Raw genomic sequence first — 72,089 nt, forward strand, 5'->3', positions numbered from 1 at the left:
AAAAGTAAATGGGAGAAGAAAGGACTGGGTGGAGAAGAGAGAAATGTGATTTAAGGCATCTCCAATAACATGCCACCTTAATTCAAAGCTCTGCCTTTGGCTTTAGGTCTACATATAGCATACCCAAGAGTTAAAAACTCTCTTCATGAATTTACTCTTTCGTTAATAAATAGTCTGTATCTGTTATGAGCTAGGTGCTAGGGATTGGGTGCTGGGGATGAGTGTTGAAGAAACTTTGGGGTCCAGTTCACAGGCTAGTGAGAGAAATGAGTAGTATGAAAACGCTATTACCCTACTGAAACATGTGTATCAGGGGAACATTAAGAAAAACACCAGAGTCAAGATCAAGGAAAAGCTCTGCAGAGGAGTGCCCCTTAAGCTGAACTTTAAGGAAGGAGTTTAAGGAAAGGGGCAGTTGGGCAAGGGCAAGGGGGTGGGGTGGAGTCAATCCATAGGCATTCCGGTGACACCTGAAAGCCCAAGGATAGAAATAGCTTCCTTTAGAGAAGTTCAGGTGGTTTTCTAAAACAAATCAAATGGTAAAAATGAAAATAAGGGAATATTGGGAAATATAGCTAAAGAAGCAGGCAAGAAATTCTTGAAGAAATGTATGGGCTGAATCTGCACTTTATCTTGAAAGTTAGGAGGCTCTTAAAAAATTTTACATGGAAAATAAATGATAAAATTTGCATTTTGGAAAGATCATTTTGACAGTAATGTTGAGGACAGAGAGGAGGGTTGGGAAGATTGTAGGGAAACCAGTTAGGAGACTATTGCAGTAATGGTTGATAGAAGAGATGAGAATCCGAATTTAGACAGTGAGAGTGGCTATAAAATGAAATAGAGGGAGAGGGAGGAAGTGATATAAGAGATAAAAGGGGACTTGAGAGAATCTGATGACTAATTGAGTGTGAGGGATGAGTGAGATATGAGGAATAAAGATTCCCAGGCTTTGAGCTTAGGGATCTAGAGATTTGATTATGCTGAGAGAAAAGCCAAGATTGGAACAGAAAGATGATGTGATCAGTTTGGGGTATGTTGATTTTGTTGTATCTTTGAGATGTCCAGGCAGAATGTCAGATGAATGGATATCTGGGTCTGGAGTTACATTTTGATCTGGGCTGAGGGTAAAGATTTATAAGTCAGCAGCATAAAAACAGTAGCTGAAGCCCTGGGTTTGGTGAGGTTACTCAAGAGAAGTGTTTTTAAATAACATATTCAGGAAACACCAGTTTAGCAGGCCATCAGAGCAAGAGAAAACCTTGAAGGATACTAAGAAGGAACGGCCAGAAATGCAGAAGGAAAATATAACAGAAAGCATCATTTTGGGGATACCCATTATCTTCTAATCAATGACCTGGGATCTTTATATACATCATTTCATTGAATCCTTACAGCAACCCTAGAAGGTAGATGTTTTCGTATAGAAAAACTCAAGGGCTGAGAAGTAATTTGACTAGAGTATGTTTAGCCCCTGGAGCAGATGAAACCTATATTGAAATCCCACCTCTCAATAACTACGGGATATGTGCTAATATATAATCTCTCAGTCTCGATTTCCTCATCCACAAAATAGAACTAAAATAGAAACTTCTTCTGAGGATTATTGTAAAGATTAGATAAGATAGCATATGTAACATGCCTGGCACAAAGTGGGTGCTAGATACCTGATAGTTATTATCCTTATAAATAACTAAAACCACATATCACTATGTAAACTTGAGTGGCTACTGTCTCTTCTTTAGTTCTTCGGCTGAAACATGAACTCCAAATTTTCACCTAAGGTTCATAGTGCACAACTGAGACCTGACCCAGGCTAATGTATTATGATAAACCCTTACTAAAGATTTGGACATAGCCAGATAGGACTGCACACAGAAAGCAACAGCTAGATAAACTGAAAGTAAATCACTTCATTTCAGGATCTCCTACAGAGGTAGCACCTTCCTGCCTAACTTCTTGGGGGAAGTCATCTTTCCTAAACCACCAGGGAGCATCATCAAACAATCAATATACTTCGAAGTCCAAAAAGACTGATCCCACAGGGAGTCAAGAGTTCTTATTGAAGCCCAAGACCCACCTTCCAAAAGACCCTGCTACCTGTCTGAGGAATTGCTCCTTCCAGATGATTGATGGGGGATGCCACTTTCTTTAGAGGGGACATGCCTGTCTCTAGGAGTATGGTCTCAACAGTTGAGCCTTAGTAGAACACAACAAAATAAGCCCAACATTCATATAAAAGTTACATATATTTCATAATTCTTAGAAAAGGTGAAACTTTTTGTATGAGTTCTTCTTAATCTTTCTTTACCCTTAGGCCATCTTCTACTCAGAAGTTACTCTGAAAAGTGAATTTGGATAAAGCCAAAAACTTACCATAGTCCAAATCCAACAAAAAAGACGTATAGCAAAAGAGATCTACCAGACTGAAAGTAAGAGAAAGATTTTGTCAGTGTAAATGAGAAAGAACCACAAATTTATGTTTTCAAAATTAAAAGATGTAAGTAGGTATAGAAATGAATAAATTATTGGTTAGTGTGCACTCATGTGTTTTTAATCCTGTAATATGATTAGGTATTTCAAAGTATAGAGACTTTTGATCATGGCTTTAGTACAATTCATAATGGCAGTTCTTCTATTTGTTTCTTCACACTTGTTTCAAGGAATGTAGAGACATATTCTGCCCCAGGGCTCCAGTTGGTTTACCTCTAAGGTGAGGATCTTATGCAGATTTTTTGAGGGCTCACAGAGCTTCAGTAAGCAAGAGACTCCAAGTTGTGGCCCTATTTGCCCACTCTAAAAGCAATAGCCAATAACCATTTTTTTAAAGATTTTATTTATTTATTTGACAGACAGAGAGATCACAAGTAGGCAGAGAAGCAGTCAGAGAGGGAGGGGAAGCAGGTTCCCTGCTGAACAGAGTGCCCTATGCAGGGCTCAATCCCAGGACCCTGAGATCATGACCTGAGTTGAAGGCAGAAGCTTAACCCACTGAGCCACCCAGGTGCCCCACCAGGAACCATTTTTATGGTAATAGTTACCTATGAAACTTAGAAAAGCTAAAGTGTATTTCACTGACCCACAGCATCCATTTTTCATGGGAAATTATCGTCTTTAGGTTAAGAATTTTAATGGTGTCTGTCAGGAGACTGTACATCTCCCCCCAACAATAATAAAAAGATTGTTGTGGTCAGGGCCATATGGGAGATGCTGCGTGATAGTTTGTTAATCAGGTCTGTTTACCACTGGTTTTTTAAGAGACACTAACTGTTAATGTGTTTGTGAAGTTTCAGATATGTTTGACTACAAAATCCTTTGATCTCAGAGGGTCTAAAGAGACTTTTGTGTCACAGATTATGCTTTGAAGAAAACTACCAATACTGGGATAGCATACTTCCATTGGAGAAAGTCATTTGAACTCACTGTCATCATTGAAATCACATTTATCTCCACCAGTGAGTCCTCCTTATCCCCTCCCCCCCCCCACACTGACAAGGAAAACTTCTACCTACTTACTGCCATAGATGGCAACACGTATCTGGGTCATAACATATTTACTTCTTTTTAAAAATTTTTTCTTTAATTTTATTTTTTGTGTGTGTTCCAAAACTCATTGTTAATGCACCACACCCAGTGCTCCATGCAATACATGCCCTCCCTAATACCCACCACCAGGCTCTCCCAACCCCCACCCCACTCCCCTCCAAAACCCTCAGTTTGTTTCTCAGAGTCCACAGTCTCTCGTGGTTTGTCTCCCCCTCTGATTTCCCCCAACTCACTTCTCCTCTCCATCTCCCAGTGTCCTCGGTGTTACTCCTTATTCTCCACAAGTAGGTGAAACCATATGATAATTGACTCTCTGCTTGACTTATTTCACTCAGAGTAATCTCCTCCAGTCCCGTCCATGTTGATACAAAAGTTGGGTATTCATCCTTTCTGATGGAGGCGCAATACTCCATTGTATATATGGACCATATCTTTTTAATCCATTTGTCTGTTGAAGGGCATCTTGGCTCTTTCCACAGTTCGGCGACTGTGGACATTGCTGCTATGAATACTGGGGTACAGATGGCCCTTCTTCTCACTACATCTGTATCTTCCAGGTAAATACTCAGTAGTGCAATTGCAGGGTCATAGGGTAGCTTTATTTTTAATTTCTTAAGGAATCTCCACTGTTTTCCAAAGTGGCTGCACCAACTTGCATTCCCACCAACAGCATAAGAGGGTTTCCCTTTCTCCACATCCTCTCCAACACTTGCTGTTCACTGTCTTGTTAATTTTGGCCATTCTAACTGGTATAAGGTGGTATCTTAATGTGGTTTTGATTTTAATCTCCCTGATGGCTAGTGATGATGAACATTTTTTCATGTGTCTGTTAGCCATTTGTATGTCTTCTTTGGAGAAGTGTCTGTTCATGTCTTCTGCCCATTTATTTGATGCGATTATTTGTTTTTTGGGTGTTGAGTTTGAGGAGTTCTTTATAGATCTTGGATATCAGCCCTTTGTCTGTAGTCTCATTTGTGAATATCTTCTCCCATTCCGTGGGTTGCCTCTTTGTTTTGTTGACTGTTTCCTTTGTAGTGCTGAAACTTTTGATCTTAATGAAGTCCCCAAAAGTCATATTTACTTCTTTATTTATGTTTTTCTTTCTCCTTATCTGTCTCTTATACAGATTAATATAGTGCTTAACACATGAAGATACTCAAATATTTGTCGAATGGCTATGAAATGAGGGAGAAGTATTGGGAAAAATGATAAACTCAATCAGAGTAATTTCTTTGTTGCAGATATGCCTTAGGGTTCTTCATAGGACCTCAGGTTGTAGAAAGATAAAACGGACTCCCCCACCCCCACCACTGACACACCCACTAGGCAAACACCTATTCCATATTCTTTTGTCCAGGCAACCTTAATCATTACCAAGAGCTCCTGTGAGTGGAACCATAGCTATATAATTCTATTGGATTGTTTCCATAAGGTTTTAGCTCAAGAAAGAAAACATGACTAGGGAAAGGAATCCTTAATTACATAAAAAAATATGATCAAAAGCAACAGTTAAGAAAAGTGTTTCCAGGGAAGAGCTGAGGATGACACCCGGTTTATAGTAATTCATTTTCCCAAACCTCAGAACATGTGATCAAAGCTGATACACATTATCTCAGGCTCAGTACCAGGGTAACTCATTTTTTTTCTTACTTTTTTTTGAAGTTTTTATTCAGAGGAATAAATAGATGAGGAAGAGCCAAACCTGGGCCAGCCAGGTGTAGACTCTGAGAGTCCTGCTGCCTGATCTGTAATCATCCCCCCACCTTTTTTTAAAGTGAAGAAGCTGTGGCCTTTGACACCTTGAAATACTAGCATGCAATTCAGGTCCTTTTGAATCAACGTAGGTATATAACATGTTAAAGCCTGCAAGAGGAGGACAATGAAACCTCCTCATTAAATGTGGAGGAGGTTGCAAACAGATTAGTTATTAGGCAAATCAGAGTGATACAAGTACTCCTGACAACATGTATGCTCAGTGCTGGGATCATTCAGTTAATCTGAGCCAGGGATTTAAAAGACTCATACCCAATAAGGCTTCAGCTCTAACCAGTTAATCCTCCTTCCTACCATACAACCAGAGGAGGAAATAGGACTATGAAGTTTCTAATTCCTTCTCCCTCCTCCCATTAAGGTGTGCTAACATTGATACATTGATAAGTGTTGGCAGATCTCCCAGAAAGTCTGAAAATTTGCTAATTTCACTGGCATATTTGGATGAGAGAAATGAAAAATTCCTAGTGTGGAATCTGCATAAAGAAATAATAAGTGGGCTATCTGGGTGGCTCAGTTGGTTGGTCAAGATCTTGGTCAAGATCTCAGGGTCCCAGGATCAGCCCCATGTGGGACTCCCTGCTCAGCAGGGAGTCTGCAAGTCCCTCTCCCTCTGCCCCTCCCCCTACTCTTGTGCTCTTTCTCACTCTCTCAGATAAATAAATACAACCTTAAAAAAAAGAAGAAGGAATAAGCAATGTATTTTTCTGGGGAACTGATGGTATGGTGACACGATTTTCTAACAATTCTAAACGTTTTGAGAAGTTCAACTCAAAGGTCTCATCTGTTTCTATAAGAACTCTCCTCCTCCTCTCCCAAGTTTGCAACTTAGAGAAAGTATAGGGCAGACCTAGGATCCATCATTGGAAGGTGCAACTAGGTGGGGTTTTGGTTGAGCATAAAATTTTCTAACATTCAGTAATCTAACAATGCAACCTGGGATTTCACAAAATAGTAAGCGTTCCTCCAGTCAATATATGAAAGATGGATAAAGACACTCAAGTTCCTTCCAATCCAAAGACACTACTATTCTTTTTTTTTTTTTTTAAGATTTTATTTATTTATTTAATTTTCAGAGAGAGAGAGAGTGAGCGCACAAGCAGGCAGAGTGGCAGGCAGAGGCAGAGAGAGAAACAGGCTCCCTGTCAAGCAAGGAACTCGATCCCAGGACCCTGGGATCAGGACCTGAGCCGAAAGCAGCAGCTTAACCGACTGAGCCACCCAGGCATCCCAGACTCTACTATTCTTAAAGCATAATGAAGACCACAACTTTGAAAACAGGCTAGCTGTCTTGACTAGCAAACCAGTGTCCCATCAGCTCTGATACTTACCTTCTTTTCATAATGTTTTCTTCTTTGCTGGTTCTGAGAACCTGAGAGGGAGGTGGGGTTGAAATGTAGGAAAAACATTATACCTCCCAAACAGCTGAAACATCTTGAACTCATACATACTCACTGTTGGATATTTTAACAGAAAATGTAAAAGTTGTTCTCTGTTTCCAAAAGGAGGAACCATATTGGAATAAATATTCTTTGGTCACCAGAGCTGTGAGAATCCCCATCATGAAAAGAAAGCTGATTGGGAATTACCATAATACTCCACAAAACTAAATTTCAACCTTATTAAGTCTTTTAATAACAGACTTTGAAGAAAGGCCTAAAAAATGAATTTTAATCTGGTGGTTTCCAGCCATGTTACTTTTGTAATGGTATATATCATTAATAATATCAAAGAATAAGGTTTTTTATAACTTCAAATTCACTCCTGACTTTTTTAGGCATAGATTAAATTCCTCAAGTTTTTTTTAAATTAATTTATTTATTTGTCAGAGAGAGAGAGAGAGGAGTGAGAGCAAGCACAGGCAGACAGAGTGGCAGGCAGAGGCAGAGGGAGAAGCAGGCTCCCTGCCGAGCAAGGAGCCCAGTGTGGGACTCAATCCCAGGATGCTGGGATCATGACCTGAGCCAAAGGCAGTCGCTTAACCAACTGAGCCACCCAGGTGTCCCAAATTCCTCAAGTTTTTGAACCCTATATTAATATATATGACTTTATCAATTATACCTTAACTCTTCTTGTTTTTAACGTTTATTGAATATCTATTTTATGCCAGCCACTATGCTAGAAGCTTTCACATAATTTGCATTTGTGTAAATAGTTCTAGAGCAGTGAGCTAGAAAGTAGTTTAAATTATCAGTTTATAGGAAGGCTTCAGAGAATTTGTAAAGCTAAATAATTATGTAATAGTAATTATAATAATGAAAAATATTTAGGTCCATATTGCAGTTTATATCTTTCAAAACACTTTCAAGTAAATTTCTTTATTTTTTCTCCACTTCACTCTTTTCTGTTTTTTTGAATAATAGCTTAATTGAGATATAATTCATATACTATAACCTTTACTGCACCCCATTTTTATTTTTTAATATTTTATTTTATTTATTTTTTAGAGAGAGAGACAGAAAGACTGAGCAGGGGCAGAAGGATGAGGAGAGAGAGAATCTTAAGCTGGCTCCAAGCTTAGTGCAAAGCCTCACATGGGGCTGGAAGCAGGGCTGGGCTGGATCTCATGACCCTGAGATCACGACCCAAGCTGAAATCAAGAGTTAACTAACTGAGCTTAACTGACGGAGGCATCCAGATGCCCCTTTAGGTTTTACTTTTTAAGTAGTCTCTACACCCAAACTGGGGCTCAAACTTAACAACCCCAAGATCAAGAGTTGCAAGTTCCACCAACTGAGCCAGCCAGGTACCTCAAAAAGTCTTAACTTTAAAGCAAACAACTCTTCAAGAGCCCATATTTCATTAATATCTAAATTTATGTTTGTGAGATAAATTTGAAAAGAAGAAAACATTTTGAGGCAAAGTTAGAAAGACAAAGTTTAAGGAGAGAAAAGGCATCTGAGAAATAATAAAAGAAATACTGACATCTAATACATATATTACATATATATGTAATGTAATATAATGTATCAGAGATATATATAATATATTATATTATATGTTATAAAGATAGAGCAAGCAGGAGAGTAAAGGGGAAGCAAGGGAGTGTGAAGCCTATAAGTTTGGTTTGGTGAATATCAACAGGGCTCATTGGGGCTTCTGAGAGAGGATGGGAAAGATTAAGAGCCTAGCTAAGTTAATTTGGAAACAAGACAGGTTTACATGTAATAAGCTAAAGAATTGTCTAAGAGGACAGGTGAGTTAAGAAGGTGGTCAAAGAAGGCGTACTGCATAAGAAGCAAAGATAAATCAAAATAGACTGGTATCCAAAGTTTAACTCAAGGGGAACAATAACTTGAGGTATATTCTTGTGATATAAAACAAAGACAAATGGCATATACCCTACTAATCAAAGATTCATGCTATATTTCTGTATTCTGTGTTTTGATTCCAGTCAGAAGTGAATGATTCACCAGGAAAACCACACTGAAAAAAGGTTGCTCCTTCAACATATACTAAATAATCTACTTCTAAAGACAAATACAATTATAGGATCCAGTTAAAGTAAGGCTTCTAAAAATCACATGCAGAGAAGAAATATGGTATTGTATTTGAACTTAAAATATGATCTCTGTTCCAAGCATAAAATGTAGCTAGAATTAGTGTAATGATGATCCTATTATTTGCTATTCATTTTAAACTTTAGAAAACTTAAAAATCCCCACTGGATTTTTCACATCAGAATTTATTTCACTTAGCATTCTTTACAAAACGAAGTTGTTGATTTTACTCAAAGTGGATTTAAGCACAATATAAATAAATTAATTCATGCCACTTTACCATAATTAAAGCATAATTAATTAGCCAAATGACAACAACTACTACTACTACCAAATGTAGGGGGAAAACTTCAAGCTCCTTTTTTTTTTCTTTACCACTCTGTACTGCCAATACAGTACACTTTTCACTTTTCAACCAAATTACTCCTTTTATATTATTTTTTCCAAAGAATCAGCCAGATTACTTTTATTAAACCTGATCAGATCAGAATGTTTATGTGGACAATTTAGTTATAATTGAGATTTCACAAATTACCAAAATTCTGTTCATTTGTTTATATTTTAAAATTAGTGCGTGCCTGGGTGGCTCAGTGGGTTAAGCCTCTGCCTTCTTCTCAGGTCATGATCTCAGGGTCCTAGGATCAAGCCCTGCCTGGGGGCTCTCTGTTCAGCAGGGAGTCTACTTCCTCCCTGAACCCCCCACCTCTGCCTGCCTCTCTGCCTACTTGTGATCTCTCTCTCTGTCAAATAAATAAATAAAAATTTTAAAAAATTAAAATAAAATAAATAAAATTTAAAAAATTAAAAAGTATTTTAAAATTAGTTTACCATGGGGCACCCGGGGGCTCAGTGGGTTAAAGCCTCTGCCTTCGGCTCAGGTCATGATCCCAGGGTGCTGGGATCCAGCCCCACATCGGGCTCTCTGCTCAGCAGGGAGCCTGCTTCCTCCTCTCTCTCTCTGCCTGCTTCTCTGCCTGCTTGTGTTCTCCGTCTGTCAAATAAATAAATAAAATCTTTAAAAAAATAAAATAAAATAAAATTAGTTTACCTTATTAACATTTAAAAGTTATGTACATTTATGTATACTATGAAATCTTAGTAAAAAGAGGAAATGAATATTCTCCTTGTTTAGATACTTTGAAATTTTTAAGATACCTAAATACATACAAAAATAAACCAACATTTCTTTTTGAATCACAAATGTCCCTGAAATTCTGATGAAAGCTACAGCTTCTTTTTTGCAGAAACAACAACAACAACAACAACAAACCAATGTGTATATGCACATGAAATTTTGCTTACAATTTTACAAAGTTTATGGACTCTCTGAGGTCTGTCTATGGGTCCACTAGAAGTCCATGAACCCTAAGTTAAGATCCTCTGCAATAAACACACACTCTGCTCTGGCAAGACAGAAAACTTCCCATTAGAAAGTAGGACTGTTTAAGTGTTCAGTCTTTAGGGGCATGTATCTGAAAGGAATGATAAAAAAAAACAAAACAAAACAAAAAAAAACCTAAAAAACTTTGGCTCAGTTATCCCTCCTGTTTAGCCTTAAAATGAGGACCAATTTCCTTTGGGTCAAACCCCAAACTCTTAGTGTCTTGACTTTCTAAATGCTTGACAACTATAGACACTTTAATGAAATCCAAATGGGTGAAATTCAACACTTCATTCTGATGCTCTTTACAGATGTTCTTAATAAGGACACTGAAGAAGTCCTTAGAAGCCTTGCTTCACACATCAACCAAGGGAAGAAAGAATTCATTGGAAAATGAAGATGATAAGTAATTCTGGAGTGTTCCTGTACCAGTCAATATCAGCACTTACAACATAAACCTATAATCAACTTCGTAAGTAAACATGTAGTACACAGGGGTAAAGTCTATTGATAAATTCCTGTAGGAATAGTATTAGGCCATACTATCTTCTGATGTTTAATATTTAAATTCTGCTCAGAATAATTTTCCATAAGGACCTCATTTCTTCAAAGGACAGCTTAAAAAAATGAATACAGAAAGAAGCTCAAACAATCATTTTTGTCTATCATAATATTAAAACAATTACTTTAATAGAAATGAAGACAATTTCTTTAATAGAAATTTTTAAAATGTTAGGATTTTATAAGTAAAATGGATACCATAACACCATCTAAGTAGCTTAGGTCACCATAATCATTCTGTTCTTCTGCTCCCTTTGTTTGCCAACAGTGGATAAAAGCTCACCTGATATTTGTCTTCAAAGCTCTGAATAGAATAGTTGCAGTCTGGGAAATTATTTCCCTGAACATTCTTTGAGACCATCTGGAGAGAAGGGTTTGCACACTTAGATGGACACAAAAACTTATGTTAAACATTTTTATTATATCATAGGATTTTGCAACTCTGAGGTGAAAAAATACTCAATTTGTCTGACAAGATATTAATGTTATGGGCTCTTACAATTTTCAAGAATTGTGTTGGCTTTACAGGAATGTGTGGAAGTAAGGCACAGTGATCTGAAAGGAAAGATCAGAAAGAAAGGTACTCAAGATTTTGCATTAGATTAGTCAGCTTTCTGAATTCTGATCCAGAACCTGTCATTTTATTTCCTATAGAGCCTCAGGCAATTTACTTCACTCCATGACTACTCCCCCATTCATCTCTTTCTTCACCCATGAAATGAAGAAAATGCTGACCTACCTAATAAGAAATTGTGTAAATTTAATGTCATATCAAAAATACTCAATAATTTTAAAGCTTATTCAGTTAAGTTTTAGCATTTGACACATTTGTAATTTTTATCTTATATCTTAATTAGAGATGGCTACAAAACAAGTGTGAGACAATGTCAATGTGTTTGTGCCTAACACCATCAATAATTAGAATAACATTAAGTTAGGGAGAAATATAGGTATTTGGGAAGGCAAGACTCTACAACAGGCTTGAATCTCAGGCAAAATCACTTCACTTTTCTTTACCTCAACGGTCTCATCTTCAATTGGGGTCCTAATCAATATCCTTTTTTAAAAATGTAGCCTCTTTCCAAGTAGAATATATCTCCAAGGGTGTAGAGAACTTGTTTCTCTGGTAAACCAGTATATTTCTAACATCACAGAGAAGCTGCTCATTAAATATCAATCTTAAATAGTTCTTAAAGTCCTTTTAAGCTCTAAAATAAGATTCTTTTTTGAAAAAAAAAAAGGCTTATTATGAAAATTTCTAAGCATATAGAAAAGTATAGAGATGAATATAATAAGCCCCTACACATATCACTCAGCTTTGTCAAGCCTTAACTATCTCAATATTTGCTTCAGATGTCTTTAAGCAATAAAATGTAAATACAATTGAAGTCCCCCTTCCATGTGTACCATTCTCTAATTTCTTTTGTCTTTCTCCCCAAAGATAACCACTATCCAGAATTTAATGTTTATTATTTCCAAGAATGGTTTGTACTTTTACTATATTTATATAAGCCTTGTATCATGCTTTCAAACTTTATATGAATGATACATACTTGCCCATTCTGCAACTTGTTTTTTTGGTTAAGTTATTGCCTTTTTTCCTTTTCTTTTCCTTTGTTTCTGTGACCTGGACAGGAAATCAAGTTGTCAAGAGCATCATCTTTCTATTTCTAACATTTTCTAACTCTAAACCCATAGAATTGGGGAAGAATCCTTATAGAAGTCAAGAAGATTAACATAAAATAAGGAACTTTCAGACAGGATCTAGATGAGAACCACATAAAAACATGACCAGGTCCTGTCATCACATTATATTTATAACACATCACTGTCAATATGTGATGTTGCAAAAACACAGTGCCACATGGTAAACATTGCAGATGTCTGTGAATGGGTCGCTGAGAGCTTAGGACGATGGGCCAGTTCAAAAGTGAAACAATTTTTTGGATAGAGAAGTACTGACTTTTTAGACCCTAGCAAAATAATGGGAAATGTTCAATTTTGTTCCATAGTGCCAATTGAACAATTGCTTACTTGCCTTAAATAGGCAAAACATCTATTAGTGAAACTTGATGTTCCAAATGCTGGATCTTGGGGTACCTTGGTGGCTCAGTTGTTTAAGCGGTTGCCTTTGGCTCAGGTCGTGATCCCAGGGTCCTGGGATTGAGTCCCACATCGAGCTCCTTGCTCAGTGGGGAGACTGCTTCTTCCTGTCCCTCTACCAGCTGCTCTGCCTCCTTGTGCTCTCTCTCTCTGTCAAATTACAAAAAAAGAAAGAAGGAAAGGAATGAATAAATAAATAAATAAATGCTGGATCTTGTGCAATTCATTTAGCCTTGAATTTCAGATGATCTATTTGGAAAGCCAAGTTGTGGGAAAAACTTCTGTCTTGGACTTTTTATTAAACAGCTACTATATTTTAACAGATATTTCCTCATTCAATCAACATTAAAATACAATAAAAATTATGAGAGCATTTGTATTACCTACTTAATGTAGTTTCTTTTTTCTAGATTATTTTTTTGTTTGTTTAAATAAAGGACACAGGGCAAGAACAGTACAGTTTCACTGGGAAGTTTACCTTGGTAAAAAGACAGGAGCTATTACATTCTATCTTGTCAATGATCCATGGATAATGGGTCACCAGGGGATTTAAGAACTGTATCTTTCAGTTCTTGCCAGGGAGGTATATCAGTGTGCACTGATGTGAACCATAATATGACACACCTTGAAGAATCTTCAAAACCCTCAGGCACTCTCTCAGCTGCTGTCATGAAGATATGGGACTAAAGTTTTGTCAGTTAAAGTTAGCATTTTGTAAATAATTTCAGTAATAGAATAGTTTTCCTATTTCTTATGTTAAATTCTAATGAAAAGAATTAATCCTCAGGCTTAGAAGTCTTTAGACTTTTTTTTCCTTACCTTAGAGGAATATCTGCTTATGCTGATAGGAGAAAAGATCCAATATATATTGTTTTATTTTTAAGTGTATGTGGGGAGAAGTTTGCAAAATAGTATTATGTTTTTACATATACACTTACCTTTGCATATCAACAGCAGAATGTCCAGAAAGACATACCAAAAATTCCCTCTGGGAAATGGAACAAGAGGGTCGTTAGTGGGCGTGAGGGAATAAGAGACTTCTGCTTTCTATACTTCTATATTGTTTGAATTTTTTACAAAAAGCATGGTTGTTTTCATCAACTGAAAATTATAAAGAAATACATCTTCTTTTCAATGAAAAAACTTTACTTTCAACCAACAGTCACCCAAAGAGCCCCTAAAATTTCAGAAGTTTTAGAAAACAGATGCTGTGACAGTTTGAAGTAGAAATTAATTTGTAAACCTACATTATTTTTACTTGGTTAATAACATTTAATGGAGAGAAATGATATGATTTCTTGGCATTTTCTAGCTTTTGTGAAGTAAAATATTTATCTATCAATGCATTTATGCTTACCTCAATGAGAAACACAAATTTTACAAGCTGGAGAAGACCTTATTATGTAGTACAAACTCTCATTTTACAGGTAAGAAACTGAGTCTCGAAGATGTTAAATGTTTTGTCCAAAAACAATTCCAGACCTTAAAAAAATTAAATCCATCTTCTGACTTCGTGTCCATAGCTTTTTCCATCATAAAATGGCTACCTCCTTTGAAATTGAAGTGTCATAATAATATAAATAATCTAAAAAACTACTTTCTTTAGCTCTGATCTTAAAACCAGCACAAACACACACCTCAGCAGAAGCATTACTCATAGAAAATTAATGTTCTTTGTACAGAAGCTGAAGTAACAAGTCATTTAGTGACGATATTTCAATCTACTAATGGAAAAGAGAATCATTTTTACCTCTCGGTGATTTTCTCATCTTAATGGATTATTTCATTCTCTTTATTCTCCTGCCTCTTTAAATTAGCAAGTGGATTAAGAGAACAAAGAAGAACAAAGATATAAAATACCAAAGCCAAAGATGTCTATTAATGGGAAAAAGAAAAATCTAATTTGGAGACAGCAACAATAGAAAAGAAAAGTACACAGAGAGACCATGGAAGAGTAATAAGAATCAAGGCAGAGGAGAATTTCACCACTTCAAGGACAGTGAGTAAATAAGTAAAGTGGGTTGAAATTTGTTTAATGTTTATTACGGTAGGCACACAGTAAATGGCTGATGGATAAGATAAAGGGAATGATGGTGTCAAAGGCTAAGGCAGAAGTTCTCAGTCTACGTTACACATAAGAACTACCTGAAGGCTTTGTTTAAAATACAGAGTCCTGAGTCTTTATCACCAGGAATTCCAAGTCATCCACTGGATTAGGTGAGCCCAGAAACAAGTACCCTGGATAATTCTAATGATCACACCTGGAGGAACATTGAGCCAGAATTATTAACGCTCTTACAAGGAAGAAAACAACCAACCAGAGTACAGAAACCTAAAGAAGAAAAGAGAAACAACAGGAAAAAGAGTTTTGAATAGAAATCAAAGAAGAAAGAAAAGGAACTAGAAAGTAAGGATGTGAATCAAGTAAAGAAATGGTTTAGGAGAAGTAAGAGGGTATATGCAGTTGTATGTGAAAGGAGACAAGCAAAGGGGCTGGTCAGAGGCAATAAAGCAAGATGAACAAAATAGTGGGGAAACAAAGAATTTATCTTGAATTTAAAAAAATAATGTTTATGACCCTTTCCTTTAGAAAATTAACACATGCCTATTGTGGGAGAGTTGAAAAGAAAAGGAGAAGAAAACTACACCCTTAGTTTTTTACTCATGAATAACTGTTATTAACAATTTGGTGTATTTTCTGCTAGTCTTTATTTCTGCTTAGATTTTTCAAGATTTTGTTTATACAGTTTGGGTAATATTGTATATGCTACCAAATACCCTTCTGTTATAACATAAGCATCTGCTAACATAAGATAATCAATAGAAACTTCATTTTTAACATCTGCTTAATATTCGCAATACTCAGTTCTCCATTCTTACTAACAGAACTCAGGGTGTTTTGTGTGTGTGTGTGTGTGTGTGTGGTGTTGGGTTTTTTTTGTTTGTTTGTTGTTTTTTTTTTTCAGGCAGTCAAGGGCTTCAGGGAAGGCTGGCTCCATTTCTATGCTTAGAAGATGAGTTTTACTTAGCCTAAGTCAATCATAGGATAATTCTATTGTCCTTGTCAGTGATCGGCTGAGGGAGGAGCAGGCTGACCTAATTTTGACCAATAAGCTGTGAGGGCAAGTCTACAGGTTGGATTTTTTAAAAATATTTTATTGATTTATTTTGAGAGACAGAAAGAGCAAGAGAGAGAAAATGAGTGAGGAGAAGGAGTGGAGGGAGAAGAAGAAGCAGACAGACAGACACACATACACACACACTGAGTGGGGAGACAGATAGAGACTCAATTCCAGGACCCCGGATCATGACCCAAGCGGAAGACAGATGCTTAACCTACTGAGCCATCCAGGCAACACTACAGGTTGGATTTATGCCAGATCCTTAGTTCTGAAAAAGTAATACAAGGACAGATAAATCCTTTTTCTGCCTATGAAGTATGTGTGAAAAGGAAGCACCAGAACGGGTGGTTGGAGCTGCTGGAACTATCTCATGGCCATGAAGGAAGGCAGTTTACACATAAAGATGGAAGACGAGAGAAGTAAGAACTGGGCTCTGGATGATCTTGTCACTCCAATTAATTATGCATCTCTGGACTCGTCCTTGAGACTCCTTGTAATGTCAGAAAATAAATCCTCTATTGTGTCAGACTCTCTGTTTGCAATAGAAGGTTATACCTAATAGTGGAGTATATGCCTAGTGTATAACTAGTATAATGCTATACATAATGAATACAGCATTATAATTTACCCAACTGTTTCCTATTGTAGGCTATTTGTGTTACTTACAGTTTTTCACTATCATTTGTTGCCTTGGATAGTTATATAGAAAAAGTTATATAGCTTAGATGATAACACAATTTGTGTTAAGGGGGACAAGCAATAAAGAAACAGGAATGAACTTGAAATAGCTCAGGTCATCAAAGCTGAATCATTCTGAATCTCCACTCCCTTTATTGCTCATTGCTGTCAGCAGAGGTGGCTGTCAGTGGAAAGTTACATTTCTGAAGGAAAAATTGGGAAATACAGTCTCGACATAATATACTCATAAAGGTGAACACAAATAATTCTCCAAAATACAGAAGTTATTCCTGTTTGCAATGTTATATGGTTTCATCAATCTTTTTTGTCTTTTATTATTATTATAATAATATGAAAATTACTTTGGAAATAGGAAAGTTAGCCCGTTATGCCATGGCAATACCCTTTCTCGTATTAAAATTTGCTGTAGTTTCTCTTCTGTTTAATCCAAATGCATATAGTCTATCATGTTGACAGTATTCAAGAAGTAATGTCCTAAGTGCCTTCAGAATCAAAACTAGGGCAAGGGTACCTGACCGAACATGACTTAAGTGAAAAGGTTCAAATATCTATGCTAACATCTGACAAATGAACAGTAGAAGAAACTTCCAGTATATGTTTCAGATTTCATCGCTAGTAGTGACCAGGCCTATTTATAATTGGAAATTTTACACTTGTTTGCTTTTTAAACATTTACTTGTCTTAGAGTTAAATTTTGGAAAGCTTCCTCATGTAAAAAGAGGATATGCCTGTGCAAAATAGCAATTTTAATTACTGCAATTAATTGTAAAGCACTAGTACTCTGAAGACCTACATTTCAATACTAGCATCAATAAGAGCTCCTAATACACATTCATAATTTCACATTAATAATTGATTACAATATAATAAATTTTAGATGTTATTTTTAAAATCTCACACATGGATTGCAAAATAAGATTAAAGTCACAGCTCAATACTTAACTGCTGTACATGAAGTTCTTCAGCACTGTGGTTATGACTCGTGATATTTCCCATTCCTGTTCTCCAGCCAGGAGTATTGATTCATGAGTTGACCATGGTAGATGGTGTAAGGAAAACACAGGCTAATCTAAAACTCAAATAATGACTCTTCTCTAAACCAAACCAAAACAAAACAAAACAAAAACCCACCAAAAGAACCCTCAGTAGATTAATTTCATAAGCTACCAGATACCATTTCCCTTATACCTTATAAGTTTTTCTCACTTAAGATTCATTTCCTGCATACTTGAACATTCTAAAGAAGAAAACAAAGTCTGAATTTGCAGAGGAAGGAGCCCACTGTTCAAAAGTTCCCCTGAGATCATGACGACTTGTGGAAAGAGCGTGTTCACTTAGATCACTTTCTAAGTCTAGATGGATGCTGGCTATAAGAGTGCAGATTGAAGGGAGCTATTAAATTAAGCCCTGTTATAGATTTTTTAGAAGATTTTATTTTTTTATTTGGGAGAGAGAGCACCAGTTGAGGGGAGGGATAGAGGGAGAGAAGGAAGCAGACTCTCCGCTGATCAGGGAGCCCCAAGTGGGGCTCCATCCCAGGACCCTGGGATCATGACCTGAGCTGAAGGCAGACACACTTAACTGACTGAGCCACCCAGGCAACCCTAGATGTTTAAGTTTTCTAACTAGTCAAGATTCTAAAAGGTGTATTTGTTAAATTAATGACGGTATAAACAAATTCATGTTAACTTGTGAAATAGTGTGTATCTGAGAATAGGAACTGCTTTCTCCAATTTATCTTTTCCTCATTCACTTTGGATTCCCATTTTTTCAACTAAAGTAAATGCGGAGGAACCCTATTCTGATGTACATATCCTTGTGACAGTGACTTCACGGATATGCCTGAGCTTGATAGCGAGGAGGGGCCTTTGATAATTGGACTGAACCCTGTGCAATGGAACTCTGCAGCTTGCAGTCAGTTGGGGTGGGTGGGGAAGCGAGACTGACTACATGGAAAATGCCTGCAGGATTAGGGGAGCTCTAGGGACAGTCAATGTGTAACCCTGCCCTAAAGTATTCAGATCTTCTGTGCCAAGGTGGGCAGGATCTTGAGAGAGTAGAGGTAGGGAGGTCACTGAGTTAATTCTGTACAAACACAAGAAAACAAACAAGAATTTCAGTCCTCTAAATACCACACACACATGCACCCTCACACTCCTTCCCTGCCCCCTCTCCTTGGTGAAGGTCTGGGCCCATCCCATGTTGAGAAATGCATTTGTGTGAGCATTAGACACACAGGCTTGGTGAGTGGACACTTTGTTGGAAAGAATACATCTCTCATGAGAAACAGAAGTGATTTCCAGCCAGCTCCCCTGAGAACAGTGTAAGCATTGAATCTGGAACACTTTTTGAAATCTCTTTGTAAGCTGTACTGAAAAAGGCACTGGTGAAAATTTGGAGTCTAGTCCTTAAATCCCCATTTACTGGGGCGCCTGGGTAGCTCAGTGGGTTAAAGCCTCTGCCTTTGGCTCAGGTCATGGTCTCAGGGTCCTGGGATCAAGCCCCACATTGGTCTTTCTGCTCAGTGGGGAGCCTGCTTCCTCCTCCTCTCTCTCTCTCTCTCTTTCTGGAAGCCTTTCTGCCTACTTGTGATCTCTCTGTCAAATAAATAAAAAAAAATCTTAAAAAAAAAAAAAAGAAGTAAATCCCCATGTACTGTTCTGGAGAATTCTAAAGTACAAACATAGGACATGTTACCCTAAACGTAAACATGCCATCCAACACAAATATAAAAATGAAAAAAAAATTCAAGAGTACCTAATTCACCCTTTTGTTCAGTATTAAGCCTGTGAGTACCTACTAGGCTACTGGGCCATGGGTTCCTCTGATGTTCTTCCTTTAATTCTAGTTATTTCCCTTCCAGCCTCTGCCTAGTACTACAGTTTATCTGTGTCCAAAACCTTCCACCTAAATCCTATCCAGGTTGTCTGTCATGATATTAGTGTCACATTCCCCAGGAACCATCTGGGGAAGGTTGAAATGCCTCAGAAGATTATTATATGCTTGCCATGAGCTCTATACAGAGTACCTATACTTCTGGCATTTTCCCAGGGGTCGAAGGCCAACCAGTGACAAGAGACTTTGCAAGTGACCCAACTCACTTTGCTTTGCAGAGAAAGCTGAACCTTCTAGAAGAAAGCATCTCTATCCTAGGAAAAAAAATATTTTCACAGCTAAGTAGTTCCTCTTTTCTCCTCTTAACTGCCATCTTCTGAAGGTTGTACCTTCCTGCATTCTTCTATAGGAGGATTATTAGGCTTCTCTCCTGAAACCAGGATAAAGTCACTGTCTATAGTGCTAAATCATAGTGTTCAAAGTCTAATGGTAAGAGAAGTTGTCCATCGTAAACTTTGACACTAGGTCAGGGACTTTTCTCACCTTGTGCTTTCAGGCAGGGCAGTCTTGGAGTTGGGTGCTATTAACAATGATCATTATATTGTTTTTATCTGAAGGAATAATCCACAAAGAATTAGAATAAACAAAGGGGAATAAAACCTTAAGGGTATCAATTTTAATATCTTCGAAAAACAAAAATTCCAATTCCAAACCATCTAATTCCAAAATGCCACAATACAGAGAGGGAAGAGCTGAAGCTTCAGTAAAAGAAATGTGAAAAGTCTTACTTTAAAAACTTAGGGATAGAGAACACCCTCTATACTGAATATTTTGGAGGTATCCTATTCTTCCAGAACCCAGAGGAGAAGCATCAGTTAAATAGCAAGACACTTTTGCAGAAATATTGAAACAAACAAGGAGTTTTATTTTGGAAATACACTCTTTAAAGATAAATTTGGCTTCCATTTTCCATATCTAGGTGCATCCAACAAGATACAAAAACAAACAAAACAACAAAACAAAGACCCACGACATTATGTACAGAGCTCTAAAATGAGCTGTGAATATCTACAAGAACTAGCATATGCTCTTTGTGAAGGGATGTACTTGTGTGGCTTTCTACAGTTCTCAGTCCTCGAGAAGAAGGGTTAACTCCCCGGGGCTGCAGGTACGGCTGCAGCAGGGGAAGAGCTGGGGTCTGTAAGGGGTTGGGGGGTGCAACCCCTGGGTGAGAGGCGTGGAGAGGTGTCTGGGGAGGGGAGCAGCGGCGGCATGGGACACATCCTGGGCTTCTCTAGAAGTCCTGCCGCGGGGTGTGAGTCAGGCTGTGCCGCCGCAGATCACAGTTTCGCCTGAACACTTTGCCGCACTGCTCGCAGCTGTAGGGCTTGATGTCTGTATGGGTGAGAAGGTGAGTTTTCAGATTACTTCTCTGATTAAAGGTTCTTCCACATGTGGGACATTTGTGTGGAGATTCCTGTTCAGATGTGAAGCAAGCAAAGGATTAATCCTTCACACCACCACCGCACCCTTCTCAATAGTTTCTGTCTTATCGGTATCACAAGCGTTAACATAACACGCGCACGACAACAAAAGAGGGGACTTGCAGGAACAAATCTGGCTCCTAATCCTCCAATCGCGAAAACACAGGCGCAGGCACACACAGGGGCCCCCCATTACACTGATAACTGCTGGTGGCCACCCCGGTGGGCTTTGTGATTTCCAGGTCTTTACATTTCATCACCGTGTCACAGGCAGGAAAAGGAGGAAGGAAAAACTCTAATCCTCTCTTAAGGAACGACATTCTCCCGGGCAATAAGGCTTCTCTTTGCTGGAAAATTAAACTATTCCTCAATGTTCAGAAAACTACAAATTATGAGGCCCCTGGGAGAAAGAGCATATGGGATTTCACCATGCCTCCATTATCAAAATTACCTTTATTTCCTCCCAAAAGCTTTAAATGCAGGGCAGATCAGATGGGGGAAAAATTAATTCTAAAATTAGGATTTAGAATACAGAGAATGGTCTTTTCTTTAAGAAAAATATAATCATGTTTTGTGTTAAGTAAGATTAAATTTGGGGGGGGGGTTATAAAAAGGTTGAGTGCTGTTTTCCCCACCTAGAAAACTAAATCTAAACAGAGCCTTTTAAGAGAAAGAGTCTGCCATGAAACACCTTCGTAAGGAGAAAAAAAATCATAAAACGAAACCAGCCATTGTCTTTAAACAAGAAAACAAACTTACCTGCATATGTAAAGTTTTGTGAACTGCTAGAGTTCTAGACTGACAAAATCCTTTCCCACACTCCTGACATTTGAAAGGTTTTTCTTTGGAATGGATATACCTGTAAATCAATATAAGGTTTCATTGAAATGGTTTTATGACCACGGTGAGGAGTTTCTTTTGACAGTTACTCAAGAGGAAATCGTGAAAAGACAAAAGAAACGGGAGTCCCATTATTTATGTTTTCAGATTGTGTTTTTTTCCCCCTGTGTAATTCTGTTTATGGTTAACCTCAACTAACAGATTCTTCCAAACATTCACCGAAGGCTGGCTTTATCTACACTTGATCGCCCTCTCTGGCTGTATTCTGGAGCTCAAAATCCTGCTGAATGTGTCCTTCCTGGTCTCTTCGGCTTTCTTTGGTACTTAAACTGGTCAAATCAGGACGTTAGGCAAGGTGGAATTCAGGGCAACTGATTTTTAGCAAATCCCTAAATAGCCAAGGAAGATCCCAACCGAAGTTCTAACCCTGTGGAACAGCAGGCAGAGTCCAGAGAGAAGATAAACCAGCCCTTCTCCTGGGAGGTTTTCACCCAATGAAAACACTTACGTTATAGTATTTCTTCAGTTGCCGTTTAGGAATGCAGAGTTTAAGGTCGTGGAAGGGTTGTGGGGAGCTGTTTCTAAATTCAGTGATCTCAAGACCCTCATAAATAAAATAAAATAAAGTTTACCTTGGCAGGCTCTGGGGTGCACCTGGGGGTGGGGAGATAGTGAAGGGAGGGAACCCAGTGAAGGTGGCCTGAGAACATTAGAAATGGTCTGACTGCAACCTGGACTAATACCCACCATGAGGAGGTCTTTGGGGTCCCTGGGCTGTACCCTCTCCACCTCCCCAACAGCAACTGGGAGAAAACTGGGAAACAGATCTCAGGACCAAGACTAACCCACAAGATTGCAACTGTCCAAGGATGAGAAAAGGCCCTCCCGCATTCCAAACAAGGACTCCAGTAAGAGACAGCGGAGAAAAAAGGTAAATGTTCGGGATTAGTTGTAGCTGGCCGGGGAGGGCCTTTGGGGATATATTCTAGTTTAGAGGGGATTTTAGTGACCCTGGAATGTCTCTCAGGACTCAGTACTCTGGACAAAGTCGTTTTCCCTTCCAAGGCCAACCTCTTTCCCCACCTCACCTGTGATCCCGCAGGTGATCTTGCCTCCGGAAGGCCTTGTGGCAGATGTCACACGTGTATGGCCTCTCATCCGTGTGGGTCCTCTCGTGGATGAGCAAGTTGTAGGATTTGGTAAAGTGTCTGCCGCAAAACTTGCAGATAAACTCTTTTTTCGTTTTGGAGGGCAACCTCCCTCGGGAAGGCTTTCTGTCCGGAGTCAATTTACTGAGCCCTGAGATGGGGCTACCCAGCCCCGGGCTCAGCTTGGTCAGGTCTCCCATCTTAGGGGGATCCTCTTGCGTGGCGGCCACCGCCAAGTTGGCAAAGTCAAAACGGGGCCGATCCTTGTGCAGGGCTGGGAGGACGTGGGCAATGGCTCCCTGCTTGGGGTGGAAGAGGTGGGTGGTAAAGGGCAGAGCCGGGAAAGGGAATCGCGCGTCCACGAGGCCCTGCGCCGCCGCCATCTCGGTGATGGTGGAGCGGGTGATCTCGTGCACGTTGGGGTACCCCAGTGTCCAGTGGTTCATGTGCATGGTCTGCACGGCGCTGAGACCGTACAGGCCCTGCAGGTGGTCCACCGCGGCGGGGAAGGTGTTCACGGCCTGCAGGAAGGAGTAATTGGTGAGCTGCAGCGACGGGTGTAGCGGGATGGGCGCCGGCAGGGCCTTGCTCCCCATTCTCCCGGCGGTTGGGGGGCGGAGGGAACCGCCCCTTTCTTCCAGGACTCGGAGGCAGGTGGGCGTGGGGCTCCGGTGAAAACCCAGAGAGGCAACAGCACGCAGAGCGAACCCTAAAAATGGCAGGGGAAGAGAGGGAGAGTTGTGACTATTATCTAAGCCCCCTCGGCCCACCCTTTGGTGCCAGCAAGGGTTACCACACCTTCCTTCAAAGTCTTCCTCCCCACTCTACTCCGGGGTCCCCAAAAGGAGTGTTAGGGAACAGCAGAGCGCCTGCCAGGCGAGTCAGCACGGAGCTCGCCCCGGGGCCAGGGTGTCAGACGCGGCAGGAAGTGGCCTTCTGGCGAGCGGGTGCCCCGCACCCCAGCAGCCTTTATGTGGGCGCCTACAGGAAGGTCGGGAATGCTAGCACGCAAGGAACGGGAGAAAGAAAGGTGGGTGGGGGGGCAGGGAGGAGTCGCGCAGCAGAGGCAGCACCCACTTCACCCCAACCACCCCACCCTGTGCGGAGAAGCTCGGGCAAACCCGACGGCCAGCCGAGACACCAGCACCCGCAGGCCTGCGGCCGAGTCTCTGTTGCCGGGGCACTTCCGAGCTCCCAGGGGAACGACGTGGAGGGTCCCTCCTAGCCCCCTGCGGCTGCTCCTCCTGCAGCGCCCCCAGCCCGCTGCCCCTCCCCGCGGTCGCCTTTCCCGCGCTTACCCCCCGCCGCGCCGCCAGTGCGCAGCGCAGCCCCCGTGCGCTCTGCGCTGCAGGGCCCTCAGGCCCTCGGAGGGGCCAGTCTCGCCCCGCGCTGACCTCGGAGGTTTTCTTTTTCCTTCCTCTGCCTCAGTCCCATTTATCAGCGGTGACGGGCCACAGGAAAGAAAAGTGACACCTCGGGGGCCGGGTTCAGCCTGGAATTGCCCCCTCCTCCTTCCCAGGGGCCGTTCCCTCCCACCCCCCACCAAGATCCCTTCCAGATGGTTCAGGCTCCCAGGGGGTGAGTTGCGGTAGTGTGGAATAGGGTTGGGTGGGCGGAGAACCTCCCGGAGGCCCGAACCCCTTCTCCCAGACTGAGTGCCAAGCTCTCGGTCGGCCGGAGCGGCTTCCCAGCCTGGCATTAGGAGCTGCTCCTGCACGGGCGAGGCCTCCGGGGAAGAACAGAGAGGAGTGGAGGGGCGAGTAGGCGCCCTGAGGAGGCACAGGAAAGGGGCAGCCGGGGAGCCACAGCGATCGTTCGAGGAGGTACAGTGCGTCTTTGACCGCCAGGAGGAGGGTCGTTTATCTGCTCGGAGACGTGGGCGGCCTGGGGCCTAAGCAGGGTACAAGCACTCGCATCTCTCTGCCCCCCAAATAACAACAGAGAGGTCTGATTTCAGACCCAGGTTCCCCAGGACACCTCACCTGCATTCAGGGTGGGCCCACCTTTGCCCACTTCAGCTGCCTTTTAGCAATGGTTCTGCCAGCTCTGCGGACCTGGGCCTTGCCTCTGAGGGCAGCTCCCCAGGTGCGGGACTCACAGCTAAGTGCTTTCTCTGGAAAGGGGGCCCGGCAGGCCGGTTAGAGCCAAAGACCTTTCAGCCTAGCTTTTGAACCCAGCGGGAAGGTGGGAAGGTTTGTCCAGTCTCTAACCCTCATCACCTACCCCTTTAGTTGTCTGAATCTTCTATAGGGCGCTGTAAAGTGTTGCCCGGGGCTCCTAGGGCTGACTTGGGGGACCACGCTAATGACACAGTGCTCTGATAGGCAGAATTTTGTCCTCTCAGTGAGGCTCACACCTTCTCTCCCTCCTCTTCTGTTTGGAATGCTCAGAGACAGGGATTTATTAATGAACCGCTTCTGCCTAGTGGTATTTGGTCTGGGAGTTCAGACTGGGAGTTAATGAGAGGTGTGTAACAGTCAGAGGGGCTCAGTCAGACCATTCAACCGAAACTGTAAACCTCCATTAGTAATAAACTTTCCCACCACAAATCACGATTCATTTTTGTTCAGTGGCAACCCTCAAGCCCTCCTAGAAAGGCAGGGAAAAAAAGGTACCAACATTCCTGGTAATCTATCTGATTATTCCCTCTTCCATCAAAATAGTTATGCTTTTATTTCCTTCTTTTTGTGTAATGAGGATTTTCCGGAGAGTCAAAATATTATCTTCTCCCTAGAGTTAAAAAGTGGTCTCCCCCATAGAGAGGAAACTGAAATTAATATTTGGGTATATTCCCAGACTAGATTTCTTAGAAATAAATACAGGAAGCAAAGTATGACTCCTACCTCTGTTATGGGGGGATTGGGGGGAGAGGGTGTCAATTGGAGGAATATCCCACCTGTGATTTCCATTTTACGTGCACAAAGTGAAATCTGCCCTAAACGTTACATGTTAATTCTGCCAGCAGAAAGTTGAATGCCATCTCCCTTCCCTTTTCTTCAAATGGGTTATAACACAAAAATTAGCAACTCTATTACAGTTCAGCTCAAAGTGGCACAAAAGTGTATCTCATAGTAAGTTTTCATTTTAATTTGCAGGACAGAGATCTTCTTCATAGAGGAACAGCAAATCCTTGGTGACTTCAACCGTTTTAGAAATAGAACAACTCTAAATATTCACCAAACACTTTTGCCATAAATAATTACAGAATTTAGATTTCCACTCTTCCACTGAGTTGCTGGAAATGTATGTCAAAAGATATTTTAAGTCCATGCAAAAGATCTAAAGTACTTTCGTTTTGTCTAGAGTTGAGCATGTAATTCCCACACTGAGTTTCAGGCAATAACAGCGGTCATCATCCTTTGCTGTCAATTCTCCACTACCCCTTTTCCAACCATTGGTTACTTTTAATTTTACAAGGAAAGAACCAATGAAGACATTAATATTTCAGTGGAACTGAGACTAGTTTTCTCTCATCAGTCTTCTTCATAGGGATTTCCAGGCATGTACAGAAGTTTTGTAAAATTTAGTTCACTGGATGTCAACAAGTAAAAAAAAAAAAAAGAAGTGTACATAACTAATTTCAGTTCAGTGAAGCTTTCAAAACATTGAAGAAAAAAAGGTACGCGGTAATTTGATAGAGTCTTGCTCTTTGGTAATGCTGTTATTACACTGAGTTATCTAAAAATAATATACAGTCAGGGGTCATCTGCTAAAACCTGTGGTTGGTGTGAGAGAAATGACTGATGGATCCATAGACTCGCTGAATTTCAGCCCAAGCCACAGTGGAATTTTGCATAAATCCGAGCGAAAGTCTTAGTAGATCTAAGGAGATCATTTAAAAAGTAATAATGATGGCCAGCTTGGATCAGGTGAACAGAGGAAAACGGCCGCGAAGTTCCTGCCCCTTCGCAGCGCCTCTGCTTTCCCAAGGAGTTAATTAAATTAAGATGCCTTCCGCATAATCTGGGTTCTGTTTCTCTCAGCTCCCTCGCTCCCCCTGCGCGAGTAATTTTCTTGTTCTGCTCGGGACTGCAGTTCGTTCAGCAGAGAAAGTAGCTGTCTGTGCCGTTTCGCTGCGGGGAAACGCCAACCCTCTTTTGTTCTCTGCTAACAGGTAGGGAGACAGATCTCGCGCTCCCTCCACAAACACCTTTTTCTCCCTCCTTCCTGCAACCACCAGTCCTTTCTCTGTAGCACTTACTTGAGAATCTAAGAGTTTAAACCCCAGGGGAATTTGCCTTCTGCATCCCACCCCCCCCCTCGCCCTAGGTCTGGAGGGTGGGAGGGGGAAATCAAAAGGCCAGCAACAAGGTTGAAGAAATTACCTAGGTCTGAACTATTATTACTTCCTTCTTGAAACGCGCCGGCTAGGCAGGCAGTGTGAGCCCCGGCGCGTTGGCGCTGCGCTGCGCTGCCACGCCTGCCCCGGGACGGGTGGACCAGGAATACTACGGCCCGTCGGAAACACCACGGGATCATGGGGTTTTATCTCAGCATACGTCGATCAGCTTTTATAAGAAGCCTTGCTAAATGCTTAGATTAAATGTCGCAAAACAAAACTAAAAACAGTACATAAAAGTGTGTGTCCTTAAGTGTTAGGCGGGAGTGGAGCGCGGGGGATCCGATACAGTGAGAAACACAATGCCCCAAGGTTGCATTCGTACGATTTCTTTTCACAATTTCTGAACGTGCGGCACGCCTGACCAAGAAGCTGAGTGTCCCCTGCACCCCCTGCACCCTTTCTTCCTTAAGGCGGCTGCAGCTCCTTCTCAGAGCGGACACTCACCTCCCTCTGAAGGGTCCGCCCGGGCAGCGCCGATCAGACCCGGCCCAGGTGGTGAGGCGCGGAGCTCGGAAAGGTCATTGGGTCCACGCGGGGCAAACTTCTTTTTCCGAGCGGAATCCCGGGAGCCGCGGACATGATCTGGAGGACGGCGAGCAGCAAAAGCGAGAGCGGATCCCAGCCTTCGTCCGGGTCCTTGGACGTGGAGTTGGTAAAGCTCGGGGGTTGTTGGAGCCGAAGCTCAGCGCTCGCCCGGAACCCCGCGCCTCCGCGAGCCTCTCGCCGCCGACTCCGGGTAAGGTCGGAGCCCGCAGTCTCGCAGGGCCATCACCCTCCAGCAGCGAGCGCTCCGAGCTCTGTCCCCGCCCGCGTCCCTCCCCAGGCTGCTCGCGGCCAGGAGTCCCGGGCTTTAGTAGCAGCCCCGCCTCCCCTTCGCGCGGGCGTCCAGCGGCAGCGCGGGGCCCACGGAGCCTGGCTCCGCCTCCGCGCCCGGCGCCCGCTAATGGTCCACTCTGTTTACTTGTGTTTGGATAGCAACTGAGTCTTAAAGGCACAGGTTTCCTCGAGGTTTCCCTGCTCCAGAGATGAGCCGAAGGTGACTCAGTTCAAAACTCACACATAAGCAAAGCCCACCCCCTTTTCCTTCTCGGTGCCACTTTTCCTTATACTGTTATAAACTGAACAGCGGGTTCTCTGCGTCCTGAGACCCTGCAGAGAAACCCAAAGAGCATTTTGTAGTCTTATTTGACGCTCTCGCCAGCTTAATTTCCACATCTTAACACGTTTAATATAACCATCTTTTTCGTCCAGTAAAGTCAATCAGTGCTAGACTGGATTCTCCAAAATGTATCACATTTCCCTCAATTTAAAATACAGCTTTGTACATACTTTTTGTCAATTATGACAATATCTGCAGCCTGCTTTTGTTTGCTTTTTTCAAAACGAAGTTTGTTTTTAGAGGTGACAATTGACTAATTCCGTAATTACTGCAAAGACATACTTGGGATGACCCCAGAAGAAATTTCTTCCAACATTTAAGGTTTAATCAGTCAAGGTACATTTTATAAGCAGTAAACCAACTTGGTCAAAGGGTGGGCATCTGCAACCCATTGGCAAACAATAAAGACTGCATCTGGAATGGGTGAAGAACAGTCATTTTAAAATTTTAGGAAAATTCTCTTGTAGCTTCTCAAACATGTTCATCTTCATTCCCAGCCCAAAACAAAAAACAAAAACAAAAACAAAAAAGAAACACTTCATTGCTCAGTCTCGAGGAAAGGTAATCGAATTTGGTATAGATACATTTTACAGGTTCTTCTAAAGGCTTGGTCCTGTGTGAGTCTAACTGCAGAACGCACTTCAGCTATGCTGTAACTAGGGTGATCAAGTGACAGAAAGGGAATGACACACTCATTTAACAGCCTCTTTCCAGATGAGATCTGAGAGAACAACATTGAGCAAAACGCCCTTCGTCCCAGACGAGTCACTAGAGGGGATTTGTGTTAACCCCTGGCAAGTTCACACTCTGAGGGGCGCAAATCTTCCAGCCAAAATGCTGTACAATATAAGTGTTTCGTCAAAAGATGGTTTTGGATGTGCAGCCCCAAAGGACAATTAAAATAATCTCATCATGCGGGGGTAGTGGATGAATATAAGCAGAAGACTAAAACTTGTCAAAAGGTTAACCAGTGACTGCTAAGCCAAGCAGAAGCTACGAGATATTATTTTATTAATATACAATTCCTTCTATTTTACGTATGCCCAGATGGATAGAATTTTTCGTTCCTTTGGTAAAAGGTAATCCAGGGATTGTAGCTCCTTTTTCCCTTTCTTTCCAATTTCAGTTCTCGAAGGTTAAAAAGTGAGCTTGGGATGGAGACCCTCGTGTTTAATATATTTCAGTATTTTAATGCTTAAAAAGCAGATTTGACAAACAGTATGGAAATAGCAGAATGCCTAAGAGTTCAGGGGTTTCAAAAAACAAAACAAAACAGGTTTTCCCTAGTGGGTTCTATAGGGGTGCTTTCATTTCAGCGCTCAGTCCTGAGCTCCAACTACCGGGATGCCTGTGGTCCCCTCTCTCTAACCACCTCATTCCTTCCGCAGCTTTTCTCAATTTGGAAAATTTGGAGGGAACTTTCTCTTCTTTCAGATCCCTAGAACACACACTCGCGGGGTAGTGACCTGAAGAGTGTTTCTAAGCTTCGTATTTCCTCTTCCAAAGTGGAAGCAACTCCCCAGCGGCAGGTTTCACACCTTCCCACCCTGTACGTGTGTGCGCGAGGAACCGTCTGCTTTTCCTGCGGGGTGGACAGAATTTCTAACAACGCACGATCTGTACCCTCTTTCCGCAAACCTTCTGAGCCCAGGTTTTTTCATAAACGTGTTTGCCTCGCCCACCCCCGCTTGCCAAGGTCCACAGTGGAGTCTGGGCTACGTTGGCCCGAGGGCTGCTATTGAAAGGTAGGAAAGAGTCCACAAGTTCGGGCTTTGGGGTGGGTAGCACCTCTGCAGCCTCCAGGCCCGCACCCGGCAGGTGCGCGCCTCAGGCCCAGACGGAGCCTGAGGCTGAGATCCTCGCGGCACTGCACGCAGGGCTTTCCCGGGCCACCTTCGCACCCACCTCGGGCGGGCCCTTGAGTTTCTCCAGGCTCAGCCCCGGCGAGCCCCTTGCTCACCCCGGCGGCTAGAGCGCACTCATTGTGGCGCCCACCCAGGTGCAGCCTCACCCGCCGGACTTCCCCAGAGACCACGCTCCGCTGGAAAGATAGGCCACCCGGCCCACGGCGAGTTGTGGGGTCCGGGTGTGTGGAGAGGGAAATCCTGGGAGCCTATAGCGGCCCAGTTGCTGCCGGGGATCTGCATCTCTGCTGCAGCCGTCCCACTCCCTCCGCGCACCCCCGGGAGCTGCGCCTCCGCTTCACTCTGACATTTCCGCGGCCACGGTCATCTGCTGTCCTCGCTCTGAGTTCTGGGTTTTCGACACCAAGGACACTTCCAGGGAAATGGCTAACAGACTGACGAGAGGCGCGGGAACAGTTGCTGTTCCAACCCGAACTGCCGAAAGTTTCCGCCCCCGGAGGACGGGGTGAAGGCCCTAGAGAGGAAACGGCAGAGCTGGAGGAAGAGGGGTCCGACAGAGTAGGCCCCTCTAGCCCGCGCCCTGGCCCACCCAGGAGGCTCTGCCAGTTGAGCAACGAGCAGGTGTCAGACAACAGGCTTCTTGCAGATGAATCCGAATCTCTCCCACTCTGACTGCGCACTGCGGTTATCCCAAAAATGTTTACCCTTTCAGACACAAATGATGAAAACCCCATCTTTTTCTCCAGGGATTTCAGCTGCCATTATTTCTGAGGGCTTGCCTCCCTTTTCCCTAGCCTTCCTCAGGCTCTTTAGGGCGGGGACGCTGTGCATTTGAACCTCCGGCACGGTTTGCCGCTTTTCCTAGATCCCGGAGGAGCTAGAAGCCCAGCTCTTCTCTGGGCGTGTGTGCTGCAGGCCCGGAGTAGAGACGAGGCCCGCGAAAACCTAGAGGAGGATCGCGGGCACTGGTCTCAGAACTGAGGGTGTGGAACAGGAACCAAAAGACTAAGAATTTTATCTTTTAGAAAAGTATGTTCCAGTGGGCGCGGTACGCTGGGATGGGATGGGAAAGCGCGGCCGCGGGCAGAGCTCCGCGGGCCGCGGGAAGAGCCGCAGCGCCCCCTGGAGGCAAGTGCCGAGCACTACCCGGCGCAGGCGCCGGGGGCAGTCACAGGCAGCCGGCTTCGCGGTGTGGGTGCGTAGCCATCCAGCTACCCCGCGGGCGGTTGGATTCCTTCACCTCCACCTGGGCCTCTTTGCTGCGGATGAAGAGTCCTGGGCGCTGCAGGGTTGCTGGAGAGAAGGCCTTGGCCTGCTGTCAGGGCCAACAAGCCCCTCTACCAACACCGTTGGGGCCTTGATGTGCCCCCCCCCCCCGCCCCCACAGCGACTGCTTGCCTGGCGGAATTTTCCAAGGCGAGTTATCGGGCTCATCGCGCCGTTCCGGGAGACTCTGGCTTTTGTGGGGCAGGGAAAGACCCCAGTTCTGACCCCGGCGCAGGGAGTTCGAGAGCGGTCCGGCGCTCATGAGCTCAGATTCCAGTAGATTCCAAGGCCTCGGACACTGTCCCTGTGGGAGAGGCAAGAGAGGTTTCTCTGGGGGCCGTGTTAGGAAGCTGGCCCACCCCCCTACTACTTACGCTTCCTCCTACCCCATCATTTGAAGCCTTGTCGGGAATGGGTCTCCTGGACCGGCCATGCTCTCCTTAAGCCCGAAAGCGAGAAGAGGCGTCTGGCAAGGCGCCTGGATAGCGCGCGAGCCTTGCGGGGGCGGAGCGGTGGGGGGACCTGAGGACCCCCTCGCCGCTTCCAGCCATCCAATCCCTGGGCCCAGCCACCTCCTGAATGGACCCAGGCGGCTCAGCCTCAGGCACCAGAGGCCGGCCCAGCCTTGCGGGGCTCTTCTCTGGCGGCAGGAGGGCGAGGGATGCGTATTGGGCTCACTGGCGCTCTCCTGGCGCCTGTGCACCGCTGGGCTTCACTCAGCGGGAGGCCGCAGGGCCCTTCCAGCCACCAACTTGCGTGGCAGCACGGAGGGCAGCTGCCTGCGAAGGCCTTAGACCGGGTCGGAAGGTTAGCGGTGGGGCCACAGCTGAGGTGGGCAAGCCAAGGGACAGACCCTCCTGGAAGCCTTGGTCCCTTTGGTGTTTGGCTTTCCCGAGGGGCGAAGCAGCAAGGCCCAGCGCGGAGTCCAGGCCGCCCCGCGATCCACCGCCCCTCTAGAGTCGCGTGATATTGCGAAGGCCCTGGCGCTGGAGAACTGCTCCGCGTCTTCAGGCTGCGCGGAGTCCGGAGAGGTGTCGTAGGCGGAGGCGGCGGTGGCTGGCAGAGGCCGGCAGCAGCGCGTGCTGGCACTGGCACGTGCTGGGCGCGAGTGGAGCTCCAAGGCCCTGAGGCAGGCGCCTCCAGCCAAGGGCACCGGCTTAGGCTCCCAGGATAGCGGGGACAGGGCGCTCTCCGCTCTGGGGGACACCCCCACCCCCGCATCCCCTGGAAGCGGATCTCCTACAGTTCGCCTCGAAAGACAAAGCCAGGTCAAGTCGTATGCTTCCGAAGGACAGCTTTGACTTCAAGGTGATTTTCTAACGGAGCCCGTTGGTGTTCGTGACTAAAGGGACGTAAGCATCGGAGGACAAGACCCAGGAGCTTCCCAGGAGGGAAGACCCTGTGGCTGGTGCTCCTCTGGGACATCTCTGGGTGGGACATCTCCACCCACCTAATGTGGGACTGTCCCAGCCCTCAAATTCCGTCCAAAAAGATCCTCAGGAAAGACTAGGACAGAATCTGCAAACCTATTCTTGTTAGGCTTTGACTTAGAAAGCAAACAAACAAGCAAACTTACCTGCCAACGCTTTAACATTAAGAAAACTCACATGAAAATCTTGATTTCTAATTCCTATGCGATAGTGAGCGAGCTGGAGCCTAGCAGCTGTGCTCTCGGTTCTCTATCGTCTGTTTTTTAAAACGTCTTGGATTGCCTTTGAGTTTCCTATACTCGCCGTAAAGGTCGTTTCTAGGGATCGGTCTAGGTGACTGTCAAGAACAGCAATTCTTAAAGTGTGGTCCAATAACATCAGCAACATCTGGAAACTTGTTAGAATGCAGATTCCCTGGCCCCACTTACTGAATCAGGAACTCTGAGAGTGGGGTCTGGCGATCTGTTTGGACAAGCCCATCAGGTAATTCTGATGCATGCCGAAGTTTGAGAACAACTGACTTAGATCAAATTGACATTTGGGGGGTATCGTAGGCATGGGGAATCTATCTTTCCTTCTCTTCTTCCTCTCTCTCTCCTTGCCTTCATTTCCCTTTCCATCAGAGACGGACCTAGGGCAGCTAATTCATTCATTCTATCATTCATTCATTCATTCATTGGCTGTCATTCATCCATTACCTCCCGAGTCCTCAGGGTTGTGATGAGTCACTTGATCTAGGCGTGAACCCTCCCTTCAAAGAGTTGGGTCTGGATACATTGGCAAAGCGAGGGAGAAAAAGTAGTACAGGTGTCTTCCCATTTCATGGCCAGTTTTTAAATTTTTTTGTTATTGTGTTTTATTTTTTATTGTTATTGTGATTATAACTAATACTGGAATTGATGTGATTTCAAGAAATGTCCCTGTTAGAGACCACTCAGGAGCATTGCACCTTATTTTAGTTTCTCACTTTTTGGGACTCCCCACTCTTTCCCTCGCCCAGTATTCTTGAGATAGTATTCTCTTTGTACTATCACCACTGCCTAGTGATTCGTGAGTCTGCAGCATACGCTTCCTCTCACACCTTGACACACTGCCCACACCCTCCCTTGTCCTGCCTGGACTAGGTCAGAGTGCCTGACGCGGGCAGAGATAAGGGAGTGTCACAATCGGCAGGATCGTGTCTGGACCTGGGCTGGAAGTTTCTGTGCCTTTGGATTTCCCGGAGGCTGTATGGGACGCTCTTAGGACAGCTGAAACAGACACGAAAGTTCTGCTCACGGAATCTGCACGCACTCTAACTCGTTGCCTTATTGCCTCCTGGGATCCCCAGCTGCCCAGCTTCCAAAGAGCAGGTGTCCCCGGGGCGTTGACAGAGTGATCCTCAACCTGCGGATTTGTCACCTGAAGACTGAGTCAAATCCCATTACCTTTCACTTGGGAATATAAGTATCTTCTATTCCCTGGTCCCACCCCCATGGTTCTAAAAATCCGAATGAAGCCGGCACTTTGTAGTTTTCTTATGCCAAATTAACCTCCCTTAAACTTTCACTTCGCACTTTCTCTCTAGAACGTTGACTTGAACTTCTGTTCTTAGCCAGGTAAAGAGCCACCTCCACTGGAGCATTTGTTGTACTCCCCCATCCTCCTCCTCCTCCCCACCCCCACGGGAGATTTTCTGGTTGCGGTCTGTGAGAACAGTAGAAGGCACTTTGCCTTACAGGCAGTGGCAGGTCTCTAAAAAACTGGGTCTAACTAGAAGCCTCTTGTCTATTTTTAGATTCAGGAAAAAAAAGTTTCATTTTAGTAAGCCAATGCAGGGAAGCCACTGAAAATACACAAAAAAATGCATATATTGACCTAAGTCATAAATTCTGTAAGGGTACTCAGCTCCATTGTGACAAAGTCTGCTATTTTAATGTGTCCTTTTCTTATGGGGATTTTCAAAGTATAAAATGTATAGTGGTCAGGAACATGATAATCTCTTTACAACCTGTGATCATATTTCTTAACAGGATTTTGCTTTCCAGTGCAGATGGCTTGACATAGTAACATTCAAAGCAGTCAGTACTTAGTTAGGAAATGCCAAGGCCAATATTTGAATGCAGATACAAGTTTTAACAAAGGAAAATGTATATCCCTGTAGCTGTTTCTGTGAATATTCCCCAGAGGATTAATACACTATTTTTAAATCTAATCCAATTCAGCAAACTCTAAAAAGACTGTGAGGTGCCAGCTCATAAGGCACATAGAATTCCTTGTCACCAAATACTTTTGAGTGTCTGCTATGGACCGGGTTCTAAGCAATTGTGTTACTGGTTGAGACCCTGAATTTCATCCTGACCCGGAGGTGGGGCAAAGACAAGAAAGGTGGGATTTTAAGGTTGGTTTCTTCTGGTTTGCTAAATTGTTAAAGTATTTGTACTTAATAGCAATCTTTAAAACATTTATTGAACATTCTCTTACATTTTTAGATCACTTTTACAAGTCAAGGAGAGAAAATCAGTATTTAAGCCAGCTCATTTATTGGAAAATGAATGCCAGCACAGCCTTAACTTTTGGTTTTCCAATTGGAAGACCTTAATATCATGACAACATTTTACAATAATGTTATTTCCATCAGGTGATAATTTAGCTGTAGATTCCTTATGATTGGTGACCATTGGTTTACTCAAGCCTGTTTTCACATCCTGACTCTGTAAGGAGCCATGAAACACTTCTTCTGGCACCCTTGTTGGAAGGAGGAGTAAAGGAAGCGGCAGACAGCTAGGTTGGCCCCAACCTCATTGTTTCTTGGGAGAAATTAAAGTGGTATCAGCTCAGATGCAGCTCGCTTCAGAGAATCCAAATCTCATAAGGAACAATGAGCTCTATTATCTTTGCTTCTAAGCTCAAAATTTAGATAACGTCAATGGATCTGGAGACACGTGGATGTGAGAAGTGGAGAGGCTCCATTCTATTCGTACCCCATGCTTTGTGTCACAATGAGTTGTCACACTGCCTGTCTTAGCTGCATACTCCATTTCACAGTGCCTAACCCCTCTTCCTATGTCCTCCGCAGCCCATGCCTGGCAAACGGGCCTGCCTCCAGGAATCAGTCTGGGTGGATGCTATGATGTCAGGACACCAGGCAGCAGCATTTCTAACATGTGTTAGACCACGGTTGCCTTTTCCTTTCCCTGGAAAAGTACACAAAGTGCAAGTTGTCTCCCAAGCCATGAGGCACACATCCAAATGCCCTACGTGGTGGGCCCACCCAGGCCCAGGAGAGTGTGGAAGAGAACACGAGTGTGTCATATGGGTGTGTTCACCAGTTCTGCTCCCCTCTGTCTCAGCCTTGACCACATTCTTTTGACAGGCCATATGGCCTGGGAGTGACCTGGAATATATTAGGAGCACTGAATTGTAGAACCCTTGCAGAGCAAGGGAGCAATGGCAGAGTGGGATTTTAGACTTGTTAGTTCATTTAACCTGTTTTATTTATTGGGGATATTTAGTATAGTAGGACCTGAGGTTGGTGCTGGGGATATATCAATGAATAAGGAGACAGACAACTAAACAGGTAGTTATGATATAGTATTAATCAGAAAACCTGGATCCAAGATCCCTAATTAATAGTTTATTGTCTTGGGGAAGTCTTGCCGCTTGTTGGAGCCTCAGTTCCTGAATCTGCTAATGAAAAATACTCTGGGGGTAAAATGACAAGGGTATCTCTCAGTGCTGCAAGAAGTTGTGATTCTCTCTTATCTATTAACATGAACTGACCTCATCAGCCCCAAATTATTCTTCAAACCCCTCCAAGGACTTGGAAAGGAGACCAAGGGGAAGAAATTTGACCCAGTGCCTAGTATCCAGTGGTCAAGAGTACAAAAATTAAGTCACTGCCCCAAGTATTTCAAGAGAAAAAGTCATCTGTCTTTACAGGAAGATTTTCCCAAAAGAAATTTTCACTGTTTACTGAAAAGAGGGAATACTGTCCTATTACATTTTGTTGTACTCTGTTGTTTCATTTCATTGCAATTAGAGAATACATGCAGTAGATCTACAAGGAGTAGATTTTTTTAGGCTTCAAAGCTACTATTTTGGAGGTTTTCGCTAGTGACACAATGATGCAATTAATTCGGGGATGTCATTGACATGAAATCTTGAGGGGAAGGAAATGGTATCAGGATACAATTGAATTGTGAGTATGTGAAAATCTAAAGTAACAGAGGTTTAAACAACAGAGAAGTTAATTTTTTTTTAGATTTATTTATTGATTGATTTGACAGAGAGAGAAAGATCACAAGTAGGGAGAGAGGCAGGCAGAGAGAGAGAGAGAGAGCCTGATGAGCCCGCTGAGCAGAGAGCCTGATGTGGGGCTCCATCCCAGGACCCTGAATTGTGACCTTAGCTGAAGGCAGAGACTTTAACCCACTGAGCCACCCAGATACCCCAAGAAGTTAAATTTTTTTTTTAAAGATTTTATTTATTTATTTGACAGAGAGAGATTACAAGTAGGCAGAGAGAGAGAGGAGGAAGCAGGCTCCCTGCTGAGCAGAGAGCCCGATGCGGGACTCGATCCCAGGACCCTGAGATCATGACCTAAGCCGAAGGCAGCGGCTTAACCCACTGAGCCACCCAGGCGCCCAAGAAGTTAAATTTTTTCAAAAGATTTTATTTTTTGGAGCACCTGGGTAGCTGAGTCAGTTAAGTGTCTGCCTTTGGCTCAAGTCATGATCCCAGATCCTGGGATGAAGCCCCACATTGGGCTCTCAGCTCAGCGGGGAGTCTGTATCTCCCTTTCCCTCTGCCTGCTGCTTTGCCTGCTGTTCTTTCTTTCTCTCTCTCTCTCTGTGTGTGAAATAAATAAATAAAACTTAAAAAAAATTTTTTTTTAATTTTTTTTTAAAGTAATCTCTACACCCAATGTGGGGCTCGAATTCTCCACCCCAAAATCAAGAGTCTCATGCTCTACTGAGCGAGCCAGCCACATGCCCCACCAACAGAGAAATTAATTTATCTCCCACATAAACATAGGCAAGCCAGAGTCAATATGGTGGCTAGCTCCTTGATTAGCAGGTATTTAGACTCCTTCTATCTTGTTGTTCCATTAACCTGAAGAAATGATTTTCACCTTGTAGTCCAAAATCATTGCATTCCAGCCAGGAGCAAAGAGGGAGGCATGAAGGTCAAGCACCATTTCTTTAAGGAGATTCTACAGAAACCAAATCCTAGACACATAGCCAACCCAGCTGCAAGGGAGGCTGGGAAATGAAAGCTTTATTCTGGGTGGCTGTGTGCCCCTGCGAAAATGCAGGCTTCTACTACTAAAGAAGAAGAGAACAGATATTGGGGCGGATTGCCACAGGATGTCTAGGACTGGTATTTGATTATATATGTTGTTTTCTATGTGTTGGTACCATAAATATTGCCATTGGTTCTGAACGGGGTTCATTATCCCCTTTGCCACTTTTCTGGTTTTTAGCACTATGTGGGGTGGCAAGATCCTCTTTTGGAACAGCTCAGCGTGTCATCACTACTTTCTGAATTGTGGCTATTGGTGTGTGACTTTCTACTTAGCGTGGGGAGGTGTGAACAAAGACAGTGGGAGACACAAATTGTCAGGACTTGTCTGTGGATAACCTTGTTGTGTATTGTGATGAATACCACTCGGACCCTATGGCAGCATTCTCTTTATGGGATAGGTCCTGAGGGTTCAGGCAGGCCATGGGAGTGGGGCTTTACAGAAATACTTCTTTTTTTTTTTTTTTGTATTGGAACATGGAGTGAGAAATGAGGAGAGCATACTAGAGGAAAAGCGGGAGCCTTGGATTCTTCTTGGCCCTGTCACCCTGTAAAGCAGGCCTGGGGGTGGAGGTGGAGGCAACTGTAGAAGCCAGGATCTGGCTTCTAACAGCCTGAGCACCCAGAGGCTGCTGCAAAAATGTGTAGCTCAGAGTGAACACTACAAGCGGACACCACCACCACCCCGCCCCCTCCGGCCAATACAACAGAGAGGTTCCTCCACAGCTGTAGCCTGCAGACAATCTCCAAAGAGAAGTGTGGGGAGACTTACTTACCATTTAAAATTGTCCCGGGGGAAGCTCTCTGCCTAGTGGACTTTACTTCTGAGCCTTACCCTGTGGTAATGCTTCCAGGCCTGGTTCTCCCCTCCAAGCCTAAGAGAATACTTACCATCACATGCAGCTGTCCGGGTGTGGGAGGAGGGGGGCGGGAGGGGACTCTGGATCCCCATTCTGACCTGGGGTCTCTCTTCAGGATGCTGCTTGACTTGGGGCAAGTCTGGGCATGGATGGAGGTTACATGCGGAGCATTAACACCAGTGTGTGGCGAGAAGGATTCTTTCTCTGCAGAAACATCTGGAGTGACACCGAGGACATACTTATATACATTTACACGAGCCTCAGGGGATTCCCATGCCTGAGAGCACTGCCTAGATAGTTCCTATTACACATTTATTTCCTTAAAGGAGGTATTTTTTATTCTACCCTGTAATTCTATTCCTTTGGCTCCCCACCCTGCTAAAAAGGAAAAGAACATACAGTCCAAACAATTTTTAAAACCAAGGTTTTTTTTCCCTCCAAATAGTAAATGTGCCCAATTCGTGCAGCTTTCACACACATCTGTAAGCTATGACTTGTTTATACCAGCCCTTACAATATTTTAAAAATAAAGTATAATGTTTTTCGGTTCTGTATACAATAGCATTTTCTTTTATCAACCCCCCACATACAAATGTATTTACCCCTTTTTAGGTGTAATTACATGTCTAAATAGTATGTACACAATTGGTATATAGGCAGGACATGTATGTTTTATAGCAAACATACCAAAAGGATGTAAGAGACTCGTGTTGATTCTTTACAATACAGTTACTAATAACCTGCAGATTTAGAAAAGGCCACCTAAGTCGGTTTGACCCTCTTCTATCTCTGTGCTGGGGTTAGAGGATTTAGGACCATGGATGAGAAATTGTTTTAGAGACAACTTCATTTTACCCACAGGGCCTCAGAGGCCCAGGAGGAAAGATATTTTCTCGAGCTAGCTGACTTTTCCATGGCCTAGAGCTGGGACTCCTGGTTTCAGAAGGGGCTTCTTTCTGTTTTACTTCACAGTCTCGTCTAGGTTGGAGCTGCAGTTTCCCTTCAAGGAAAAAATGTTGACTTGAGCCCAGCAGCCTGCCGTGCCACGTCAGGAGTCTCTGAGTCCCGGGACTCCAGCCCCAGCCAACCTCCAGTCTTAGCTGTTCCAAGGGTGGTTGGAGGACAGGCAGCCTTGGCCTCACCTGGGGGCTGATTAGACATGCAGCCTGACCTACTGAATGAGAATGTTAACAAGATCCCTAAGTGATTTCCCTGTAGATTAAATTTGGGAAAAAATTTAAATGTCTGTTAAATGTCTCTACTGCCAGATTGTCCTTAAAGACTTGTTTGATCATTTTCCTCTGATCCCTGGGGAACCAATAACGACTTCCTATTGCTTATCTGTTTCTATGCCAAATGTTTTAAAGGTCCAGTCTTGTACAGTTTTCTTGGCCATATACTAGATTTTCTCTATAGATGGATCTGAGAATCTAGATATTTAAACATCTTTCCAGGTGACTAGCCTTCATGGGTCCTTAAATTGGCTGTTTGGGAATGATTGATCCAAAATGTTGCTTTAGCATAACTTAGAATAGGAAAATCCTGGAAACCCGCGAGCACTTACCTATGCTACCTTATTTTTCTTAGAAGCCAAATCATAAAAACTGTTTCTCTTCTGACCATATTTTTTGCCCCCGCCACCCCCAATTCTTTGTTAATCATTGCTAATATGAGTGAATTCTCCTGGAGGCCCATTCTGACATCCAGTCATGGGTTGGTCTGGCTGTTTTATCTGCTATCCCAGTGATCCCTGGGATTGATGTGGCCCATCTGGTTTGCTAAAGGCAAGTCTCCCCCTAGTTCATCGTTCCATTCAAGTCCCTTCTGGAGCTGTGCTTTGGTCAAAAGGAACAACATTCTCTGAGTGAGTCAAGGCTAACTCAATTAGAGAGCTCCAACTTTTACAGAAAAGAAAGCACTTAACCACGGTTCCCAGCTCTTAGGCTAACAGATTCCAGAAAAGGAGATTGTTGTATATACTAGAGCATAATCTATTTCCGTGTTACTGTTTTTATTCTGAGGGCTCTTCTCTTACAAGGCAATGCTTTAAGGGCAGGGCCAGTCAACAGAGTTTTCTGTATGTAGAAAAGATTGTTACCAAACCCCGTGCCTCTCTGCCTGTTCACTGTTACTTCATTACAACGGTGATGTGATCTGCTGAGTATCTGGGCTTACCACTGACCACACCAGAGGCCTGGGCATTATTTGCTCAAATGCTTTTGCCCTCCTCCTCCCCTCTCTTTTTCCCTAAGTTAAATGTGTGTAAGATGGAGCAGGCTGGGGCAGGGTTGGGATGGGGGGGGGGTGAGTCTACTGAGTACAAAGTGTACTTTTTCAACTTTGTGCTACTTCCATAAAGTAGACTTTATGAGCTGTATGCTTGCATTTTTGTTTTCTGACTTATTGTTCTCTATCCTACAATTATTCTATTAATTTGATAGTATATGGTTTCAGCCAAACATTTGTTCCAAATGCTGCCAGAGGAAGGGGAAGTTTCCAGGGAAAATCCTGCTCAGGAACCTTCTGAAGCAACCAGAACTTTGTCAACCTACTGCACCATCTCCTCGGGGGGCCTTCGGGAGTTGAATGGGGTCAATGGTGGGACCTAGGCTCAGCTCATTGCAAGATACCCAGTCTCTCTGTGACAAGGCGCATATACAGGCAATTCTGTATCTGGCTCAGCGGCATAAACACGGGTCAGACAGAAGCAGTGGGTTAGGAACCAGATCTGGGTGTTGAGAAATGAAGTACAAAAACTTGTGGGGTCAGCTCCTTTTCCCTTGGGCTGAGTTTTCCTTCAGGCAAGGCATGGGCTGATTCACCCCAGAATGACATGCACATTCCACTCAAGAAGTCTGCTTTTGTAATTCCCTGGGGATTTTCATGAGTATAGAGGTCACTGTCTCTGACAATTAAGCTTTAAAGTTAATTCCCAAGATAAATAGAGCAAATTGACACCACTTTGGTCGTAATTTTTCTTTCTTCAAACTCTAAAAGACAACAGCAAACCAGCTGCCAGCCTTGGTTCCTGGAAATTCAAGAAATATAAGGCATTTTTATTTTCTACCTTTCTAAACGAGGCAGTTTAGGGTCGTCAGAAACAACAAAAACCCTGTAAACATCTTAATTCTACAATTTTGCTTGCATCTCTGAGAGGACAGAGAATCATTGTTTCTACTCTTTTATTTATTTATTTTTTTAAGCTTCATAAGTAGTGGTTTCTTTTTAAGCTAGAATGATAGAGAGTTGTAATCTTTTTAATTCAGACCTTGCAGCAGAAAAGCCGGGCTTACTTGTGAGCTGTATTATTCAGTTACACACTGCATGGAACAGGGAAAGTAAATAACCGAACACATACTTTATAATTACACGCAGGGGGAATTTAGAACCGCAGTGGCGGGAATGGAGTTGGGGGGCCTAGGCCGGCAGCTGCAGTTGCTGGCTTCTCTCTCATATGCTGAGGGCACGGGAGAGAGAACAGGGACCTGGAAGGCCCTAGCAGGAACCCCAGTAGTGAGGGGAGTTGAGGTGCACCAGGCAGAAAAATGAAGGGTCTGTCACTCTGGGCCTCAGCTAGCAGGAAAATAATTAGGATTTATAGGATAAAATGTGAGCCAACACAGGAACTCTAGAGATTTACTCTACCATTTTCTAGACAGTGTTTGGGACACCTCAAGATTTTAATAATTTTGCTGAGGAAAAAAGATTCCATTGTCATGTGTGCTTGAGATAAGTTGTAGGCTAGATCTCCTACTGGAGAATCAAAACTCCCATTAGCACAGCCAGAGCTCTGAACCCCAGTCCTATAGTTAAACCCATCTGCTTAATCTGGTCTTCCCCACCTCTACTTGATTTCTAAAGTTCCTTTATTTCAGCTACAAAGTTCTACAGGTTCCTGTTGAGCAAGCACTTTCTACTTTTTAAGCTAGTCCATCGGATGGCAGGGGAAATTGTGATAATTAATTCCGACTTTCAAACTAGGATTCTAACACGCTCGACAAGTATAATATTTGATTATTCTCATTATCTACGCAAACTAAGGCCAGTACAATTTAACTGTACCAACCTGATCTTTTAACCACGGTGTGTTACTCATGAACTGTGTGACCCTGGGTACTCACTTCCCCTCAGTCTCCCCAGTTCTGATGTTTGACTTAAAAAATCTTCTCTGGCTCTACCACTCGTCTGTGTGCAGGAATATGGCTTATAATTCTTTTCTAATAGTTCATCCAGGTATTAAATCCTTCCTCACTCATTCCTCTACAGAATCTGTTCATTGGGAAAATAGTGCCAGTTATAGAAAAATCGTTGGAAAACCAAGGAGAGGAAAAAAAAGAATGGTGTTTGGTTAACGAGTACTTACTGCATGCCAGACACTGTTCAAAGAGCTTCACTTGTGTTACTAGCTCAAGGCCAAATCACACCACCCCACACTGCTCTGTAAGTGCAGGAATCGACAAAGGCCACTTTTAACTAGTCAGAGGTGGAACAAATATTGACTCTATCTAGCTGTTCTTGAGGGACCAAGCAAACAAGCAACCAACCAATCCTTCATTCCCCCAATCTTTTAAAAGGTGTATTCCAAAGCACACGCATTGCAATTATCTTGCTTTTCACAACTTCCAAGGTTCTGCGTGTGTGCGTGTGTGTGTTCAAGCAGGATTCTGCAGGTTATCTGCAGTGTGCTGTAAACCCAGGCATTGATAAGGCAGATCAAACATTTTCTCCTAGTGAGACGACAGCCCTGCTTTATCTTCAGATTTCTCTCCAGGGACTAGTGACCTGTGTCTGCAGAGGTACAGTCAGTATGCCTCCAGACCACCACTGAGTAGGGAGCAGGGCACACTTGTCATGTTAGGACAACTGGATCTGTGTACTTGCCACAATAATTGCATGCATGTCACAGGATGCAAACCTGTTCTTAACATTCTTACTCATTTCTCCTGTTCTGATCTTCCCCAACTCCCTCCCTCCCCTGTGTCAGCTGAAGTATCCTACAGAGAGGCCCCTATTAATCAGGACTCTTATTTGCAAAGGACAAAAACCCGAGTCTGACTAGTTTAAGCTAGTTTACTGATTCACATAACTGACAAGTCCCTGGGTTGAACAGCTTCAGGCAAAGCTGGATCCAGGAGCTCAAGCCATATTCTAAAGGTCTCTCTCTCTCAGTCTCTCTTTCTTCCCTTTTCCTTTTCACACTATATGGCTTCATTCTCCTCTACTGTAGACAACTCCCACTCTGAGGCCAGGGGTGTTGGTGGTTCGTATCCAGTTTACATAATCCTTATGGTTTACAATCCCAGAGGAAGCGAGTGTGTCTCTCCTTGCACGTCCATAGCCTAAGCCTTGGTACAAAACTGCCTAGTTACACAGACTTTCTTTACCACCTAGAAGTCTGATGTTAGACAAATTACTCTATCTTTGCTTCCGTTCCTTTATCTGTAAAGGGAAGATAATAATAGCATTAACTTATTGAATTGATAGGAGGATGAAACAAGATAATGCATCTGAAGCTTTTAGAATAGTTCCTGGCACTTGGTAAGCACTCAGTAAATGCTGGTAGTAGGAGAAGAATAGAAGCTTGGGCAGGGCTTGTGAATATGCCTATCTCTAGATAATTCAAGGTGGGAGGGGGAGTGAAGTAATCTGATCAGCCAAACTTGAGTCACACTCCCACCTTTGTGCACTGGGAGGGCAATATCCAAATCAGAGTTAATCATAGAAACATCATTCCTAAAGGAAGGGCTTTTGGGTAGACAAAGAACATAATGGCCACCACAAGGCCAACACCTGCAATGATCCTCATCAGGGCAGGAAAGAGACAGGTAGCCTCAGCCGTGCCCTCTACTATGATCTGGAATGAAGTTGGATTGCCAGCATCATCTCACATTCAGAGGCTGAGCCCCGGGCTTCATGGAGCCCTACATTATCTTTCTCACTCTCTTAAGACTGGGCCCATCTAGATGTTTGGATTCCAGCTCGATAGCTGCTTGTTGACCTAGCCTCCAACGCCTGACCCTATATATAACTGGGACACATTGTGAACTCTGTTTTGCTTGGTCATGGCCTTTATACAGCCTGGTCTGGATTCTCATCCCATGACCCCTGTGGTTCTAACTGACACCCACACTACTGCCCACTGCTGCTGCTACAAAACTCTTGGGAGATTTCCCTACCTACTGGTTGGGACCAGCTGATACTGACCACACTTAAGCTTGCTATATAAGAAGACATTGTGCCTTAGATGACCTGGGGTCAGTTTTCTCATGGCGTCACCTCTGCTCTACCCTAACTTCCTCTTGTGTTGCCTCAAATCCCAACCTGTGTTGGTTCCATTTTTACAAGATGGGCTCTGCACTGTTTCTCAAAAGCCTTGCTTTTACATTGCGTTTGTGAACTCTCTTCTTTGCTGGTCATTCTCTTAGGGCTCTGGCTCTAATTCAAAAACTTCTTCCCGGGTCCCTAACCATATTACTGGGTAACGTAATTTTTAACTTTTTTTTTTCTTGAAGCGAGCATTATTTTTAATGTCTTAGCCCAGGGCACTAATAAGGACACAACATGAGGCACGATAACCTTGACTCTCCTCCATAAATGGCATCTTGATCAGGGTGGAAAGTTCCAGATACTCCCTATACGTAATAGCCAGTTCTGTAGCTGGTTCATAAATTACATTTCCATGTCACTGAGTAGGTATTTATTTTACAATTAATGATTCCTCAAATACAAGAACTTCTAAAGAGCAGATAAAAGCAGCTGCAAATTCGATCTCGGCATAAATATCAAGAAAGGAAACACAAGCAGCCCGCAGAGTTCCAGCTGCTCCCCCCCCCCCAACCATGCTTATCAGCGTTCTTATGGTCAGGCACATTTTGAAGTTGGAAGGCACTTTTCCAACAGCTCTTGCCCTTATACAAGGTTCTTGAAATATTGCAGACATTCTGGTTCCTATCAAAATAGTAGTCACTGTCACCAAAATTATTCATTTCCTCCCCAGCCTCTGTTCTCTCTCTGCCCCCTCTTTGGCATCTGTGTCTCCCATCCTGATGCTCCAGATGACAAATCCTAATTATGGGGAGGCAGTGACACCACATACTTTAATACGAGCTGAGTGGAGCCAAGGTTAGCCTGTGATTATGTGATCATTCTGCTCACTGGGGCACGCAGGCTGTCTTAATCCCATACCTTTATCCTCGCCTCCTCCGAACCAGCCACATTTCCATCTCATTGTTGCAGCTGCAGCAAGTTCCTTGAAACTAAACTGCAGTTTTCCAGAGATGGTAATTCCATCTTCCTGAGTGGATTCAAAGATTAAACAGAGTGCTTTGGAGATCGCATTCTCAGCAAGCAGCAAGGACAATCAAAAAGTGGTGTTTGAGCCAACAACAATACAAATTTCAGATGGAGACTGAAAAAAATTAAAATTACAGGCATTTGAATGAGTTTAGATTTTTGACGTGGAGCTGCCTTCTATACCATAAAGTGCTAAGGTTTGTTTGTTGTGTGTTTTTTTTTTTTTAAAATCACTGTTTCCTAAAAACCCTGGTTCCTCAGATAAATGCTGTGAGTGAAGCATACAGTACAGAAAACAGTTTCCTTTCCAGTTCTCCTGCCAATCTGCTTTATGACCTGGAAAGAGCTCATGACTTTTTTGCAGAAGGTTCATGTATCTCTCTTTAAATTTATTTCATTTCTTTCTTCTTTCTTTCTTTCTTTCTTTCTCTCTCTCTCTCTCTTTCTTTCTTTTTAAAGTTTGATTTATTTATCTTAGACAGAGAGAGAGAGCGAGTGAGCGCGGGGAGGGGAGGGGCAGTTGGGTGGAGAGAGAGTCCCAGGCGTGACTCTGAGTGTGAAGCACTGAGTGTGAAGCCCGACCCAAGGCTCAGTCTCACGGCCCTGAGATCCTGACCCTGAGATCACGACCTGATCTGAGACACTTAATTGACTTCGCCACACAGGCGACCTCTCTCTTTAATTTTCAGTGAGTGTCTTCTCATGCCTTGGGATACCACAAGTCTGATACCTTATTTTGTGACATTTTTCAGTGAACACCAAATGACTACTAACCCTAAGGCTACCAGGAAAATTAGGATTACTGAGCCCAAAACTGGATGCCAGCTTTGTCTTAGGGGTTGTCAGGAGAGTTCTGGCAACCTGATGCAAAGAGAGGGGCCAGTCGGAATCTGGGGATGACTTTGGAGAACATCCACTCTGCTCAGGCCATCTGGCCTTCTCATAGCTACCCTGGAAAGGGTTTGGATTTTGGCAACACTGTTTTCATCACAGGATAATCTTCCACTGGGAATCTGTCTTCGAATGATTAGTATGAGTAGTTTGTAATTTTTCTCCTGATCTCTTCCCTTGTCCCTTCCCACCGTATCAAAATTAGAGAATTTTATCCTCTTCCTCCTCCATTTTTTTTTTTTTTATGAGGGAGAAAGAGAACAGGAATGCCCTCAGGGAGAGGAGAGGGGCAGAGGGGGAGAGAGAATCCTAAGCAGGCTCCATGCTGGATCCCATGACCCTGAGATTATGACCTGGGCCGAAATCCAGAGTTAGATGCTTGACTGACTGAGCCCCCCAGGCACCCCTGTCTTCTCCCTTCTAACTGGCATACTAATTCCTATATCACACATCAGCAACAATCCCAACGCATTATTTATTTATTTATTTATTTATTTATTTTGAATGATTTGATTTATTTACTTGACAGAGAGAGATCACAAGTAGGCAGAGAGGCAGGCAGAGAGAGAGAGGGAAACAGGCTCCCCGTTGAGCAGAGAGTCCCACGCAGGACTCTGTCCCAGGACCCTGATATCACGACCCAAGCCGAAGGCAGTGGCTTAACCCACTGAGCCACCCAAGTGCCCCCAATCCCAATGCATTTTATGGCCGCAGGGCCCATCCTTGGGAGAGGTGGGAACTGTCCCTGATTCCACTCACCTATGGAAAGTGAAAGCTGGGAACTCTCACAGCCTCTCTCATTGTACCTACTGCTTTCTGCAGACCTGACTTCCACTCCTGACTTTCCCTCTTTTCAGTTATTCAACCTTGAGCCAGTTAATTAAACTCTTTGACCTTCAGTTCTGGCTTTTGTAAGGACTGTTGCCTATGTGGATTGTTTTAAAGTTCTTATTCCCAAATATAAACCCTACCTCTTTGCCCCAAATTCAGTCGATGGTGATTCATTCCTTTGTCTGCATCCTTTGTCATGGTCCCCCCCCCTTTTTTTTAATTTAAAAAATCCTGGACAGAAATAATCTAATGGTCACTTAATAGGTTGATGCACGATGGAAATAGTAGCTTTGTGAGCATTCTGGGTTTTGAAAAGAGGGAAAAGTACCCATAAAAGAGAAGTAAGGATCCCCAAGAAATAAACTGTACAGACTTCACAACTCTCCCCAGGGCTGCCTGCTTACACAACCTTGTCATTTCTTTTTCCTGTGTATATAAAGTCTTTATATAACCAGTTAGAGTAAGGAGAAATTCACTTTAGTAGAGAAACAGAAGCAGATAATGTTTGCTTATTGACAAGGGAAGCAACCACCATTTGTTAACAAATTTATTAAACAGACAAGGGTTCTCCCGGCTGTCCAAAGTGCAGTTGGAAGAAACAAGAGGCCTGCCCCTTCCTGGGCACCCTCTTTGAAGTTTTCAAGGGCAACAATGGCATCCTTGTATTCATGCTACCTTATTTTCCTGACATGAGCTCTCTGGGCCCTCAAACCTGTAGTAGCCCCTTAAGAAAGCCTAACTCTTTCAGGGAACTGTGGACAGCTTTAGTGCTAGTGTTCTCCTTTTTTCTTATATCGAGAATCTAAACAACTTCTTAAGGAAGAGAAAAAAAAAAAAAAAGAAAGAAAGGAAGAACTGGTTGGCTTGGCATAGAACCATTGACATGCCTCCAAATTCTCTCTCATCACTGTCAACATACACACATGTGTTTTTCCAGAGTGGTGATCTGTGTGTGCACACAGTTTTATGTTCTGCTTTTTTCACTTTATTCCACGTATCCATTTCCACATCTTGGCTGCTTTTCCAGACTTAAGAGTTTTAATGGGTATAGAGTAGTCCATCTCATTCTTCGGCCCAGGCTGTATGACCATTCATCTTCTTTCTGTGAGACTCTAAGTAGTTTCAACCCAGAGAGGATCCATTTTGAGGAAATGTCCCTGGGGTTTCTCAGGCAAGTAGTGCTGGGCCGTAGTCTTGTTTGTTGTTTTTTTATGATTTCTTCTGTCATAGTTCTTATTTTGTTGGCATGCGGAAATTATTTCTGGATGCGGTGGCTTTAAAAAAAAATCTATATTCATCTTCACCAGCTATCAGTGCATTTGTTCTGAAATGCAGTCAAATCCACACTAAAAAAACAACAAATGTTGTCACCTGTTGATGGAAAATTTATTACACTTGTTTTACTTGGGCCTTGCTAGAGAACAGCACAAAAGGAAAAGAGAAATTTTATTGTAATCCCCACAAACTGAATCCCCAGATTTATTAACATAATATTTGCATTTTTTTCTGTTCTTTTTGTTATTTTAGAACTTCTTCTAACATGGGTCATTGGTTGTCAACTAGTATGAATTTTGCTTCATTACAATTTGCAACAGATATATTTAAAACCTTTCCATTTGATCAAGGCTCCACATTTTTTTTTAATTAGAAGCTCCAAACATCAAACATTTTGAAAACCCATGGATAGTATCTATCTTAGTGCTCTAAATGAAATGATGTTAGCAAACAGCCAGGGTTTGTCAATCCTCAATGGAACCAATTGTAGCTAATTTCAAAGAAGAAAAATAGTTTCCATATTTTACAGAAACTGTTCCATTAATAAACACTATAGGGGAACAGTTATTTTTTTTCAGGCTTTAAAAACAAATGAGTATGTATGCATTAAGAAAATAAGCAAACAGCATGCACTTTGATAAACCATAATTTATACAAATCAGAGAGCAAGATCCAAGAATCATAATAGTTTGTAACCAAAACCTTATAATTAAGAGTTCTAAAATACTCAGCTAAATAATAATTCTAACAACAGCCCTCATTCAGAAACCAGCATTGCTTAGTTTATAGTAGAAGCTCAATAAATGAATTCTGCAGGGGCACCTGGGTGGCTCAGTGGGTTAAGCCTCTGCCTGCGGCTCAGTCATGATCTCAGGGTCCTTGCTTGAGCCCCAAATCTGGTTCTCTGCTCAGTAGGGAGCCAGCTTCCCCCTTGCACCCTGCCTGTGTCTCTGCCTAGTTGTGACTCTGTCAAATAAATAAATAAAAATCTCTAAAAAAAATGAATTCTGCAATCCCTTTTTGTTCATTTCCTGATTTGTTCGTTCGTTCATTCATTCATTCATTCATTCATTATTGAGCTCTTCACAATGTCCTGAACTGTGTGCTTGGGAATAACAAATTGAATAAAACAGTCTCCATCCTCCTATCTAAGATGAGGTCAGAGAAATTACCAGCTACCAAGAATTTGAATGTAGGTGATAGAAAACAAAACGAGACTACCTGTGGCTCGAATAGTGTAGGTGTTCATATCATCTCACTTAATAAGAAGATTAGAGGCAGGTGGCTCCAGGGATGATTCCATGACTCAGTGAAGCCCGAGGACCCTGGTTATTCTCGTGTTTCTGTTCAATAATCCTTAAATGTTGCATTTTCCTCCCCATGCTTGTCACTACTGGTTGCAAGATGACGGTCAGTCTACAGTCAGAGCAAAATGAAGGGAGGAAGGGCAACACCAGCATCTCTTCTTTTGTCTTTTTTTTTTTTTTTTTTTTAATCAGGAAGCAAAATCTGTCCCGGAAGTACCTCAGCGGAGTCCCACTTTCACCTTATGGGCTAGACCCAAAGCCACAAGGGAGACTTTCCAACCTCCACAGTGGGAGGGAGAAAGGCAGAAAGAGGCTGGGAGTGACTTCTGCCTATCCTGTTAACAGTGTCTGTCAACAAGAAGCCAAGCGCAGAATGAAACGCCTCCAGGCCCTCCTGGGTGGTGGTGACTTGCAGATTCAGTGTTCAACATATTCCTTCAATCGGTAAAGATTTTTGTGATGATTTTCTAGGGGCCAGACCCTGAAAATAGAGCAGTGAATGAAAGACACGACTCCTGCCCTTGAATAATATAAAGTCTAGAAGGAAAAATAAGTGGTAAACAAATAACCATGGTAATTATGAGTTTATATCATCAGATACTAATGACCCCATCAGGATTTAACCCCAAATCCAGTCTCACCAGGCCCTACTGATCCAGGAGGCACCTTACTAATTTGATGGAGGTGGGACCCTTTTAACTCGATATACCCACCCACCCATGCCACGGACCAGCGCATTTCGAGATGTACTTAGAACACAGGTAGTACAATTAGGCTTTTTTGCAGTTTCGCAGGGATGCTCCTGTAGACCGTTTGTATTTAATTGGCACCTCCTGACTATTTACACTGTGGTAGGAATCCAGGCACAGACAAGGCAGATGAAACCGTTTGACTGGGGAGGTTGCAGCCCTTTGCTGTTCTGACTTCAGCCTCTTGCCCTATCTCTTCAGGGACCCAAGGATGGGGCCAGGAAGCAAGCCTGGCTGTAAGCCTGCACAGGAGCCTGGGGTTTCACTCAGTGTACATTGGTAACATTTGAACAAATGGGAGCTGCTAGAAGAATCAGAGAGCAAAGACCCAGTCCTGGAGGGGGGAAAAAAAAAAATAACTGTCAATGGACTTCGCCAGGCCCCAACAACGGCTGGGCCACTTGTGGCAACATAAAAGGCCGACATCCTGGCCATGAGTAATGTGCTCTTGGCAGCTGTTAAAAGGGGCCTAAAACCCCACTGGCTCCCGGATCCAGCCGGACAGGCCAGGTGCAAGCTGACAGGAGAGCTGTGTTGATTCTAAAGGCCAAAGATGTTATTTTGAGGTTTGACTGTTTATGTCTCATTACTGCTAATTTCCATGAGTTTGCAGGCCTGTTCTGTCAACCCCATCTCTGGTGGGGAGATCCGTGTACACATGAAGCCTATTCACTAACCCATCCCCACCCCCGATGTTGTGTTTGATGAGAGAGTCATTTCTGGGAATACAACAGTCTTCCAGTGGAAGTTTCTTGAGCAATTTGACTTTGGGCTTGTGGGTCCTTCTCCTCTGAAGTCTCTCGCTGGATATGAACAGGACTGGCCTAGGACACATTTAAACCAGGTTTCCCTTACTCTTCGCCTCCCTTTAGTGTGCTTGTAACTATTAAAAGAGCGGCTGCACAAATACATAAAAGTATTAGCTCTCTCTGATACAGTTAGAAAAGCCAATGGAAAGGGATCAGATTTATAAGACTCCCGCCCGCTGAAAAAGTACACGTGGAATTAAATTTGACACAAAATGAGCAGGAGACAAAGGGATCTCTCCCTGAGTGCTTAGTCCATTCCCCATGCTGCCCTTTTACTGGGATGAGGGTCCCACATAGACCCTTCCTGACCCCTGGTTGTACGTTCCTTTGCTCCTGACTAAGGTTTTTAAAAATTATTCTAAATATATATTAAATTCTAAATATATATTTAATTAATATATATAAATTTTAGTATAAATATATTTATATATAAATAGATATAAAATAAATATATATATAAATATATAATCTAAATATATATAAATATATATAAATTCTAAATATGTATTAAATTAAAAAATTCTAAATATATATTAAAGGAAATCGTATAGTACAATAGACCCTAATGTACCCGTCACAGGCTGCCATTCTTAAATCATCTCTACTTTGACTTTCCCTCCCCACTTCATTCTTATTTTTCTTGTAGCTTTCTAAGGCAAAACTCATGTACATTGAAATGCACAGCTCCAGGGCGCCTGGGTGGCTCAGTGGGTTAAGCCTCTGCCTTCAGCTCAGGTCATGATCTCAAGGTCCTGGGATCAAGCCCCATATTGGGCTCTCTGCTCAGCAGGGAGCCTGCTTCCCCCTCTCTCTCTGCCTTTCTCTCTGCCTGTTTATGGTCTCTCTCTGTCAAATAAATAAATAAAAGTCTTAAAAAAAAAAAAGAAATCCACAGCTCTTAGCTGTACAAGTCTGACAAATGGATACACCACCCATGTAACCTACACTGCATCACAGTATAAAATTTTCATATCCCCAGAAAGTTCTCTCATGCACTTTGCTGGTCAATCCCCTCAGGCAACCATTGTTCTGATTTTTCAGGGGTTTTTTGGCCTGTTTTAGAACTGACAAAGAGTTTTCTGATCTGTGCCTTATCTTTGAACTCTACTCTCAGTTTCCTAAGACAGGAGTCAGCTTATCTGCTGAGACAATACACTCTCATCTATGGGTAAGTGCTAATGGATGGATGTGTTACCCCTTTCAAGTCAAATCTCAGTTTCACAAAGATCTGTGGAGATACAGACATTAGTTGCAAAGGGTTGCTCTTCCAAAGTGACGTCTTAGGGCCGGCTGGGGTAGGGGAGACCTAGGAGGAGCCCCTCAGCTCATACCCATAGGACCTTGTGTGTATGGTACTAACCAGGGAAGGATATAGGATTTGTATACAGTCGCATTTCGCCTGAGAAATCTTTGCTTGTGAACTCTATGTCTTCTCTCATTACCAGGGTTTATTCTCACTGTTTTGGGCCCATCTGTCTGAGCCAAGCTCCCCTAACCCTTCCTCCTGCTTGGCTGTTGCACTGCTACTCTCTCTTATTCTGCGGCCAGTCCTGACATGGCTGACAGAGGCTCCAGGCCCCCTCTTCATGTCGCAGTTGTCAGCCTCTCTGCTGAGGCATGAATTTGAACATTAGAGATCACCACCTAAATAAAAGATTTAGATTTTGTCCTATAGTTGATAATACTCTTGCAATGGTTCATTGATAACAGTGTTCTCTGAGGTAAGACAGAGACCTTTTATTTTTTTATTTTTTTTTTCAAAGATTTTATTTATTTATTTGGCAGACAGAGATCACTAGCAGGCAGAGAGGCAGGAAGAGGGGGGGGGGACGCAGGCTCCCTGCTGAGCAGAGAGCCCGATACAGGGCTTGATCCCAGGACCCTGAGATCATGACCTGAGCCGAAGGCAGAGGCTTAACCCATTGAACCACCCAGGTGCCCGAACAGCAATCTTTAATGTAGTTCCTGGTTTGACAGTAAAACGTGCTTCAGTACAGAGGAAAGAATATTTATTGAGCAGCTATTATGTGCCAGGTTCTCAATTAGCTTCTAGGATAAGTTAGTCAGTCAAATTGCTGGCTTCTGTAACTTACTCAGTGGCGCTTTGATCCTTCAGGTAAACTAGGGCTTGGTTTTACTGGGGGAAGACTTGATAACATTGCTATCATTATAGCTGTGATATGTTGCATACGAACTATGGGCCAAGCGCTTAACATACTTGATCTCTACGAGTGCTTTTAAAGGCAGTCATTTGAGGCTTTAAAAGAAAAGGGGAAGGAAACATTTACTGGATATCAATTTTACACTTGACATCCCAGTCTATGAAGTAAGCACTATTATTATACCACCTTTGCTGAACTGAAGGCTAAATGAGTTGATGCAATAAGGTCCTTAGAACAGTGCCTGACCCATTGAAAGCACTACACAAACATTTACCTCTAGGGACGCCTGGGTGGCTCAGTTGGTTAAGCAGCTGCCTTCGGCTCAGGTCATGATCCCGGCGTCCTGGGATCGAGTCCCATATCGGGCTCCTTGATCGGCAGGGAGCCTGCTTCTCCCTCTGCCTCTGCCTGCCATTCTGTCTGCCTGTGCTTGCTCTCTCCCCGCTCTCTCTCTGATAAATAAATAAAATCTTAAAAAAAAAAAAAACATTTACCTCTATTATTATTAGATAAGTTACTCAAGGTTGCACAGCTAGTAAGAAGCAAAGGAGGGGTCTTAAGCTCAGAGTCTTTCCTCTACAGTAATCCCCCAGGGGTGATTTCTGAGTCTTCAGACCCAGAAGACATGGGCCAAGGATTTAGTTCCTAGTATTTGGCAAGAGGTTGCTAGAATCTGGAAGCTACATCAAGATGGGAAAGGTTTCCACCAAGATGGATGAGAAGCCCACCTCTGGATTCTGCTTCTGGAATGCAATCTTCGTTGCTATCCTCTTTGAAAAAGCTATGCTGGTATTCCTCCCAGTTGTTCAGAGTCCTGGTCACTTAGATGGCTATTAATCACAGACTTATCCAAAGCCTTATGCATAGGAAGTCAATTAATCTAAATATTTATTAAGTTCCTATTATGTACTGATGCAATTAAATAGGTTCTCAGAAATGTGTGCATTTCAGCAAGTCTCTGAAATAATCCTTACTATGACCTAGATGCCCTGGCTTCCATCGATTTTCTGACTTAATCTTCTGTCTCTCCTGCATTTGCTCACCATGCTCCAGCAACATTGGCTGTCTTCCTATTCCATTGACACATCAAGCTTATGTCCATTTCAGGACCTGTGCAGATGCTCTTCTCAGCCTGGAATGCTCGATCCCCATATCCACTCTTGGTTGGCTCTTTCCCAAAGCTCAGTTCTCCACAACAGTCTCCAAGCACAAAGAATGGCTAACTAACTTAGAATTAAGCTAGTTAAGTTAGTGTCCCCTCTGACTTTTTAATAAGATTTTGTTTATTTATTTATTTATTTATTTATTTATTTATAGACATGAGCATGGGTGTACATGCACACAAGTGGGTGAAGGGGCAGAGGGAGAGGGAGAGAGGGAATCTTAAGCAGCCTCCACGCCAAGCTTGGAGCCCTACTAGGGTTTCAATCTCATGCCCCTGAGATAACGACCTGTGCCAAAATCAAGAGTCAGACCCTTAACCAACTGAGCTACCCAAGAACCCCTACCCTCTGATTTTTTTAAATTACATTGTCCTATTTATTTCCTACCCATTGCTAAGCCCTGATAGAAATTGTCTTACAGTTTCTAAGCTTCACAAGGAATGGAGATCATGGTCTGCTAATTTAATGCTGTACCTTGAAGCCTAGAATAGCGATCTCAGTTAATATTTATTGCGTACATGATGGTTAATAATAATGCATTCTATGTGGATAATGTTTTGCTACCATATGTAGTCATGTGGTCCTCCCAATATCCAGGGGAGACATGGAGGACAATTCTTTAGAGAAAAGAAACTGACTGTCAGTTGTAGAGACCAACTCTAGTTGTGGTCCTTATTTCCCACTTGCTTTTTTAAAATTGTTTGCATCCTTCCCTGCACATTCTGTAAGAGGCTGGAAGCTGGGGGTTTACCACTCTCTTTATCTTGAGGAAACTTGTCCTCTGGAGCTTGTACAAACTCATGCCACAGCAGGAAAAAAAAAAAAGTGCATTTGAAACAGTAAATGAAGACTCTGCAGAGCTTCCAGCAGGAGATGCTGATCTGTTGCTCCTTTTTAGGTCTCTGAAACAGGAAGAATTTTCTTTTACCTTTAATGATTTCTGGAAAAGCTATCCTAGAAGGAGGGGTAAAACGACCCTTTAATCCTCTGCTTCTGTCACTCTTGCGGTATTTCTCTGCCTTTAGTGTCTGTCCATGGTTCTTGGTCATGCTGCCTTGAAGAATGAAGACGTAGACCAGATGAAGAATGGTGGGCAGCAAAGCAAAGTTTATTGGGCATTAGTACAAAGCTCCCAAAGAGGAGGGGACCCTAGATGGTTGTCCTTGGAGTTTCTAAGTTTAGGGGATTTTATGAGCTCTTTTGCAGAACGATCTTCAGCAATTAGGGTGTGCTGAGTCATGCCAATCAGGGCTTTCATCACGTATCTGTCTACCTATTAGGTTAACGTCTATGTACTAGATGGTCTTTTTTGCTCACATCTGGGGGCTGATTTCTTAACTGCCCCTTGCCTGTGATGGTGACAAATGCTTTGTGGCCTATTATTTTATTTTAGGACATTTTGCAGAAGTCATTTCTGCAAAGGCTACAAAGCAGAATGCTAGTTCAGTCCCATCTAAGCTGCAAAATGGGATGTTGCTGCTGTTTGATCTTAGCTGTCCTGACTCCGTATTTTCTTGTTGGGGACCCTGGCCCTGACTCCCTAACTGTCCTATTAACTGTACAAACAATAAAAGTGTCCTTACATCACTAGAAAAGAAAGTAGGAGATACCATATTGTCACTGGTGATGGGTGGAGAAGGATAAAGGAGTGGAGGTAGAGGTTGTAGAGGAGATGGGGAGGGAACTGCTCCTTGCAGAACTGGCTGTGTGTGTAGGGGATGGGGGACGTTATCTCCTAGCGTAGTGTGTTCTCTGTGTGACAGAATGACAGATACTTTTTTATTTGTATTTTAAAAATTATTTTATTTTATTTTTTTATAGATTTATGTATTTGAGAGAAGAGAGCTGGAGCAGGGTCAGGGGCAGAGGGAAAAGCGGACACCCCACTGAGCAGGGAGCCCGATACGGGGCTGGATTGCAGGACCCTGGGATTATGACCTGAGCTGAAGGCAGACACCCAATGACTGAGCCACCCAGACACCTGACAGATACTTTTTAATTTTAATTTTATTTTTAAAGATTTTATTTATTTATTTGGGGGGGGAGAGTAGGTGGGGGGAGGGGCAGAGGGAGAGAATCTTCAAGTAGACTACCTGCTGAGCATGAAGCCAGAGGGAGGGCTTAATCCCACAATCCATGAGATTATGATTTGAGCTGAAACCAAGAGCCTGATTCTTAACTGACTGAACCACCCGGGTGCACCCCCAACTTTTTTTTTTAAGATTTATTTATTTATTTATTTGAGAGAGAGAGAGAGAAAGGGAGAACAGATACTTTTTAAAATTTGAGTATAGTTGACACAGTGTTAAATACTACCTTAGTTTCAGGTATGCAACATAGTGATTTGACAAGTTTATACATTATTCTAGTTCCCCCAAGCATAGCTACCATCTGTCCCCATATACGGCTATTGCAATATCATTGACTGTATTCCTTATGGTGTACATTTTACAAAATGACAAATACTCCTTACCTGAGCACATTTTTTTTTTAAAGATTTTATTTATTTACTTGAGAGAGAGACAGTGAGAGAGAGCATGAACGAGGAGAAGGTCAGAGAGAGAAGCAGACTCCCCATGGAGCTGGGAGCCGGATGCGGAACTCGACCCGGGGACTGCGGGATCATGACCTGAGCCGAAGGCAGTCGTCCAACCAACTGAGCCACCCAGGCGTCCCATACCTGAGCACATTTTTTAACAAGACCCTGTTTTAAAAGTCACACACACACATACAAAATCAGTGCTGATTATGATTTGCATTTCAAAAGGATTTCTCAAATGATAAAACAAACATTTTAATATCCAAATAACTTTTGAGTATTTTAGGTGCTTTTTCAGCCATTTTTAAGCCCAGTCTTTTACTCAGTCTTCACAACCAATATTTGAGGTATGTCTTTTGTCTACACTCTTTGAGGGGAAACTAAAGCTCAGGGAGAGGGCTTAAGGACCTTGCCTAAAGTTACATGGTATGTGGCAGAAATAAATTTGGAGCTAAATCCCGTGTTCTTTTAAAAATGTCGTCCTAGCTAGGGAATTGTCCAACAACACATACAATGTGATTCCATTTAATGAAAGATTTGTTCATCTTCAGTTTTTCAGGACATTTTCCTTCAATCAACCACTTTTATTGTCCTCGTGTCATAGATCCATCTTTCAAGAACACATTCAGCCTATCAGTACATTTAGTTCTTACATATCCCGGAGCACACGGTGTTGGCTCAACCACCCTGTTTTGAGGACCCACATTTAGAAATCTACTCCACTTAAAGAGAGATGAGGACAGTTTGAAAGGACTAAAAACAACCTGGCATAATTAATATGTCAATAGCAGCGATGAGAAGGGCAAGGTTGAGTAATTTGGGCCTGTGTGAACAAACAATTGAAATAATTCAAGCTGCTTACCTTGTGAGTGGGGTGTGTGTGTGTGTCTGTGTGTGTATGCAGGAGCATGCACTGCCTACCTTACAGACTTTTTAAAAATTGCCACTAACTGAGCATAATTGCCAAAATAATTTTCACCTTCATGCATTGTATTACCATAAGAACATTGGGCTAGAAAGATGAGGGATCAGAAGTTTAAGGCAGTTCCAGCTGGATAAATCCAGCTTTGGTATTTTTGAGATAAGGAAGTAGAAGCTGAAGGAGTGCGGGGTCCTCTCAGTCAAGAGAGGTAACAGCCCGGGGCTTTAAGCAGCAATCACTGCGGAGACTCTGTTTCCACCTCCCAACTTGGTTCTCCCCCCAAGCGGAGATCCTCCTTTGTGCCCGCTGTGTAAGATTCTTTCTCTCCTGTTCGGTTACACAGCCGTGTGGAAAGGGATTTGGTTTAATGCCTGAGTAGGCAAATGTGGTGCAAGAGACTTGAACACTGAAATACTCATGAGAAAATCTTCTCACCTGGTATCTCCTCGGAGGCACTGGGACTCCTGTGGACATCTTGTCCCAAGGAGCCTGGACGAAGGCCAGAGTCTTGCCCAGCAAGTGTGGGTGTTGAGTCAACATACCTGGTTATGACTCTCCAGGGATGAATCTTTGAAGATTAGGCAACTCTAGCTAAGAGGATGGGCTTTTCCTCACCAGGACATTCCTCACATTGGACTTTTTAAAAAACAACCGTTTCTCTATTCTCTTTTTCCAGGAGTATTTATTTCTTTGTCTCTGGCTCAGGAGTGTTTAAGGGAAGAGAGAGAGAATTCTATTCGACACAACAGTGTTTTTCTAACTTTCGATTTAATTGGCAAGACACTTTTAATTTGTGGAATTACGAAAGAAGCGTAAGTCAAATAAATATATCGTCGCACATTTTAAAGAAAGCTTGTATTTGTTTTTCAAAATACAAGAGATTCTTCTGTTGAATGGCTTTTTGTGTGTGTGTGTTTACTCAACGCCAACATTTTTATTTATTTAGTTTTAAAAATAATCAAGTCTGTTTCTTAGGATCCCAGAGTCTTGGTTATCTGAATGAGGTTTTTCCCCATTTATAATGCCTGCAAGCAGGTTTGGATTCTTCTTTACCCCTGGGCTCATAGTTCCATGCAGAAGACTTTCTTTAAAGTAATAGTCTTTAAAGTAATAGTCTCCTTCTACTGCTGTACCTCTGGCTAAGGTTGGGTGTAAGAACTGGGCATGTATGGCTGGGTTGGACTTCACTTTCCTCTCAGCTCAGCGGCCTGCAGATAGCATGTTCTCTGGTCGCTCTGCATGTAGGAACATTAACAGGACATGTTCCATTGTCAGGAAAGCCTTTGCTTCTCCAGCTCTTCCTGTGACCAGGAAGATAAGTTTAATTTGTGGGCGCAGTGTGGGTAAGTCCACTGTGGTCATAGACCCACAGTCCACATTCTTCAGTCCAGTTTTGGCAGGAATCGAGATAAAAGTTTGGCTCTTTAACTGTCCCACTCTTGTGTCTATCTCTTGGTTAGTTTTAAATTCAAGAAGGGAAAAAAGTGCTTAGCGCTCTAAAATTTTGACAGATATGATGTCATATAAGCAAACTTAATTTTTTTCTATAAGTGGGGGTAATTTTTTAAAATCCGTATTTCAAAGCTAGATAGCACTGCTATCAACTGTAACCACTATGAGTCATTTAGGATTAAACTTTGCTATTTTTATTTTTTATTTCATTTATTTTCATTAACAAGTACATGCCCATTAAATACAGTTTGGAAACTAGAGAAAACTAGGATAATTGCTCTTATAAGACTGCCACTCAAAAGATACTGAAGCCAATGTTTTGGAATATATTCTTAAGAATATTTTCTATGGGTAACACACCCTTGTCTTAGTCACTCTGTAAAGGGGCTGCTGATAGATTATCGATCACTCCAAAGGCAGAATCCTGACTCAATAATTAGTTGTGGTCCCCCTAATTTGTCTATACCAAGAGAGCTTCTTTAACTTAGAGCTTCAGGGAAATCAACAAAATAATTTTTTTGAAAATGACCATACTCACTCTTTGTAAAGAGAACTAAAGATTAAAGAGTATACTTACCACGATGAGCACTAAGCAATGTAGAGAATTGTTGAATCGCTATATTGTACCCGTGAAACCAATATAGCACTGTATGTCAATGACACTGGAATTAAAATAAAAAACTTTAAAAAAGAAAACTAGAGTTTATATACTAGATTATATGCAACAGTCTACAAAAAAAAAAAAAAAAAAAAGAACAGCATCATCTAACTCTGATCCCTAATTCCTTCTCTCCAAGAACAAGTGACAACCTTTTCTAGAGTGTGCTCCTTCTAGCTATCTGCAAAATTTTTGGCTGCCTGTCGCCTTGCTGTGTATGGGCACCAACAGAAGCCCTGTGATGCCTCTGTTCCATTTCCCTTGCTGAGTGTGCTGGCTCCCCACTAAGCTCTTTCTGGTGAGCCCACTCAGGCTCTCTTTGGGGCTATATTGTCTCTGTCTTGTTGGATTTCTCTCTCTCTCTCTCTTTTAAAAAATTATCTTATGTTAGTCACCACACCGAACATCATTAGTTTTTGATGTAGTGCTCCATGATTCATCGTTTGTGCACAACACCCAGTGCTCCATGCCTCCTTAATACCCATCACCAGGCTCACCCATCCCCCATCCTCCTCACCCTCTGAAACCCTCAGCATGTTTCCTGGAGTCCATAGTCTCTCATGTTGGATTTCTCTTGAGCACTATTACCATGGGAAGGACATCTTAAATATCCTTTGCTGGAAAGACTTGCTTCCTTTAGAGTCTGAGTCGAAGAAGGATACTCTCACAGGCAGGGCATAGATTTTGGGAACAATTTCTGTTCAATATCATTTAACACTGAAATCTACAACCCAGCAACAAGGGAGGGAACTAGCAATTAATCCTCCAGTAATGCAGGCTGTATAGGGGTAAGGCTTTATTTAAAAACATAGTTGTAAATTAGGTACTATGTATATCCAATAAAAGACAGGTTTCCTGAAAATTATTCTTCAGAAAAGAGAGTCGCCGTTCAGGTCTTTACAAAATCTATCATAGGTGTCCTCCCTTAATTATCTTTTGGGGGAAGACATGTTAGCTTAAAAAAAAAAAAAAACACGCTTCAGTCAATGATAGTTTTCTGCATTTATTGAAGTCAACTGTTGAAATCTTTACGTTCGTAAAGAACTTCATGCGAAGTAAGTAATTCATTTGAGTGTGATGGTTAATTTTATGTATTGACTTGACCGCCATGGGGGCCCAGATTCAACATTGTTTCCGGGTGTGTCTGTGAAGGTGTTTCTGGGGTGAGATTAACATTTGGACTGTAGACTCAGTAGACTGCCCTCCCCAGTGTAGGCTGGCATCATCCAATCCACTGAGGGCCTGAATAAATCAAAAAGTGGAGGAAGGAAGAACTAATCACCTTTTTCCGTGCCTTTCTCCTTGAGCTTCTCTCATCTTCTCCTGCCCCCAGCTCCCCAGGTTTCCGGCCTTCATTCTCTTCATTACATCACTGGTTTTTCTGGGGCTCCAGCTTTCACCACCATGGCAAATAGGACCTTTTAGACTCCATGATCACATGAGCCAATTTCTTAGGATAAATCTCCTCTTATATCCTATTGGTTCTGTTTCTCTGGAGGAGCCTGTCTAATACACTGTACAAAGGCAAATGTTGGTTATATTTGTAAGTAAACCTTTAAAAAAGTAGGTCTCTCCTTATAGATCATGAGGACACTGATGTCAATTACGTTTCTGAAGAATGAATAAAATTTTTTCATTGAATATGAGGGTGGAAGCATTTTTCTATCAGTATATTTTCTTCCTTTTATTTTTATTTTTTTAAGATTTATTTATTTGAGAGAGAGGGAGTGAGAGCATGAGTGAGGGAGATCACAAGCAGGGGGGAGGGGAGGAGGGAGAAGCAGGTTCTCCACTGAGCAAGGAGCCTGATGCAGAGCTCAATTCCAGGACCCTGGGATCATGACCTGAGCCAAAGGCAGAGGCTTAATGACTGAGCCACCCAGGTGCCCCAACAGTATATTTTGTATGTGATTTTGGATAAATATGTATGTTAATCTAAATTAATATATTAAATATTATAAGAGGATACTTAAATATTTCATTTTCATTGCTAAAAATTTACAAATTCCAGTTTTGTGCTCCCTGCCCCTAAAACTCAGTTGTTTTCAAGTTTTCATTAGGATAATTTGGGGTGTAGTATTCACAGTTGTCTTATATTCAGGCATATATAATATAAGCAATTGTGCATTTTCCTTCAATACACTCGGTGTTGCAGTTTTGTCATTTCTCCTATTTTATGAAGTTGTGATAAACATAATTTTAATGGCTGCATAACACAGTAAATATACTAGAGTTTATTGTTAGACATTTGATCATAATTTGTTTTTCACTATATAAATAATGTGAAATAAGGCCTTTTTATATGAAACAATTTCTGTCCTAATATTATTTTCTTACAATAAAAGTTCCTGAAGTAGAATGGATGAAGGATATAAATATTACTTGTCAAACTATTTTTGGTAAGATTCTCTTCTTTGTTTTTCTTTTTTAAAATCAATGAACACTTTCACCATGAAAACATTAATGGGCCAATTTCGCCATCAACATTAAGAAGTTATATTTATTTTTTTCATTTTAGATACTGAAATAGATGAAAAACATATATCTTATTTCCATTTCAGGCTACCTGATTATGTAAAAAGATCAAACATCACCCCATTTATTTGTTTTATTTCAATTTTGTTAATTGTCAGTTGGTATCATTTACCTATTTATCTACTGGGGAATGTAGTGTTTTTCCTACTGACGGGCATAAATAAATTATCCCATAAAAATAAATTAATTTACTTATTTAACTAATATTAATTAAGCATCTACTACTATGCTAAGCTCAGGGGATATAGGATAGAAAAACGATCATAGTCTCTGCTCTCAGGGAGTTTATGTTTATGGGAGAGATAAACATTAAACAGTTATACATTGTCTGTATATGATATATGGTACAATAACACATTGTGTACCTATTTTGGTAAGGACTATGATAAAAATACAGGTTGCAATAAGAAAACATAATATAAGAAAACAGCTTAATAAGGAATTAGGGAAAATTTTCTTGGTGAGAAAGTGATGGCAAAACTGAGTCCTAAAGGTTGAGGAGGAGTTAGGCCATACACAGAGAAAAATGTTATAGAGGGACCTGCATGTGTAAACGCCCTGAGGCAGGAGAGAGCTCAGGGTATTAGAATCACTGAAAGAACAACACAAAGAGCGACAGAGGTGGTGGTGGAGATGGTGCTGGAGAGGTGGGTAGAGTCCTGGTCACACAGGGTCTTTTAGCCTGTGTCAGAGAGTTTGGATTAAATGAAAGGCAGAATAGTAGTAATTAAGGAGCCTAGGTTTGGGGTCAGACTAACTAAATTCGAATCCCTAAATCAAATCCTAACTCATTCTAGTTGCCGATATGGGGAAAATTACTTCATCTCCCAGGTCCTCAGTTTCCTTGTCTATGAAACAGGCTGGAAAGTGCAGTGTTCTGAGGATTAATTGAGATGATGCACGCAGGGTTCTTTGCACAGCGCCTGATACTTCGGTTACTATTAAATGCAATGGGAAGCTGTTGTGTTTTGTGTAAGATAGTGACGCAACCCCATCTATTATGTTTCCAAATGATCCCTGGTTGCCACATGGAAGAGCTCAGGGAGATTAGCTAGCAGGTTAGCAGAAGAGAAAGCTTGGACTAGGATGGTGACAGTGGGAAGGTGTAAGAAATACTTTCGAGGAGGGATTTGTAATAAACTGGATGGGGCAGTGTGGGAAGAGGGTGTCAAGGATGACTTCCAAAGTGTCAGGTATGCATGAACCACTGGGCAGATGTGGGTGTGCCTAAGATTTACTGGCGGAGGAACACTGGAGGAAGGGGCCATTTGGAGGAGTTATGGTTGGACTTACTAACTTATGGAAGATGATTGGAAATTTGTATGTCCAGGTAGTGGATCTACAGGTGTGGCCATCAGAAGAGAGGTCTGAGCTGGAGATAAAGATTTAGGAGTCACGAGGATATAGATAGATACTTCACATTGAAAAGGGATGAGGTCACCTAGGGAGCACGAAGGCTCAGAAAGAGGACAGGGCTCAGAGCCAGGCCCTAAGGAACTGTGACGTTTAAGAGGTCAAGTAGAGGAGAAACGGCTGACCAAGGAGGGTGAGCCGGAGAAGGAAGACAAAGCCCACGAGAGGATGACGTCGTCATGGAAGCCAAGAGAATAGAGTTTCAAGAAGCAGGGAGTGCTCAACTGGGTGGAATGCTTCTGGAGTTTTCCTGGCACGGCCCCAGGGCTTCCTTGGAAGAGCAAAAATCATCTTGTGAGTTGAGGGGTGAATGGCATGAAGAAGTGGAGAGCAGCACATGTGAAGTCAATCCTCCTGAGAAGGCCTAGCAGTGACCCTTTGTCCTCTTTACTGCCCATTCTTTCCCAGCTCGCGTATTAATGATTTATTTGACTCTCAGCAGTTTCACATTTCTATGCGGGATCAGCCCTACTTTGAAAAGCTGAGGATTTCAGACAACTGAGAAGCTCTCCCAGAACACATAAAGCTGCCCTGCCCTCCCCAGCTGCCTCCCTCCCAGGCCGCTGCGGCTTCGGGCATCCCGAGGGAGCTAGCATGGAATGAGGCTGCCGTGAGGGAGCAGGTGGGCACAGCCCACATGTCCCGGCAGCCACCAGCTCTGCCCTGTGAGCTACCTGGGAATGGAATTTCAGCCTGGGAACCCCTGCTGCTCCCACTGAGGCTGAGGCGGGAGCCATGTGCAGGCGGAGAGTCGGCAGGGCCGCCTAGCCACCGTGTTCTCTCCTCTTTCCCCTTTCTCCTCGCTCTCTCTTAAACCTATGTAATCCCCAAGCATATTTCTGTAAAGCCATTGATTAACTGAAAATGTGAATGGGGAGGGAGAGGAAGCTCAGAGTTAAGAACAGTTGTAGTTGGTAATAAAAGCTTATGGTGAATAATAAAAGCATAGGGGCTTCCTTGATTTTTTTTTATCTCACTTAATCCTTGCAATAATCCTATGACGCGGAATGATCATCCCCATTTTGCAAATAAATAAACAGAGGCTTAGAGAGCTAAGAAAGTTTCCTAAAGTCACATGGTGATAGAATGGTGAAGCTGAAGGTTCTGTTCTAGGTTTCTTCCTCATAGAGTCCAAACTTTTCGCCACCATGCTATACCCCTCAATGACAATGAGGAGGAGAGAAAAATGTTCTTTCTATTTGTAATTAGCATACATTTCAGGCCGTGCTTGAATAGCTATGCATTAGAAGGTTATAAAACTCTTTCATACTCCGTGTCCTCTTTAAAATGCCATTTTTTGGAATACTGACGGAATACTCTCTTATGTTTGAGGTCTTTGAATCCCAGAAGGCCTTAAAGGGAGTTGATTTTATGCATTTGTAGAGTTTCCCTCTTCTCTGTATCTACTTCTACACACTTGTATACTGAGCAGAGAGGTTAAGTTACTGCTAAGTTTCATTCTGCTGATGTTTTATTCATAATGCATATTTCTTTATACTGTTTTATCAGGGTTGGCAGTATTTGGTCAAACAACATAAAACATCTTGGAAAAGGAGAGAGAAGTGCCCAAGGTTTATGCCATACCTGTAGCCTCCTTTCTGAAAAGAGTGGCCCAAACCAGTTCTTTCCTACATAAAGTTGCTAGAGTATTCCCTGAGTGAAACCAACCCTGAAACCTTGGCCCCAGCTGATTACACCAGGGACTGGTGTCCAAGCCAAAGACAATCATGTGTAAACTGGAGATGTGGGAGGTTAACTGCCTTTGACAGCATTTGCTGTGAGACCCGGCAGAGTTTGTTGGATCAGGATAAACTGATGATGAGTTCACACAAGGAAGGGTAGTCAGTCACGCTCTGTGTCAGGAGCGGTTGTTCCAGCTCTCCGTGAGGCCTGGCAAATGGCCCTGGCTTGGAAGTCCAGGGACCCAGAATACAGCCGGCGACATGGAGAAGGCCCTAGATCCTTCCTCATGGATTGTGTAATCTTCTTTGCCTACTGAGGACCCCACTTCCAGATGGCAGCCTGGTAATCTGAGTGCTTCTGCTCCCAGCAAACTTGAAGACCATCTGTCACACCATTCCTCAGAAATAATTTGGGGTGCCTGGGTGGCTCAGTGGGTTAAGCCGCTGCCTTCGGCTCAGGTCATGATCTCAGGGTCCTGGGATCGAGTCCCACATCGGGCTCTCTGCTCAGCAGGGAGCCTGCTTCCCTTCCTCTCTCTCTGCCTGCCTCTCTGCCTACTTGTGATCTCTCTCTGTCAAATAAATAAAATCTTAAAAAAAAAAAGAAAAGAAATAATTTAATCGACTCCATTCTTATAGATGAGGAAGACTGAGGCCCAGGAGACAGTATAGCACGTGGTTACTTAGTAGTGCTCATGGGAGAGGAGCTCAGGTTTCCTGATTCTTTTATTTTATTTTTTTTAAGATTTATTTATTTATTTGACAGAGAGAGAGAGAGATCACAAGTAGGCAGAGAGGCAGGCAGAGAGAGAGGAAGGGAAGCAGGCTCCCTGCTGAGCAGAGAGCCCGATGTGGGACTCGATCCCAGGACCCTGAGATCATGACCTGAGCCGAAGGCAGCGGCTTAACCCACTGAGCCACCCAGGCACCCCAAGTTTCCTGATTCTTAATGTAGTTCTTTAAGCTCATGGGTTGACACTCTGTGGTAATCATATAAGCATGCTTTACAAGAAACAAATTAATATTTACTTTAATATTTATTCACCAAGTATGTATTCATTGAACACCTAGTAGGAGGCTAGAGCTGAGCTAGGAATTCAAGGGAAAGAAAGAGAAAATAGAGTCTTTACTCTCCAGCCATTTATAATCTCGCTGAGGAGCCATATGAATTGAATTATTTTTATAGTTAAGTGATGATCTGAGCCTAGAGAACAATGGAATGAGAGCTATTGTTGTGACAGGGGCTAAAAAGGACATTTTAAAAAAAGGTTTTACTTATTTATTTGAGAGAGAGAGAGGAGAATGAAAGAGAGGGACCATGAGAGGGGAGAGGTCAGAGGGAGAAGCAGACTCCCCACTAAGCAGGGAGCCCAATGTGGGACTCGATCCTGCATCAACTCCAGGATCATGACCTGAGCCGAAGGCAGTCGCTTAACCAACTGAGCCACCTGGGTGCCCTAAACAGGACATTTCTTTAAAAAATAGATTTTGGGGGGGGGGCACCTGGGTGGCTCAGTGGGTTAAAGCCTCTGCCTTCAGCTTGGGTCATGATCCCAGGGTCCTGGGATCGAGCCCCACATCGGGCTCTCTGCTCCGCAAGGAGCCTGCTTCCTCCTCTCTTTCTGCCTGCCTCTCTGCCCACTTGTGTTTTCTCTCTCTCTGTCAAATAAATAAAATCTTAAAATAAAATTTTTTTTAATTAAAAAATATTTTTAAAAATTAAAAAAATGTTTTAATTAACTTTTTTATTTGTTTGTTTTGCTGCTTTTTTGTGTTTTTTGGTTGACAGTGGTTGACAGATGTCAACGGGAAAGGATTGTGATGCTACCAGACTCAGGAAAGAATGCCTGGTGGATCAGGATTGATGGGTAATGCCCTCTCTGTGGGTGTTGGCAGCTTACATAATGTGTTGTCAGGTTCCTTGTGAAGGTGGATCAGTTTTACATCGAGGTGGATGGATACCCAACGTTCTTTTTTTTTTTTTTTAAGATTTTATTTATTTATTTGACCGACAGAGATCACAAGTAGGCAGAGAGGCAGGCAGAGAGAGAGAGAGGGAAGCAGGCTTCCCGCTGAGCAGAGAGCCCCATGCGGGGCTCGATCCCAGGACTCTGAGATCATGACCTGAGCTGAAGATAGAGGCTTTAACCCACTGAGCCACCCAGGCACCCCCACAATGTTCTTGTTGCAAGAAATAACTTGAGCAAAGATTGAGAACAAGTGTATGTGTTTGAAGTGTTGTGGGAAGACTGACGGATGTGAATCAAGAACAGGGGCAGATGATAGAAGCAGATTACTATCAAATGGAATTTCACCCTACCACAAGATCAGTGTTTGTGAAACCATGGGAAATGAAAGCAGCACTTGAACTTCATGACTCAGGGGACTGGGTGTGTTGGGCGGGTGAAGCTGCTGGGCGGTTGAGATGGGGAGACTGTGGCTGCCCTTGCCCCTTCCCTCCTTCCACAGCACACTGGCTTGCTTATTCCTTTTAGACATTGAGACTTTGTGCAAGAAACTTTTTGCTTTTGAAGAAATAGTTTCTTGCTTTAATAAAACGAACTTGAACATCTCTGCTATAAGCAAAAAGTATCTCTGGAGATTTTTGCCGTGTGAATTTAATGGTTGAGGAAAATTGATGTGGTACGAGTTTGTATATTAGATCTGAGGAAGGTATCAGGGTATTGTTGCAATTTTCAAGTGTGAGGAGACAAAGCTCTGATTTCAGATTAGGACAGTTATTTCAGGGCAATAGATGATTAATAAGAACAATTTCAGAGCCAGAGCCAGGGGAGAAGAAGTAATCTGCATCGAAGAAAATAATATATAAAATGAAATTTTACTAATCTCATCAACTCAGACTATCAAATTAACTTATCTTCTGTAAAACTTTATGAGGCTAAGGATTATATTTGTCTTGTTTTCTTAAGATGGTTCCTGGGACATAGTAGATGTTCAATAAATATTTATTGCCTTAAAAAAAGGCCAATGTAACCCTTAGGATAATTGCTGCTGCAAATAAGAGAAGTCTTGACCTCAAGTTGACTTAACCCGTAAGGACATTTATTCCATAAGGTTTCAAGTAGAGTACCTTCTAGGTTCAGGGCAGTCAGCAGCTAAGTGATAGCCTTAAAAACCCCAGTTCTCTCCCCCTCTCCACTCAGCGCCCTTGGCATTGGCTTTCTCTTAAGATGATGCTCTTCACATAGTGTGGCTGCCAGTAGTGGTTAAGCCACATGTTTCTTTCTTAAAGGAAAGCAGAAGGGAAAGAGAAACCTTTCCTCTAAACATAGACTCTGCATCCTTAGTTCCTATCCCTATTCTCACCCATGAATCAGTCAGAAGAAGCTTTGAGTTCAAACCTGTCTGACACTAACGCTGGGCTGACACTAGAATCACTTCCTCTAAGTTCTGGAGGTGAGATGGTTAGATACATGGAAAAAGCCAGAGTCTGCTAAGGGAGAATGGGTGCTAAGTTGTTTGAGTATACTTGTTACTCTTTTTTTTTTTTTTTTAAGATCTTATTTATTTATTTGACATATAGAGATCACAAGTAGGCAGAGAGGCAGGCAGAGAGAGGGGGAAGGAGGCTCCATGCTGAGCAGCGAGTCTGATGTGGGGCTCGATCCCAGGACCCTGAGATCATGACCTGAGCTGAAGGCAGAGGCCTAACCCACTGAGCCACCCAGGCACCCCCACTTGTTACTCTTTTAATATGAGGTTGAGTAAGAGCAGGCCCAGCCTCACCGGGGACCTTATCAGAAATGTTAAATCTTAGGGCTCACCTCAGGTCCACTGAACTGGAATCTGTGTTTTAACAAGATGGGCCAGGTGATTGGTATGCAAGTAACATTTGAGAAACATTGCCCCATATCATACACTTTAATCCCTTCCAGGACTTTTTCTGGCATATAGAGAAGGCTGTCTTTAAGACCCAGGTGTGAAGCATTAACCTCAGTGCTGTTTGTTACTCCTCAGCCTCCACGGCGGCGTTTTGTTCTTACTTCTATCACATATCTCCCTCCCAGGGTATGACAGTTAGTTGTTTAAATTATCTTTGAATTTCTAAGCACCTAGCTTAGTACTGGGAACTCAATGAGTTCCTACTCATTCATTCATTTATTCAACATATTTTTCTTTTTTTAAGAAGACTTTATTTATTTATTTGAGAGAGAGGGAGAGAGAGAGCTTGAGCAGGGAAGAAGGGGAGAAGGAGAGGGAGAAGCAGGGAGTTGAACGTAGGGCTCAATCCCAAGATCCTGAGATCCCAAGATCATGACCTGAACTGAAGGCAGACATTTAACTGACTGAGCCACCCAGGTGCCCCGATTCAGCAGATTTTTATTGAATACCTGTGATACCTGACACTATCCAGATTTTGAAGGATAGTGATGAGCAAAACAAAGTCCCATACTTCATGGAACTTAAGTTCTACTTATAGGAGAGGTATTTTATTTTTATTTTATTTTTTAAAGTTTTGTATTTTTTAAAAAAGATTTTATTTGTTTATTTGATAGAGATCACAAGTAGGCAGAGAGGCAGGCAGAGATGGAGGAGGGGAAGCAAGCTCTCCACTGAGCGGAGAACCCAATGCAGGGCTTGATCCCGGGACCCTGAGATCATGACCAGAGCTGAAGGCAGAGGCTTTAACCCACTGAGCCACCCAGGCGCTCCTAGGAGAGGTATTTTATAATATACTTTTTGTTATATATACTTGTGGAGTGGACTAATTAATTTAACAAATATTTATTTAATATTTTAATAAAAATTTATCTATTTGAGAGAGAGAGGGAACACGAATGGGGGGGGGGGAATCTCAAACAAGAGAAACATAGAGAAAATCTCAAACAAGCTCCTCACTGGTATGGAGCCCTATCTCACGACCCTGAGATGGTGACTGAGCCAAAACCAAGAGTTGGATGCTCTACCGACTGAGCCACCCAGGTGCCCCCAACAAATATTTACTGAGCACTACTATATGTTAGGGACTGTTCTAGGCATTAAGTTGACATCAGTAAATAAAAACAGACATGATTCCTAGCTTCATGATGCTTACATTCTAGTGAATACTGGGGAGAGACTGATAAATAGTAAATAGATAATTACGTAGTACTGTACAGAGCAGTAAGTGTTGGAAAGCAAATGGAGTAGGTGGGGGGGGGGATCAAGAATCCTGGGGCTATAGAGTTGCAATTTCATTATATGATTTTATTT

General features: G+C 42.8%; 1 protein-coding gene across 4 annotated transcripts; it reads right to left on the reverse strand.

Annotated features, from left to right (window-relative positions):
- Positions 1-20,421: 20,421 nt before the first annotated feature.
- Positions 20,422-28,186, reverse strand: OSR2 (odd-skipped related transciption factor 2). 4 transcript variants are annotated; one of them, XM_082750525.1, is made up of 5 exons: positions 27,776-28,171; positions 23,788-23,970; positions 22,930-23,698; positions 21,761-21,860; positions 20,422-20,994 (listed from the first exon to the last, which is right to left on the reverse strand). In XM_082750525.1, exons 3-5 carry the CDS (start codon positions 23,583-23,585, stop codon positions 20,812-20,814), a joined length of 939 nt encoding a protein of 312 aa, XP_082606651.1. In that variant the 5' UTR covers positions 23,586-23,698; positions 23,788-23,970; positions 27,776-28,171; the 3' UTR covers positions 20,422-20,811. The 4 variants fall into 4 exon arrangements, with proteins under 4 accessions (XP_082606651.1, XP_082606652.1, XP_082606650.1 ...); XM_082750526.1 differs by lacking the exon at positions 27,776-28,171 and adding an exon at positions 24,972-27,765; XM_082750524.1 differs by lacking the exon at positions 23,788-23,970 and having other exon boundaries at positions 27,776-28,186.
- Positions 28,187-72,089: the final 43,903 nt, after the last annotated feature.

The sequence above is a fragment of the Mustela nivalis genome (assembly GCF_964662115.1).
Source record: "Mustela nivalis genome assembly, contig: HAP1_SCAFFOLD_1241, whole genome shotgun sequence".
Taxonomy (NCBI): Eukaryota; Metazoa; Chordata; class Mammalia; order Carnivora; family Mustelidae; genus Mustela; species Mustela nivalis.

Excerpts from the sequence above, each read along its gene's own strand:
- OSR2 (XM_082750524.1), bottom strand. The coding sequence starts at position 23,585 with ATGGGGAGCAAGGCCCTGCCGGCGCCCATCCCGCTACACCCGTCGCTG. Across the intron at positions 21,861-22,929 it reads GATCACCTGCGGGATCACAG|GTATATCCATTCCAAAGAAA; the intron begins GTGAGGTGGGGA and ends ATTGATTTACAG. Across the intron at positions 20,995-21,760 it reads ACAAAACTTTACATATGCAG|GAATCTCCACACAAATGTCC; the intron begins GTAAGTTTGTTT and ends ACATCTGAACAG.